The following is a 65423-nucleotide window of genomic DNA, read 5'->3' as shown; positions in this document are numbered from 1 at the left end:
AAAGTTGAAACAGCTTTAAAAATGCCCAAGAATTCGGATGGAGTTGCGTAGGGGCAAGGTTACAAGACCAAAGGACCTCGGACTCCAAGTCGGTAAAAGGAAGTCGTACGCCCAGCTTAGAGAAAAAACAATCGTAAGCATAGAAGAAGAGCTTCTCAGAACTTTCTAAAGGCGGGAAGCACACTCTCTCCTCGGACTCCGGGGCTACTAACTCATAATCCCGCTCAGACTCCCTGTTCTCACATATGCTACACTCCCTACGGAACCTAACTAGATACTCAGAATCTACAACAGAAGGGACCCTTAGAGGAACAGGATCTACCCAACCAAGACCACTCGGAATCTTGGTCGACATTGCTTGAAACACCTTTCGAGACATAAAAATCTTGCCTACAAAGAAAGAATACAACAGCAAGGCAAAAATCACACAAAGGCAGAAAAAACCCATTCAGCAAAAGCAAAAGAAAGCAAAGTTCTTTTAGAAAGAAAATGCGGCAACCCAAAAACAAAATAACAGGAGAAAAGAGCCCCCCCACACACATACAAACAAAGCAATGGCGGCGCCTCTTTTCGGGGCAACCCAGGCAACAGAAGAAAAAGAAGCAGAAGCACATGTGCACAAAGAAAATGAAGACAAGAGCAAACCTGGAAGAGAGGAAGAAGACGACGAGCTCCGATGCGGGGAGAACGAAAACAGCGGCGCTCGAAGGTGGCGAAAACTCAGGAAGCGGAAAAGGAACAGAACAAACGAAGAAAATGAGAAAAAAGGGCAAATATATAATGCCTTCACAGAGTCCAAACAGAAATCGAGGAGAAACGGTAAAAAGCAATAAATGCTGAAACGACCGTTTTTCAAATTTTGAAAAAACAACTATGCCCGAGCTCGCCCTACCAAAAAAGACGAACTCGGGCAGGGGCACTGTTCATACCCTGACCGAGCTCCCCAAAACTCGACAAGTTCCCAAAAGGTCCGACCTCGTCCCAAGGCCCACGCCTGAGGTCGGACCTCGGACAAATATGCTAAGAAGGCCCATCAAAAGGAACGTAGCCCAAAACCTAAAGGCCGAAAAGGCCTGGGAAAGGCGGTTCCGCAAAGATAGAAGATAAAACTCCCAGAAGATAAGATAAGATAAGAATATCTTATCCAGGGAAGATCACGACCAACTACTATAAATACACTGGAGCACCCAGGTATAACTCATACTCTAATTCTACTCAATATCTGCTTGGACCCATGCTAACTTAAGCATCGGAGTGTCATTGCAGGTACAACCCCCAGCCGCTCAGCACACCAAGCTCGGGTCACGGAGCCCCTACCTCGGGTCTTGCCAGACGACCGAGCTACACGTTTCAGGTAACCCTCGGAACACATATCTTTTTCATTTTTTTATCATTTTCAAAAATTTCAAAACTATTTCTCAAATTATTTTCAAAATCTTTTTCTTATCTTTATATCAAATTTTCGAAAATTAGCTAACAATTAATGTGATTGGTTCAAAAATTTGAAATTTGTTACTTTCTTGTTAAGAAAGGTTCAATCTTTAAGTTCTAGAATCTTATCTTATAGTTTCTTGTTAGTCAAGTCATTTTAAAAATTAGATCTTTTTATCTTTTATCTTATCCTTTTCAAAAATTTTATCTTTTTCAAAATTTGATTTCAAAATATCTTATCTAACTTCTTATCTTCCTATCTTTTTCAAATTTGATTTCAACTCTTTTTCAATCAACTAACTAACTTTTTGTTTATTTCTTATCTTTTTCAAAACCACCTAACTACTTTTCCCTCTTCAATTTTCGAAAATACCTCTCTCTTTTTCAAAAATTATTTTTAATTAATTAATTGTTTTAAATTTTAATTTCAATTATATTTTATCTTTAATTTTCGAAAATTACTAACCCCTTTTTCAAAAATTATTTTCAAAATTTCCCTTCTCTTTTCTTCTTCTATTTAATTATTTAATTACTAACACTTCTCTTCACCTCTCTCCATCTAATTATCCGAATCCCCTCTTCTACATTCTTCTCCCCTTTCTTCTTCTACTAACATAAAGGAATCTCTATACTGTGACATAGAGGATTCCTCTTCTTTTCTTGTTTTCTTCTCTTTCATATGAGCAGGAACAAGGATAAAGGCACTCTTGTTGAAATTGATCCAGAACCTGAAAGGACTCTGAAGAGAAAATTAAGAGAAGCTAAGTTACAACAATCCAGAAACAACCTTTCAGAAATTTTCAAACAAGAGAAGGAGATGGCAGCCGAAAATAATAATAATGCAAGGAGAATGCTTAGTGACTTCACAAAGCCAACATCCAAATTTGATGGAAGAAGCATCTCCATTCCTGCCATTGGAGCCAATAATTTTGAGCTTAAGCCTCAACTAGTTGCTTTAATGCAACAAAACTGCAAGTTTTATGGACTTCCATCTGAAGATCCTTATCAGTTTTTAACTGAGTTCTTGCAAATCTGTGAGACTGTAAAGACGAATGGAGTTGATCCTGAAGTCTACAAACTCATGCTTTTCCCTTTTGCTGTAAGAGACAGAGCTAGAATATGGTTGGATTCACAACCTAAGGATAGCCTGGACTCTTGGGATAAGCTGGTCACAGCCTTCTTGGATAAATTCTTTCCTCCTCAAAAGCTAAGCAAGCTGAGAGTGGATGTTCAAACCTTCAAACAAAAAGATGGTGAATCCCTCTATGAAGCTTGGGAAAGATACGAGAAGCTGACCAAAAGATGTCCATCTGACATGTTTTCAGAATGGACCATATTAGATATATTCTATTATGGTCTCTCTGAATTTTCGAAAATGTCATTGGACCATTCTGCAGGTGGATCTATTCACCTGAAGAAAACGCCTGAAGAGGCTCAAGAACTCATTGACATAGTTGCAAATAACCAGTTCATGTACACTTCTGAGAGGAATTCCGTGAATAATGGGACACCTCAGAGGAAAGGAGTTCTTGAAATTGATACTCTGAATGCTATATTGGCTCAGAACAAAGTGTTGACTTAACAGGTCAACATGATCTCTCAAAATCTGAATGGATGGCAACATGCATCCAACAGTACTAAAGAGGCAGCTTCTGAAGAAGCTTATGATCCTGAGAACCCTGCCATGGCAGAGGTTAATTACATGGGTGAACCTTATGGAAACACCTATAACTCATCATGGAAAAATCATCCAAATTTCTCATGGAAGGATCAACAAAAGCCTCAACAAGGCTTTAACAATGGTGGACGCAATAGGCTGAGTAATAACAAGCCATATCCATCATCTTCTCAGCAACAGTTAGAGAATTCTGAACAAAACACTTCTAATTTAGCCAATATAGTCTCTGATCTGTCAAAGGCCACTTTCAGTTTCATGAGTGAAACAAGATCCTCCATTAGAAATCTGGAGGCACAAGTGGGCCAGCTGAGCAAGAAAGTCATTGAAACTCCTCCCAGTATTCTCCCAAGTAATACAGAAGAGAATCCAAAAGGAGAGTGCAAGGCCATTGATATCATCAATGTGGCCGAATGCATAAGGGAGGAGAAGGACGAAAATCCTAGTGAGGAAGACCTCCTGGGACGTCCCTCAAGCAAGAAGGAGTTTCCTATTAAGGATCCAGAGGAATCTGAGGCTCATATAGAGACCATAGAGATTCCATTAAATCTCCTTCTGTCATTCATGAGCTCTGAAGACTATTCTTCCTCTGAAGAGGATGAAGATGTGACTGGAGAGCAAGTTGCTCAATATTTAGGAGCTATCATGAAGCTGAATGCCAAGTTGTTTGGTAATGAGACTTGGGAAAGTGAACCTCCCTTGCTCATTAGTGAACTAGATTCTTGGATTCAGAAAACTCTACCTCAAAAGAAACAAGATCCTGGCAAGTTCTTAATACCTTGTACCATAGGCACCATGACCTTTGCAAAAGCTCTGTGTGATCTGGGATCAGAGATAAATCTTATGCCACTATCTGTAATGGAGAAGCTGGGGATCATTGAGGTACAACCTGCCTTGTTCTCATTGCAATTGGCAGACAAGTCATTAAGACAAGCTTATGGAATAGTAGAAGACGTGTTAGTAAAGGTTAAAGGCCTTTACATCTCTACTGATTTCATAATCATAGACACTAGGAAGGAAGAGGATGATTGCATCATCCTGGGCAGACCTTTCCTAGCCACAGCAGGAGCTGTGATAGATGTCAACAGAGGAGAATTAGTCCTTCAATTAAATGAGGACTACCTTGTGTTTAAGGCACATGGCCATCCCTCTGTGACAAAAGAGAGTAAGCATGAAGAGCTTCTCTCAGTTCAGAGTCAAGAAGAGCCCCCACAGTCAAACTCTAAGTTTGGTGTTGGGAGGCCACAACCAAACTCTAAGTTTGGTGTTAAGACCCCATATCCAAACTCTAAGTTTGGTGTTGGCACTATACAACATTGACCTGATCACCTTTGTGGCTCCATGAGAGCCACTGTCAAGCTATTGACATTAAAGAAGCGCTTGTTGGGAGGCAACCCAATTTTATTTATCTAATTTTTATTTTATTGTTATTTTGTGTTTTATTAGGTACATGATCATGAGGAGTCACGAAAAAATCATAAAAATTAAAAACAGAATCAAAAACAGCAGAAGAAAAAAATCACACCCTGGAGGAAGCACAGGCTAGCGTTCAACGCCAGTAAGATGCATCTGGCCGGCGTTCAACGCCATAACAGAGCATCATCTGGCGCTGAACGCCAGAAACAAGCAACATTCTGGCGCTGAACGCCAGGAATGTGCCTAGAGAAGAAAAGCTGGCGCTGAACGCCAGTAACAAGCATGAAACTGGCGTCCAACGCCAGAAACATGCTTTACATGGGCGTTGAACGCCCAGAATGTGCACCACACGGCGTTTAAACGCCAGAATGGTGTGCAAAGGCATTTTACATGCCTATTTGGTGCAGGGATGGAATTCCTTGACACCTCAGGATCTGTGAACCTCACAGGATCCCCACCTACCTCGCCCTCTCTCTCTCCATTCATGGTCATCCCTTCTGTTTTTCATTCACCACCTACATCTGTCCACTCTTCCCCATACACCCCACCTACCTTTAAAATTCAAATTCTCTTTCCCACCCAATCCACCCATATAGCCGAATAAACACATCCCTCAATCTCCTCCATATCTTCTTCTTATTCTTCATCTTTTCTTTCTTCTCTTGCTCGAGGGCGAGCAATTTTCTAAGTTTGGTGTGGTAAAAGCATAGCTTTTTGCTTTTTCATAACCATTAATGGCACCTAAGGCCAGAGACATCCAAAAAAAAAAAGAAGAAAAAGAGAAGAAGAGAAAAAAAAAAGGAAAGACAAAAGCTTCCACCTCTGAGTCATGGGAGATGGAAAGACTCATGTAAAAGGTTTATAGCTCAGTGGTAGAACATGTGGCTGCAAATCAATAGATCCCTGAGATACCTCAGGGGATAAATTGTCCTCCACACAAATATTGGAAGCAACTAAGGGTAGGAACACCAAAATTACTAGGAATCATTCAACAGAAGCAAGGAAGAGACATAGAGGAGCTCAAAGAGCACCATTGGACCTTCAAGAAGGTGCCACCCTCACTCAGGTGGATTCATTCCTTGTTCTTATTTCTTTCTGCTTTTCGGTTTTTATGTTGTGTTTATCTATGTTTTGTGTCTCTACTTCATGATTATTAGTATGTAGTAACTATGTCTTAAAGCTATGAATAAATTCCATTAATCCTTCACCTCTCTTAAAAGAAAAATGTTTTAATTCAAAAGAACAAGAAGTACATGAATTTCGAATTTATCCTTGAATTTAGTTTAATTATATTGATGTGGTGACAATACTTTTTGTTTTCTGAATGAATGCTTGAACAATGCATATGTCTTTTGATCTTGTTGTTTATGAATGTTAAAATTGTTGGCTCTTGAAAGAATGATGAACAAAGAAAAATGTTATTGATGATCTGAACAATCATGAAATTGATTCTTGAAGCAAGAAAAAGCAGTGAATAGCAAAAACTTGCGAAAAAAAAAGTGGCGAAAAAAATTAGAAAGAAAAAGAAAAAGCAAGCAGAAAAAGCCATTAGCCCTTAAAACCAAAAGGCAAGGGTAAAAAGGATCCAAGGCTTTGAGCATCAATGGATAGGAGGGCCCAAGGAAATAAAATCCAGGCCTAAGCGGCTAATTCAAGCTGTCCCTAACCATGTGCTTGTGGCATGCAGGTCCAAGTGAAAAGCTTGAGACTGAGTGGTTAAAGTCGTGATCCAAAGCAAAAAGAGTGTGCTTAAGAGCTCTGGACACCTCTAACTGGGGACTTTAGCAAAGCTAAGTCACAATCTGAAAAGGTTCACCCAATTATGTGTCTGTGGCATTTATGTATCTGGTGGTAATACTGAAAAACAAAGTGCTTAGGGCCACGGCCAAGACTCATAAAAGTAGCTGTGTTCAAGAATCAACAAACTTAACTAGGAGAATCAATAACACTATCTGAAATTCTAAGTTCCTAGAGATGCCAATCATTCTAAGCTTCAAGAGAAAAAGTGAGATGCCAAAACTCTTCAGAAGCAAAAAGCTACAAGTCCCGCTCATCTAATTATAATTAATATTCATTGATATTCTGGAATTTATAGTATATTCTCTTCTTTTTATCCTATTTGATTTTCAATTTCTTGGGGACAAGCAACAATTTAAGTTTGGTGTTGTGATGAGCGGATAATTTATACGCTTTTTGGCATTGTTTTTAGGTAGTTTTTAGTAAGTTCAAGCTACTTTTAGGGATGTTTTCATTAGTTTTTATGTTAAATTCATATTTCTGGACTTTACTATGAGTTTGTGTGTTTTTCTGTGATTTCAGGTAATTTCTGGCTGAAATTGAGGGACTTGAGCAAAACTCTGAAAAAGGCTGACAAAAGGACTGCTGATGCTGTTGGAATCTCACCTCCCTGCACTCGAAATGGATTTTCTGGAGCTACAGAACTCCAAATGGCGCGCTCTTAACGGCGTTGGAAAGTAGACATTCAGAGCTTTCCAGAAATATATAATAGTTCATAATTTATTCGGGAATTGACGACGTAACTTGGCATTGAACGCCAAGTACATGCTGCTGTCTGGAGTTAAACGCCAGAAAAACGTCATGATCCGGAGTTGAACGCCCAAAACACGTTATAACTTGGAGTTCAACTCCAAGAGAAGTCTCAACTCGTGGATAGATCAAGCTCAGCCCAAACATACACCAAGTGGGCCCCGGAAGTGGATTTATGCATCAATTACTTACTCATGTAAACCCTAGTAGCTAGTCTAAGTATAAATAGGATAAGTTACTATTGTATTAGACATCTTTGGTCTCAGTTTTGTTTTATTCTTCATCTTAGGAGGCTATAGATCACATTCAAGGGGGCTGGCCATTCGGCCATGCCTGAACCTTTCACTTATGTATTTTCAACAGTGGAGTTTCTGCACACCATAGATTAAGGGTGTGGAGCTCTGCTGTACCTCAAGTTTCAATACAATTACTATTACTTTCTATTCAATTCTCTTTTATTCTTATTCCAAGATATACGTTGCACAACACTTTGATGAATGTGATGATCCGTGACACTCATCATCATTCTCACCTATGAACGCACGTGACTGACAACCACTTCCGTTCTACTCTAGGCCGGGCGCATATCTCTTAGATTCCCCAACAGAATCTTCGTGGTATAAGTTAGATAGATGGCGGCATTCATGAGGATCCGGAAAGTCTAAACCTTGTCTGTGGTATTCCGAGTAGGATTCTGGGATTGAATGACTGTGATGAGCTTCAAACTCCTGAAGGCTGGGCGTGATGACAAGCGCAAAAGAATCAATGGATTCTATTCCAACCTGATTGAGAACCGACAGATGATTAGCCGTGCTGTGACAGAGCATAGGAACGTTTTCACTGAGAGGATGGCATGTAGCCACTGACAACGGTGATGCCCTATATACAGCTTGCCATGGAAAGGAGTAAGAAGGATTGGATGAATGTAATAGGAAAGTAGAGATTCAAGAGGAGCACAGCATCTCCATACACTTATCTGAAATTCCCGCTATTAATTTACATAAGTATTTCTATCCCTTCTATTTTCTTTTTATTATTAATTTTCGAAACCCAAAACCATTTAATCTGCCTAACTGAGATTTACAAGGTAACCATAGCTTGCTTCATACCAACAATCTCTGTGGGATCGACCCTTACTCACGTAAGGTATTACTTGGATGACCCAGTATACTTGTTGGTTAAGTTGAACGGAGTTGTGATCACACGTGCCAATTTCAAATTCCATACAAGTACAAGGAGTACAACTTTAAGGATCACAATTTCGTCCACCACCCCCCAAAGTGCAGACCTATTGGAAAGCCTCCTCTTTCAAACAATTGGGCCAACCAACGCCATCCAATCCATTAATCTCCGGTTACCCATCGTAACATATATATATATATATATATATATATATATATGGATTACCAAAATTCCTGGACACCCCTCTAGATCCATTTATGAGGGGTATTTTACGAAAAATTTATCTGATTCAAATATTAATTTTATTTATGATATAATTTGGATTAAATAATTATTTTTAGATAATTCAATTTAATTTTAAACAGTTTAAATTAGATTAAATTTATAATTTTATAAATTTAAAAAATATATACTAACAATTCAACAAGTATACGGTACTTTTTTTATTATTTTTAAAAAATTAATTTTTATATTTTTTATTTTTAAAATTATAAATTTGATAAAATAATTTAAAAATTAAGAATAAAAAATATTTAAAAATAAATATAAAAATTTTATAAGTTATTTAAATTTGACAACGTATAAAATTTATAAATTTAAAATTATATAAAATATTAAAAAAATTTATTATACTATTATTATATATAATAAAATCAAGATAAATATTTATAAAGTAATTATTTATAATATTATATAAATTTTTTTCATTTATATTATTTTTATCTTCATATATAATTCTAAATTTTATATTAAATTTATTAAATTATCTTTAATTTTATTATCTTTTTAAATTATTAATGTATATTTTTATTATATTTCTTCATTATATCACACATTATTATTTTCTCTTACTATTATTTTTTATGCACAATTACACATATATGTCGTTATCTTACCGCAATTATTATATTGTCTTATTCTCTTTGATTTATAAATTATAACTATTTATTATCTTAACTTTTATGAGTTATTAAAGTATTATTAAAAGAATTTATTTTTGTGTCTTTTAAATATCTAATATATATATATAATAAGTCTTAATATAAAATTTTAAATAACCAATAATAATACAACAAGTCTCAATATTACTTTAAAAAATTAATAATAAATAAAATTATAGATGGATTAAAATAAATAAATAAATCTCATTTTTAAATTTATAAAACATTCACTAAATAATAATAATACATGAATAAAAAAATGTATAACAAGTTGAATATATTATAAGTAAAATTTTTAAAATAATAATAAAATAATAATATTATATTATATTGCACGGCTTGAATTAAATTAGATTAATTTTGAAAAATAAATCCAAAATCCAATTCAATTTATACATTCATCAAAAATAAAATTTGATCAAATCCAAATTAACGTGATTTTAATCGGTTTAAATTAAATTAGATGAACAATTTAATTTAAATTAATTCATATTTAAATTTAAATACCCTACTGAGAGGAAGAGGAGCAAGGACAGTGATTAATCTTCTATCTCACTTCTGAGACAAGCAAAGTGATTGATGATACCGAATAGGCTCATAACTCGTATATATATAGGAGATTATTATCACATCTACATTCAGCGTGACACTTTTTCTCCTTCTGTTTTGTTCTTTCTTTTCAACGTAGAACTTGTGTAATAAATATCATGGAGCATGCGTACTTGCGCAGTGGTTTATTTATAAATTTCTAAAATTTCAATCTCTTCCTACCTACAATTTTTGTTTTCTTCCCAAACAAAGAAAGATGCGTCTCTTTTTCACGTATGTGTAGTCTGTAGTGATGTGAAATGGCTAATATTTATATTCATAACTATTGAATGAGAAAAATGTAATTACCTTTTAAAGTTTATTTTATCATCTAATGTGTTTCTTAATCTTACTTGATTTTGTATTCTCAAGAAAATATTTTAAAAAATATTTAAGGTGCTATTACATATCACTCATCTGTAATTTAATATTTATTCATATCAGGCCTGCTACATATACAAGTCTTTTTGGCTTATAAATTATACAAGTTGGTCCAAGTCTAAGAAAAAAACACGCGCACCACTCCTTTAAAATCGAGCGTGCAACGCACGCGTTCATTATGCCACACTCTTCCTCTTCTTCCTCAATCAAAACGTAAACCGTTAAGATTCAAACTCGAAACAAAAGACACGTTCCAACTCCTCGCGAAGAGTAGAAAAAATCAAGAAGAAAAGATACAAATCTCCATAAAAAATCACTAGAAAAAACGAAAAAACATTATTCAAGGTACTGTTTTACTGTTCTTCTAGATTTTTTTCTAGATTGTCTCTACTACCTTAACCAGCAAAACATTAAAAGATTTCAAGAAGAAATATACTGTCTCCCCCATATTTTTGATGTATTTCTTAAATCCTTTAGGTGTATTTATGTAACCATTTTAGTGTATTTCTGAAGTTTCATTATCTTCAAAACAATTTCAAAGCTGGATTCCAAAAACCATGAAAATCGAAAAAAAAAACGAAATCTTTTAAAAAATGAAAGTTATATATTTGAACGTTAATTGATTTGAATTGATTTAAAAGTCTGCTAAAGAAACACGCAACATAAGCAACACCTTTAGTGGGTTTCATTTTTTTCAAACTTGTAAAGCTTGTAAGCGCAAAACTTGTATATAAAGATTAATCCTATTCATATATATAGGCCACATCTCTGATTACTTTATTGTTAGTGGTTACAAATGACTATTCGCTGACTCTACAATGGCATTATTACATGCAGATTGTGCATTCATAGCATTAAGGTGTGACTAACACATTAAGCGCCGTAAATTATTTTCTGTTTACTGCAGGAGTTGTGTTGGAAATACATGATATGCTAGGGGTATAAATGTCAATTGGTGCAATCAGTTTGGGGGAGATTGGGTGGGTTTCGTGCCGGTCGGCGATGAGCGACGTCCGGACTTAACCTCCATCGATGCAGTAGGTTTAAAGTGGAGAAAGTAGAATATTGATTATTTGATTATGTTTTGGAATGGGATGGATGTGTTCGTTGTAGGCTTTGGTTATTGTGGAATCCTGATGTGATGTTCATCTTTTGAGTATGGAGGAAGAAACTGAGAAAGTCAGATTAATCCGTGTACAACGAGCATTAGGGTAATGTCCTGTGTTCTTGGTCTGCGTCCATAGGGTTTTTGTTGTATGTGTTAATATCCCAAGCTGTAGGAAGTCGCAATTGCAGGTGGCGTTGGTGCGAGGTTTCAGGTTGTGGCAATGGCACGGGATTGGTTGAAAATGAGTATGTGTTGGTGTCACTGGGTTTATTCTTTTGGATTTTTTGTTTTCAAAATGCCTTTGAACTTGTTTTTTATGTTAATTGTTATATTTTTGTGGTTTTTATGTTTGGGCTAAGATTCTTTTATTTTTGCACAAGTTTTATTGAATGTTTAGAGTGAATAAGGTTAAAGGTAGGGGTGGAGCTTCAGTGGAACCGAAAGTGTTAGAATGGAGAGTGAAAAATCATTACTTTTTTCTTTGTTATTTTTGTTAGTAGTAAGCTTAGTTTTTGAAAGTAAGAATTATATATTTAGATCTATGTCTTTGAGTTCGACTTGTTAATAGCTCGATAAGCTAAACTCGTGAGCTAGTGAGCCAAATTTGAGTTTGAAATTGAACTCATAAATTAAATGAGTCGAGCTTGAGTTTGGATAAGCTCAGCTCATTAGCTCGTGAGCTGACTTTATTATATATATATATATATATATATATATATATATATATATATATGATCTTAATTATTTAAAATTTTATATTTAGTTTTTATATATAATTTTGATGTAGGATATAAATAAAAATTTATAATTTATTAATAGATAACAATATATAGAATTGATCTTTTTAAATATTTTTTAAAATATATAAATTATAATTTATTGATATAGAATTATAGATTATATATTTATGTTTCTATTATTTGAGCCAGCTCGTGAGCTCGAGCCAACTCGTGAGCTTTCAGTGAGCCGAACTAGAGCTTAAGAAATAGGCTCAATTGTTAATGAGCCGAATCGTGAGTCAAGCTCAATTTTTGTGAGCCGAACTTGAACTTGGTCTAGATCGACTCAGCTCGACTCACTTCCAGCCCTAAGCATGGTATAGCAGGTTGCGGAAAAGAGTTTGACGAAGGAACTCAATTGAAATCCTTGTGACTTGACTCATCCTTGACCATATTCATTAGGGAAATTTTGCAGTGCTTATATTTAGTACTTCTTAAAAAATAGTTTAGTTGGCTCTAATATTTTATTATGACTTAAAATAGTAAAATTCAATCTTCATCTCTTGTTTTTATTGCACAATAATTTTTAGTTTAAAACATTTAAACCTTGTTGGATTTGGACTGAACTATTCGCATTTCGCAGCTCTCTATTAAATAAGCAACACTCCCTCTATTTTTGAGTTCAAATATAAAAAATTAGGTATTTTTTATTTATGTAATTTAATATTATTTTATATTTTACTGTTTATTTAATTTAATTTTTATATGATAAAAAAATATTAGAATATTCAATAAGTATTGATATTATTGTATTTGTATAAATTGATAAAAAATTTAATAAATATTATAAATTTTAATATTTGTCTTTCTAACTTCTTTTTTACATATTTTACAGGATATATATTCAAATTTTTATATAAAATAATCATGAAAAATCAAGGAATTGATGCATTTTTAAGAGGATGGCTATAATATTCAAGAAGGAAAACATATAATTTTTACAATATCAACACCTGTAGATAGTTCTTCTACTTTAATGAATTATGAAGAAAGTGAGATATAACCTTCAAAAGTTCAAAGTGTTGCATCTGATGAGTTTGACCTTAATTCTTTGGAACGAGTCTCTAAAAAAAAGTTTTAAATTTGGCAATATCACCAAAATCAGAGAGATGACGTTAGACGAGCTTATGTTAAATGGGGTCTATATCAAAAGCATCTTGACAATTATCTTCTATCTGGCCTCCCCAAAAATTTTTTTCAAGCTCCGCCACTGAATATAACAATAATGCATAAAAATTATGTTTGATTTGCTTGTGTTGAGGGGTTGTTTTCATGAAATTATTGTTGAATCGATCTTAAATTTTTTGAAAAATCAGCCGTCAGGAGTATATTTGATGCAAATCGAAAATTTATAGGACAAAATTGATACAAAATAAAACTTATGGATATTTTTAAAATTTTTGTCAAACTTTAGAACAAAAAATATACTTTATCCTAAAGAATTTTATCTACTGTAATGGTTCACTTGCAAACTCTTAAACTGTAATAACTTAAGTACTTAACCAAAAAATGATATAATTATAAGAAGTATGACAATCATTTTAGACTATTATAACATCAGCAGTGGCATATTCTCGTACAATAAACCCACGCATAACTTTTCCTTACTCCATCTCAAATAGAATTTTTTGTTTATGGATAATATTATTCATTTCTTTAGGGCCTCCAAATAAAGTATACAAACACATTCTCAAACAATCATGAGTCCGTCACAAAAAAAAAACAAAAGAAGTCTGAACGGCCCACTAAACCTACCTCTAATGACTTGCTTGTTTAACCAAACCATTATACCATTGTCCCTAATAAAATTCTTAAGCAGAACGATTCTGTTCTTCTTTATATACGGATGTGACTTTACCGTTGACGTGTCTTCTTTGTATACGGATGTGACTTTACTATTACATATCAACATACTACTTATCTTTGATATAAGCACTGCAGAATTTTCTTATTCATTAAAGTAGAAGTGCTCTCGTTGTTCTGAGCCATTGGGGAAATATCACTAACAATTCTCATAAGGTGTGAGCGCAGCGTAGGATCTGGCAGGAATGAATTCGCGGCAGGCAGATCTTAGTAGGTTTTGAGTAGGGCTCAAATGTATAGCTTCCCAAAAAAAAAAAAAAAAAAAAAAACTAAGAAAAGAAAAATTTTTGTCGCACACTCATACCATATCTCTGTCCATATTTAAAATATGGAAAAAAAAAGAAGGCATAAAAGTATGCGTTGAGTAAAGTAAAAATAAGGGTAATCCACTAAAAAATTTTTTGAATTTTATTATTGACAAAAATATTTTTAAATAATTTAAAAATATTATAAAAATATTTAATATTAAATATATATTTTCAAAAAATATTTAAAAATTTAAATTTTAATACAGTTTTTTATAAATATGATTAAAAAATAAAATATTTTTATTCTTAAAATTTGATAATTTTTGTTAAATATATTTTTTTTGTAATTTTTTCGTCGATAATCAATAATATTTTTTAGATATATATTTTTTTTGTCAATAACCAATAAAGTTTGTATATATTTGTTTTTAAATACTTAATAAAACTCTTTGCAGAACCTCTACGTCAATCTAATTTATTTTTATTACATACAAGATACGTACATATAGTTCCTTCTTATTTATTCTATATATATATTTGGTACATAATTAATATAGAATTGATTATTTGTGATGAGTAGGAAGATGTTGGCCTGAAAGGAAAGAATGAATGAGGGAGAGAGCCTCACTTGGTTTGTTTAATGGCACCAAGTGACCTGCCCCTCTCACTGTCACGTATGTTAGCTCTTCATATTCCACTATCCTTCCACCAACCTGTGCATCAACAATTCAACGATTGTATAAAATATTTTATATTAAAATATATCAAGTTTGTTATGTGAATATTTTTATTGTTAATATCATTTTGACACTTTTTAAGAATATTTAAAATTTATTGGAATAATATTCACTGAAAAAATTGTTAGAGGAGTGTTAGAGGACAGTAATTTTTGTGAATTCTAGCCATCAAATAGTCATTAATGACAATTTTAATGGTATGAAATTAGTGTGTGGTTTATTTTTCTTTATTGGTTACATGCTGGTCAGAATTTAATAAAATTGCTGACCCTAGACTTTTCCAAAACAGTTATATTAGAAAAGACTAAGAAATTAAATGGAACCTGATTGTCATGGTACCAATTCTGCCAACTAGACTTTAGAGATAATCCTAGAGCTTCAACCCAATACCGTGTCCCTATCACTGGTATTCTCCCATCTGTGTCTCCACTAAAAAAGAAAATGAAAAAAAAAAGATTTAGATTGATATAGTTTATGATACTCAATTAATCATATATGTTAAAACATAATCATATAATATATCAAATGATAGTTTCATTCCATATGCAATCTGTCATTGTTACCATTACCATTACCTGTAAATCCATACTTTAAGGCCACCCTTGATGAGTTTTGTGTAGATTGGTAGGACCGAAAATACAGAGAAATTGTAACTCCTCAATATGGAATCACTAAAAATGAAATCCAACACACAAAGAAATAATTAGTATTTAATAAAAAAATTAGAAATAATTAGTGTATACAAATTCAAGTAGCTAGTAGTACTTAATTACTTGCAAACTTTCCATGCTGCATTATTAGTATTTCCTCCTCTAATATTTGCATGAAAAGATGATTGAACATCCACCCTATTGAAATATTCCTCTGCATATGTGGAATAGCATGGATCATAGCCTTCAAAATAAATTCTCATCCTCTTTACTTTATAATTATTATTTCCAATTCTCATCATCTGCAAGAAGCAAAGTTTTATTCATTCATTCATTCATTCTTGTTGCATATAATTAGACAATAAAAAAATGCTATATGCACACAAAATCAGCTATTAATTCATCCACAATATATTTGCGTATTTTGTATTTCAACATATAATTTATACGGATGATTATATGATCTACCTTTGTGAGTGGTTCCCGGCCATGATTATTGTTAGATGAGTTATTAAGACGACACGACGGAGCATAAATGTTGTATATGTCAATCTCTGAGTAATCTGTGAAGATTTCATTCATGGCAATGTTACATTCATTAGACCATTCAGATTTCTTAAAATCACAAACTTGTTTTGCTTTGTCATATTCTTGGTCTGATATAACTGCATGGCTCCATGCATATTCCACAAGGCCTTTATTATCATAGTAATCATCAGTTTTTGGATTCCCTACCTGCACATTTAGAAATCATCTTAGGTTCAGAATTTTCCTAATCTTTTTTAAGATATGTTGGAAAGAGATTACTTACAATAAAACCTTTAAGATTAATAAAAGGGTATTTGCTTTTATCTTTGTTTCGATCGAAGACTAGCTCTGCGAGTTGGGGGATATAGTGCCCTGGAAATTATAGATAATAATGTTAATGTTAGTTAGTACTAATTAGTGTTAATCAAATAGATAGAGTTCATCATAGTGAAGTTAATAACGAGTAATTAAAGACTAACCACCATAGCTTTCTCCAGCTATGAAAAAGTCCCTGGATTTGAATTGTGGGAATTGTTGCAGCCAATTCACCAAGAAATTGTAGGAATCCTCAGCTAATAGTTTCAAGTTTATGAGTTTGACTAATCAGATGAACTTTTCAAGTTAAAATTATGGAGAGTGACTTACCCACAAGATTATCCTCTAAAATGGTGAGATAATCAGAAGTTGTATTGCTGTAAGAAAAACCAACTCCAACAGGGGACTCCACAAATAACAAATTTGCTTCTACACAGATTTTCAAAAGAAATACAAATTAAAAAAAAATCCCGAGTTAGCAAAATAGAGTGATATTTAAAACCTGAGCAGCGATATCCAATTGGATATCCGACTCACATTAGATAGGATCGGATTTGAATTAGTATATATATTTTATGTTTACAGAGACATTAACAAAAGATAATTTATTTTTTTTTATATTTTTATCAAATTTTTATAATTATTTTTTTATTATTATATTTTTTTTTTCTAATTTTTTTATAAATTAAATTTTTTTAATTTATTTTAATTTATTACCAAACAAAATATAAGAATATTAATTTTTATATCTCTATTTTTTATTTCTTGTTCTCAATGTTTTTGTCTCATTCTCTTCTCAAAATCAAATGCAATTTTAGTGCACTAAATTGGTAATTCATTTTTCTAATAATACATAAATAATATTTAATATTATGAAATATAGAATAAAATTAAGTATACACTAACCTTGATACCAAGAATATGTGTTGAAATGAAGACCATCACCATTTTGGTTGATGATAAGAGGTCCTACCTCAACAACTGCACCATAACCAATGGAGGAGCATCCAGGTCCTTCAAATCAAATGCAAAAACATTAAACACATAATATATCTATCACAACCACAAGGGTATTATGGTCTTCATGAACTTACCTCCATTGAGCCAAAGAAGGAGGGGCTTATTGGAAGGTTCAGATTGAGCTTCAAAGAACCAGTAGAAGAGGGCCCTTCCATGATCTTCATTGACAGTGATATAACCTGAGAAGTGTGAAACTGATGGGCTTGAAGGCTGGCCAGGAAGATTTATGACTCTATCATCAGATTCATATGATTCTTCTTTTGCATTTACTTTCAATAGAAGTAATAAACATAAGATGTGGAGACACATGATAGTAATAACACTCTTATCTGCACCTAAAATCCACATTGTTCTTTTGGTCCAAAGATTATTGAGTTACTATTCTTATAGTGCCATCAACTACAAGTAGCTTTCACTGTAATGCCAATGCACACTTAAGAGCAACCTTGGCTGAAAACAATAGGCACTAATAAAATTAAAGTACTAAGATTTTTAATTTTTTTATGCACCACATTTTTTTATGGGTTTAGTTTAGAGATGTATGTTAAGGTTATTAAAAGTTTTGTATAAAAATGATATAAAACTTAAATTTTTAATGTATTAATTTTTTTATTTATTAATAAAATTTTAAAAATTTCTATTAATAATAATTTTAAAAGTAAAATATTTTTTATTTTTGAAATCTGTCAAAAATTTTAAAAATACTCATAAGTTTTATTTTGTTTTAATTTTGTTCAAAAAGTTTTTGATTCGTATCAAATATATTCGTGACAGCTAAATTTTTAAAAAATTTAAAATCAATCTATTATCAATAATGTATGACAACTATATTTGGTTAGTTTATGTTAAAAGTTGTTTTTGTGTATCCTCTCTTGGTAGATTAGTCCTAAATTTTGTAAAAAATTAGTTGATAGAAATATATCTGATGCATATTAAAATTTTTGGAATAAAATTCAAATAAAATAAAACTTACGAAAATTTTTAAAATTTTTAATAAATTTTAAAAATAAAAAATATATTTTATCCTAATTTTAAAGTAAATTATTAAAACAGATGTAAGCTACACCTTTTTAAATTTCGTTTATCAAAACGGGTGTGTTGTTTTCAAAATCTTAGTGGTTTTTTGTGTTTAAGACTGTTAGTCATGATGGTGGCCCTAGGCACCTTGATCCTTATCCAGATCTAAAAAGTATGTGAGGCTTGATTCACTTGTTTCTCAATAATTAAGCAAAAAACCCAAGAGATAGTGGTATTTTGTGCTTCATCATGTTTTTAATGGGGTTTGATTAACAGGTGTTTTAAGGATAACTTTAAGAATTCATTTACCATTTTGGTTGGGAGTAAAATAATTAACAAAATTTGTATGGATGAACTCTATTTGACTTTGTATATCATCATGATAAAACTGAAAGTGATTTACACTCACCAAGTATAACTTAATTAAAATTTGAACGTTATTCTAAATAATAAAATTGAAGTTATTCTAAATTATAAAATTAAATCTTTTTTGGTGACTTATTATAAAATTAAATCTAAATCTATTAATAATTTAATATAGTTTAAGAATCTGTTTTAGAAAAATGTAAGATTAAACTCATTTTAATATTTACAAATTTGTTAGTTACTCTTTTATATATTCAATTATGTAATAATTAGTTTAAATAAATAAAATTATGGTTTCAAATGTAAAAAAAAAAACATTATCACTTCCTATTTAATAATGTCACTTTTTTATTATATAATATTTTTAAATTATTCTTATAATAATTTTTTTCTTCACTATAAAAATAAAATAAAAAGAGTAGAGGACAATTTAAACAAATTATAGAAGAAAAAAAAAAAGACATTTTCAACTATGAAAATGAAAATTTCACTATCTTAAAAACAACCTATTATGCTTGGATTAAATGAAAACATTACCTTTGTATAATAACATAGGCAAGAAGGTGTAAAATTATTGTTTACAGAGTAATGCTACAATTTTTTTAATTATTTTATTTATTGTAAATTTTTTATTTTAAATTTTAAATTCTAAATTCTAAAATAAATTTGTCTAATATTAACGAACTAAAAGTTATTTTCTTATTTGTTATTTAAATTATATTATTTAATATTTGTGAATAGTTTGATAAAATTTTTACAAATCTAAAACGGTTACCCATTTTTGCTTTACTATAAACATTTGCTTATAATATGGGGAGTGCGTATTATTATTCCTTTATTTTATATTATTTACAAATTATTTTCAATAAAAATTTCTCTAATCGTCATGGAAAATAAAATAATAAAATTGAAGAATAATTTAAAAAATCACGCAAAAAAAAAATGAATAATAATATATTCTCTTTTTCCAAACATGGTCTTCTCTTTGGTCTTTTCCAACGTTCTTCTTGTAGAAGAATGAACGAGTGATTGATGAAGCAAAACCTCTCGAGTAGAAATTGGAATTGAATCGTTTCATATAAATAAGGGAAATCAAATTCCCTTTTGAACTGTGTATTGTGATAGCGTAACGATGGCGATGGCGCACGGTGGCGGTGCATCGAGCTCAGGATTGAGGTTGGGAACGATGTTCCTCTTCGCGTTCGTCTTCTCAATGGAAATGCCGAGAATTTCGGCACTGAGCTTGCCCCCGAAATTTGGCTCAATTTCCCACCCCGACTCAAATTCGCTGTATTTTCAAATTCATACTCTTCTATTCTTCTATTTTCATCATTGTTATTGTTATTGTTATTGTTAGTGCTCTTACTTGTGTTGCTTTTTCATTTAGGTTTTTACTTGGTATGGTGCTACTATTGAAATGGAAGGTACTACTGAAACTGATTATACTGCTGATGAGGTAAACCCTCTTTTCTGGTATAATCTTTGAGCTGGTTGAATTGTTTAGGGAAAATGTGACTCTTTATGAGTTTGATTGTAGACTCCAATGGTCAGTTATGTTAACGTGCATGCTATATTAGAAGCCAGAAGAACTCGTGCTAAAGCTTCACCCTCTGGAGATTCTGAATCTTCTCAGGTGTGACTTTTTCATCCATTTTCATGATAAAGCTGTTATTTTTGTTTATAAATCATGTTGAATGAATTCTGGAAAATCATGAAAATGCTTTGTTTGTTTGTTAGTGTATGTGAGTTTGAATTTTATTAACAGGCTTGGTTGTTCATGGGCCTAGGGTGATTGTTGTAGGACCTATTGATTCTGGAAAGAGTACCTTGTCGTGGATGCTTCTTAGCTGGGCGGCTAAGCAGGGTTTGAACCCTACCTTCATTGACTTGGATATTGGACAGGGATCTATAACTATTCCTGGATGCATTGCTGCCACTCCAATTGAAATGCCCATCGACCCTGTTGAAGGAATCACTCTTGATATGCCTCTTGTTTACTTTTTTGGCCATACAACTCCAAGGTAATTTCTGCTGTGCTTTTATATTCTCGCTTTAATTGGACTTTTTAAGAGAATGAAAGTTGTTGATACACATGAAGGAAATGAAAATCAAATTGCTATTCACATTATTTTGTTTTACAGTAACAATGTATAAAGTGCTAGTCAAGAAACTTGGGGGGGGGGGGGGGGGGGGGGGGATGCTAGAGAGACGATTTGCTGGAAATGCCGAATTTCGTGCTTCCGGCATGGTGATAAATACCATGGGGTGGATAGAGGGAGTAGGCTATGTTGTAATTAACTTTCGAACTTGATGTTATGGTTAAATTGGATGGCTTTCAAATATAGAATACACTTCTAGTTCTGATTAAAAAGATCTAGATTGTAATTGTCTCTTTCTCGTCTGTTTTTGGATTTTTCTTGCAGTTGCTATCGCATGCATTTCGTACACTTAAGGCCAATGTTGTCTTAGTCTTGGGTCAGGTAGAAACCTGCCTTATCTTTATCCAATAGGCATCCTAGCACCTTCTGTGTAAGTTGTGCAGTGATAGCCAGTTCTTTTGATGATTGTACCCAAAATAATAATTGGTTCTGAAATACTGTACCTGCTTATACACAGGAGATGGGCGTGAATTCACACATTTACATTTCTTTTGATAAAAGATTTCTTCTGGGATGGATTGGTGTCTCATTCAGGCTTTTCATTTGATTTCATATAGGAAAAACTGTACAGCTGCTCAGAGATGTCCTGAAGGGAGAGCCCAAAGTTGGTTAAACTTCAAAGGTCTGGTGGAATTGTATCCAGGAATGTGAAAGTCCAGAAGTTTTAGGATAAGAGTATGATATATATTGATCTTTTTCTTTTATAATTTTTTATGTTTGAGAGCATTTCAGTTCAAACTATTTGAATATTGTCTATTCTTTGTTGGCACCTATTATTCTGAACTAGTTAATATTTAGTTGTTAGTGTAAGGGATACTCTTATTCTTGTAGCCCAAATCCATCCTTTACTGTAAACATAGCCAAACATCATCGAGTGGGTCGAATTTATTGGCTATTTTTGTGATGAGAATAAATTGGACAAAGGATGTTCAACATTGAGTAACAAAAACTGGTTTCATAGTGCCGAAGAGCCTTAGCTCAGGTGGCATTTCACCCCCTCCCCACCACTAAAGTGTAGAGTTCAAACTCAAGAAGATGCATTTGAGAGAAAAAATGTGATAAATGTATGAGGAGTGTATGGGTGTGTTGTGTACTTAGGATTGGGGGTTGTCCAATCTATTAGGGTACTTAGGATTGGGGGTTGTCCAATTCACTGACAAAAAAAAAACTGGTTTCATAGTGATACTAAGTAATGGCTTGTGTATTTTTGTATAACTTGTGCAAGTTGAGTAATTAGGAAACTAGGGACTGCATGCTCTCAAAACTGCTGAATTAGGGATTTGGGGTAATTAGTGAATCATCCTAGAACTTCATCTTGTCTACATTATTGAATCATCCTACAACTTCAACTTTCTTGGGAATTCTAATGTATACCGCTGCTTATCTAATTTTGATGCAGGAGTACTTCTATGGCCTTCTTAATTATCTCTCTCCATATTCTAATATTACTAATTTTTGTCTCGAGTTACAGATTATTGAGTTATTAAAGCGATGGTAGATTGAAGTAGTTAAGAAAATTATTCTGTTAATGGTGATAAAAAAAAACATGCAAATTAAACACATTTCAAAAGGATTTCACTTCTTACATTAAATTTATCATCCTTTTTTTTTTGGGGTTTACCATTAAATTTATCTATGTTAGAAAGAATGAAGAGATAAGCTCTTACGGTAGAGAACCAAAATAACTTGTTAGTTATTACTAAAGGTGTAAAACCAACTCATAAATCGGCCCACTTCTTCCATGCAACTGCACTAATATGGCGGCGTTTGTGACCATTGTGCTCCCAACTGGTGGAGATTTGTCTTGTCAACGTGTATAATTCAACCAAAAAATAAAAAAACACTAATTTCAGATTTTTTTATTTCTTTTTTACTATAAAAAAATATTTTTTCCGAGACTATATAGAGAATTAGGTTAGTGCTAAACTGTACCCAAAAGAGCCTATTGCTGCACTTGCCGAAACGGGTAATTCTTTCAGAGCATGGACTCCAGTTATGTCATATTATATACATTGTACTATTAGAAGCAACTAGGAATTCACTATACTGTTTCCTTTCCATATTAATACGGAGTTAATGTGCAAAATCAACGTGCCATTTTCTTACAAATATAAGTTCAGAAGTTAACATAAATTATAAATTATTATTATAAATTTTACAAATCGAATTAATTTAATTATAATTTTAAGTTCATTTTGAGTTTGGTCTTAAATTTCAAAGATTAAGTTGAATATTAATAATTATATAAAAATATTTTTTAATATTAAAAAATCAATATATTTTATAATTTATATCTATTCATCATCATTAATATTTTTAGTGATGTGTAATTATATTTAATAATATAAAATTACACAATTTTTTTAATAATTAAATGCTGACTTATATTTGAAGGAATGCGTGACTTCTCTTCTTAAAAAAAAAAAAAACTAAATTGGTCTATCCACTTGAATCTGAGAATCGAGTTCCTTTTCCTTTCCCATTCCGTTCGTTGTTTCCAATGGAGATGGATTCCCTTTCCAACGGCAACAACACCACCGCCACGGCCTCAACCCCCGCAACCGTCAGCCCCGACTCCTCCGCCGCCACCGCCAGAGCCACCCCTACTCCCCCTCCCTCCTCCACCGGTCCCCAACTGACGGAGGCCCTGAAGCTAGAGCACCAGTTCCTGAGGGTCCCTTTTGAGCACTACAAGAAGACCATCCGCGCCAACCACCGCGCCGTCGAGAAGGAGGTGTCCGCCGTCATATCCGGCGTCACGGACGCTGCCTCCGCTGACTTCTCCCCCGATGACGCCGTCAACCACCTCAACTCCCTCGTCTCCCGCCTCCAAGGGCTCAAGAGGAAGGTATAACTCCTAGCCTAATTTTCCAATTCCAATTCTGAATTCGCGTGATTTGAGCAATTTTCTCCGTTTACTCGCTTCTTACGGTTGCGATGTTGGAAATGATTTGAGCTTTGGGTTCGTTCTGTTCTTGATTGCATTGTCAAATGGTATTCAGAATGGAAAAATTAATGCCCAATCCACGTATCTTGAACTGAAGTTCAGTAAATAATTTGATTTGATACATTATGGAACTCACTGACTTTTATTTTATGGGATTACTGTGAGTAGTTATGATTCTTAGATTGCCTTCTGTTCGATTCGTTTCCTTTCCCAGATTTTTCTCTCAAATGGTTTATATTGCATCCAATGTTCAGTGTTGCATAATTGGAAAGTTTTCATAGCCGTTTGTTAAGTTTCTAAAGACAGTCATTTATGGAATATGTTAAGCTGGAGGAAGGAAGTCGAGCTGAGAATTTGCAAGCACAGAAGTGTCGCGCACGTCTCGATCACTTAGAATCTGCTGATGGGGAAAATCTTTCAGAATGGAACAACACTCGCTTGAAGCGGATTCTCGTTGATTACATGTTGAGGATGTCATATTATGACACTGCGGTGAAACTTGCTGAATGCAGCAACATACAGGTAATCTTGCCATTTTTCAGTTGCAAAGAATATGGTGTGAGCCTGTGAGGAAATAATAATAAGTAACCTGGAAAGAGGAGTTTAATTTTCGCAGAAGTTTAGGCAACTATCCTGTAAGACAGCCAGGTTATCATTTTTGGTTGCTGAATGCTGATGCAGTTCATTTGTAACGAATATGTGGTCATCTGTGAATGCTAGGAACATGCTGTTCCTTCAGGGTCTTCTGCATGTAGAGTGCATAATTCAGTTCTAAGTTCTAACGGTAATCTTATTTTGTCTTTGTGCTTCAGGATCTTGTTGATATTGATGTATTCCAAGAAGCAAAAAAGGTTATTGAGGCATTGCAAAATAAAGATGTTGCACCTGCCCTAGCATGGTGTGCCGATAATAAATCAAGGCTGAAGAAATCAAAGGTTTATACTTATGTTTGAGCTTAATGTTTGCCACAACATACATACAGCTTCAACCTTTAGATTTTTTTATTTTTTTGGTTTCTAGGTCTAGGATATATGCTTTTCTTTTTATGACATTGAGAATAGACAATCGTCTAAGCCATACTCTTAGCGTACTAGGTATTCATCAAAATAGAAAATTCTTGTGTGCAGCTGTGGATGTGTATAAACTTGGTTTAAGCTGGTTGAGAATTGGAATGTAAAAGAAAAACCCAAACTCATATTAGGGAAGTTAGGCCCATTATCCTAATGCTACTAGGGTTGGTTTCTCATCTGGTGGAAGTTGTCAGTAACAAATGCATAATTAGGTTACTGCAGCATACTTAGTATTGCTAATTTAGTGTGTTTCAATTACAACAGAGCAAATTAGAGTTCCAGTTGAGACTTCAAGAGTTCATAGAATTGGTGAGAGCTGAGAACAATATGCGAGCCATCACATATGCCAGGAAATATCTTGCGCCATGGGGTGCCACCCACATGAAAGAATTGCAGCGAGTCCTTGCAACACTGGCTTTTAAAAGAGATACTGAATGTGCCACATATAAGGTGAGGCTGCTTCGTGATTGAGTCTTTTGAGCATTATTGGTATGGAACATATCTAACTAGTGGGGTTTACAGGAGCAAGTTCAACAAAATTTAGTTTACACATGCATTTGCATTTTTTATTTTTCTAAATCGTATGAACCATATCTATATCGATAGTTGTTAGAATCACATGATTCACAATCCAAATTGTGCAATTTAATAAAAACCACCAATCCAGAGCTATTTGTATCAGGTACATTTTTTATTTCATTCATTCTGATTTGTTCTTCAGTGTTTGGGAATTTAAGAAGTCAATCTGAAATGGTTTATCTATATTAGGATTATGAGTTATGACCTATGACTTATGGTCTTACTTATTACATGACTTATATTGGTAGTGTGGTACTTAATAGGGTTCACTATTTCGCATAATATTTTACAGGTCTTATTTGAAGCTAAGCAATGGGATTTTCTAGTGGACCAATTCAAGCAGGAGTTCTGCAAGTTATACGGCATGACAATGGAGCCTCTGCTCAATATCTATCTGCAAGCTGGCCTTTCTGCTCTTAAGACTCCGTATCCATTAACAACTCGTAAAATCAATTTAGTTGATTGCCTGATTCTTTAACTACTTTATCTTAGTTAGCTTAACTATGCATTTATTCTGTTAAAAATAAAAAATAGAAGATCGAAGTATTTATGCATTGTCACGGACTCACAACTAACTCTATTGAGACATGTCCCTTGACTTTATAAAGATATTGTTACAAGGATGATTGCACGAAAGAGGACCCTCTGTCACAGGAAGCTTTTCGAACAATTGCCATGCCGTTACCATATTCGAAGCAGCATCATTCAAAGCTTGTTTGCTATATAACTAAGGAGCTAATGGACACTGAGAATCCTCCTCAAGTGTTGCCCAATGGATATGTTTATAGCACTAAGGTCCCTGATATCCTAGATTTTCGGTATAAAAGCTAGCATGTTTGCCTGCTATATTTTTATTTATTGATTTTTTGTTATTTGTTTGCTGTTTTTTCAGGCTCTTGAAGAGATGGCTAAGAAGAATGATGGTAGAATCACTTGCCCAAGGACAGGATCAGAATACAACTATACGGAACTCGTCAAGGCATACATTTCATAATTCTCTCTTATTAAAAATAAACCTTGTCAATGATTGCAAATGTCAATGCTGCCATTGCCTTCAAGCCACTGTGGCTGTGTAATTGGAAATCTTTCGGAAATTCATCTCATGGGATTTATTAGTCCATATGTTGCGTTGTGTTCCATTCTTAATCATGTACATATGTAAGTAACATGTTTTTTTACTTTTTTCAAGTGTCACTGAGATTTGACCTTGGACTGTTGCATAGGGGTTTTTTCACTCAACTGCCAACTTTTTAAAACTATTTATTAAATGGTGAATGCTATAGTGTCTAAAATGTGGTGCCTTATTACTAAAAGCGGTTAAAAGTTATTATTTAATTTAAAAGATATAAGAATAAATAATTTTAAAAAAATTAAAATTTACTACAAGAAGTAAGTTAGACAAAATTTAAACAAAAACTTATAGGCACCATAGAATTAGCCTTATTAAATAGCTAACCTTTTTAAACATATTATTCAATTGTCACGGTAGCAAACTGGTTTCCAAATGTTACGGTAGCTAACCATTAGATCAGATTATTTCTTGTTAGCTAACCATTAGATCAGATTATTTCTTGTTATATATTATGTTTTTTTTTAATATATTACATAACTATATATATTTTTTAATTAATATATACAGAAATTATTTTTAATATGAAAATTAAGATGGTGTTTTGGTTGAAAATGAATATTTGAAGTGTATTGCAGTATTGTATATATATAAAAAAAGTGTTCAACATGCATCGTGCGTGTTGCTAGGATAATGACACGTGTCTAACACGCATCTTGCATGTTGTCAGGATGTTGCCATGTGTCCAACACGCATCTTGCGTGTTGACTTTTTATATGTAAAATTCACTCATCTGTAATTATACCAAATAATCTCATTTTTAACAAAAATAACAATATTTTTTATATAAAAAAAATTAGCATAATATATAACCTAAAACATTTAATTAAATATGATTTTTATATTTATTTAATTTTTTTATTTTATATTTATTTGTTTTTACTTAATTATTATTGAATTATATAAAATTATTAAAATAAATATTAAGTTTTATTAAACATCGATAAATATTTATAATATGAAATAGGCTCGTAAAGCTAAAATTCGACTCTGACTCGATCCATTTCAACTCCTAATTGCACTGTACTCAATTTTTGTTCAATTATGCATGTATAAGGAAACTATCCCTTTTTTTTTTCCTTTTCATCTCTAGTTCACTTCGCTTGCTGCTGCGTATATATTTTTCTTTTGATGTTTTAGTTTTTATTCTTCTTTTATAATTTTTCAACTCGTATAATTTTCAATTTTTTTAAATAAATGATATTTTTCGAAAACATTTTTGTATTTTTTATTATTAAAAGAACAAACTTTCTTCTTTATTTTCGCTAGCGTGTAATATGGAATGAGTAAAAATTGTCTTGTTTTTAGAGACACCTAATGTAGAAATTCACTCTTTTATTTTTACTTTTTCTATTACAAAAATACAACTAAATGCATAAAATAATATATTTCTATATCCGAATATATTTTGGTACGTAATTTTTTATATAATTTAATATTTATAATTTCATGTATATATTAAACATAGTTGAAAAAAAAAAGAAAAAAGAAGCAAAAAAATTCCTTTGCCTTCCTCCGTTTCTCGCAATTAAAAATAATATCAATCATCATAAATAGAATATGATAACAAAAAATAATTAAATTTAAGATGCTAGCATATAATTGTAAGATAGCTCACACTTTATATTTTGATTTTGAATTTATAGAAGATTTGACAATAATTTATTTTTATTGTCTAAAAAAACCTTATTTCACTAGTGGAAAATTACATGCCCCCTAACAAAAATTGATAATTAAAAATTGTTAAATAATAATTTAATAAAAAATATTAAATTATCTAAAAAGTTTTATCTATATATATTTCTGGATTATTCTACTTCATCCACAGTTATCATTTCGCCACGTCTTGGTGAGCACCCATTTTTCCTTGTCATAACTTTTGTATAAACCATCTTCTCTGACGGACCAATGAACGGCGTCATGGCCTCCGTCAACGGCAGGATCATACTGATAAAATATGACACACAAAACATCAAAATATATCAAACCAGTTTGCCTTTGACGGTCGCTATATCGTTGGACAAGTACGCCGGATACCAACAGAGTCCTCTTATCTTCGAGATTGAAGAACATAAACACTGCTATATTTTTATCGTATACCTCGTTGATAAACGTCAGAAGAACATCGTTATCCGATGCTTTTATTGCAGTTGAGTTTGATTCAATAAGGTTTTTTCTAGAATTTGCATATAGTGATGATGCTGATGAAGTTGTAGTGAGACACCCCACAACAAGAACAAGAGAAAGTAGTAAGAGGGATGCATGAAATGGCATAGACATGGCTCTTCACTAAAATGTGATGTGTCATATTAACTTGAAGTGATTATATATAGAGAAATTTTACAGACTATCAAACTAAACGTATCTTTATGCCGTAAATCTCTCATATATAACATAAATCAATATCAATCAATATATTCTTTGAATTTAATGTGGTTTAGTGTTCATTATTTAAAAGTACAGCTGTATAGTCTTTCAAAGAATTCAAAGTAGAGATTGGTTGAATTAATTAGTAATTGTTGATTTTGTTTGGTTTCGTTATATTATGCAGTAAATTTTTGCGAGATTTGAATTGAATTCATAAATTCATTCAGAAAAAAAAAAATCATTTACTCTATATCTCTAGTCAACGTTAGCATTTAATTTACTTTCTATATTTGGTTACTAAATTAGGTAGATGAAAATTTTCTATTTTGGCCAAATTTAATAAAATTATAAGGATTCACATAATAATTAAACTAAATTTTTATTATTCAATTCATATTTTTATAAAAAATAATTTAATTTATTTTTTTTTTTAAAAAATTCAAAATACAGATCGGTTGAATTAATTAGTAATTGTTAATTTTGTTTAGTTTCATTTATATTATGCAGTAAACTTTTAAGGGATTTAAATTTAAAAAATTAACACGGTGGCAAACACCATGACAAAGATAACGATGATTTTATAACTTCATCATGTGGAGCTTTCTTTTCTTTGGGAAGAGTTCAAGAGTAGTCTTAAACAAGACTGTCCTTCTATTTAATAAGCAATTCCTTTGTTTTTCATCCTTTTTTTTTTAAATTAATTCATTCAAAAAATAGCATTTCCTCCATTTGTGTAGTTAATGTTAGCATTTAATTTACTTTATAGATGTTTTTAACCAAATTAGGCATTCATACCCTAACCCAAAGTATAAGCCAGGCCCAACCAAGTTCAAACGCCCAATCTAGTAGATTGGCCTCCACCACTTGTCCGACCTCTTCAGAGAGGTCGGGATCGATAAAGTCAGGCAGCTCACTCTTATCCAAGTAAGTAACTACCTCCCTAAATCTTTTGCCCACTTCTAGAAGAGATATCTCAACAACTCTAAAATAAAGAAACGGTTATCCACCATTAAAAGTGGAACTATTTCAACGGTGGTTATTGGTTTATCCCCTATAAATACACTGACACACTCAGGTAAACCTAAGTTCTAATATATTAAACCTGCTTAACTTCTTGCTGACTTAGGCATCGAAGTGTCTTACAGGTACCACCCCCACCTATTCAAATACACAAACAACTCAAACGGCGGCTCATAGACGTAAACAAGTCGGAAGCCACCTCCTCTCGACATTTGGGCCTTATATTCAAGTCTAGTCAGTCTAATTTCAGGTAACCCTCAAAACATTGGCGCCGTTGCCAGGGACCTATAGATCAACGATCAATGGCAGACGACCAATACAAAGACGGACACACTGCGTCTGAGTTAGATCAAGAATATCAAGACATGGTCAATAACGACCAAGCATTAGTAATACCTCAGCCAAGAATGGGGGAGCCACTTGGAGAAGGCCCCTCCAGCAACCAAAGGAAAGTCCAATCTGAAGTTCACCTCCCTAAAGAGGAAGGACAACCTCAGGATGCCGACCTCTTGGGATGGCTATAGGGACATTAAGGCCGACTTGAGCAACTAGAGCAGGAATTAAAGCTGAAGGCCGACTTTCATCTAATTTATATTATACCAAGATTAGTGCAATTGAATTACATACCATTGTAACCCAGAACTTTACTAGTCCAAATGAATTCATAACTTGGCACGACCGATTAGGTCATCCGGGAACAACCATGATGTGAAGAATTATTGAAAACTCCCATGGACATTCACTAAAAGAACCAGAAGATTCTTAAATCTAGTGAATTTTGTTGTGCTGCATGTTCTCAAGAGAAGTTAATTTTAAGGTGATCACCAGTAAAGATTGGATTTGAGTCGCCTGAATTCCTAGAAAGGATTCATGGCAATATATATGGACCTATTCATCCACCATGTTGATCTTTTAGATATTTTATAGTCCTAATAGACGCATCTTCGAGATGGTCACATGTGTGCTTATTGTCTTCTCGCAATTTAGCGTTTGCGAGATTATTGGCTCAAATTATTCGATTAAAAACACAATTTCCAGAAAATTCAATCAAAGCAATTCGTCTTGATAATGCTGGTGAATTTACTTCCCAAGCTTTTGATGCTTATTGTATGGCTAATGAAATAAGTATTGAACATCCAATAGCTCACGTTCACACACAAAATGGGCTAGTAAAATCACTTATTAAATGCCACCAAATAATTGCTAAACCCTTACTTATGAGAACAAATCTCCCAACCTCGGTTTGGGGCATGCTATTTTATATGCCGCAGCACTTATTCGTTTAAGGCCAACAAGTTACCATAAGTTCTCTCCTATGCAATTAGCTTTTGGCCAGTAGCCAAATAGTTTTTATTTAAGAATATTCGGATGTGTAATATATGTTCCCATTGCACCACTTTCTTGCACCAAAATAGAATTCCAAAGAAAATTAGGGATATATGTTGGATATGATTCTCCTTATATAGTAAGGTATTTTGAGATACAAACTAGGGATGTATTTAAATCCCGATTTGTGGATTGTCATTTTGATGAATCAAAATTTTTGACATTAGGGGGAGAGAATAAGATTCCTAAAAAGGAACTTAATTGGAATGCATCATCCTTGATGCATTTAAATCCTCGATTCGGACAATATGAACTAGAAGTTCAAAAGATTATACATTTGCAAAGAATAGCAAATGAATTGCCTGATGCATTTTCTGATACAAAGAGGATAACCAAATATTATATACCAGCGAAAAATACCCCAATTCGAATTGATGTCCTAGTCGGACAAATAGCCACTGAAACAAATTCACGCTAGAAGCGTGGCAGACTTGTCAGTTTCAAAGACAAAAATCCTTGAAAAAGAAAAGAGGTAAATACTATTCATGTTGAAAAAGACATAGTAAAGACACCTGTAGTTGTGAAAATGACGAGATCTCAATAAATTATGTCTTTACAAGAGAAAAATGGAACCGAAATAACACAATTGTCAATAAAATATTTGCATATAATGTGGCATTGAATATCATGCATGAAATTAAGAATCTTGAGCCAAGATCAATCCAAGAATGTCGACAAAAGAATGGTTGGTCAAAATGAAAAGAAGCCATGAAGGCTGAATTAGACTCACTTGCAAAACGTGAAGTCTTTGGACTTGTAGTCCGTACACCAGAAGATGTAAAACCTGTTAGATACCGATGGGTATTTGGGAGAAAACGAAATGAGAAAAATGAAGTTGTACGCTACAAAGTTCGACTTGTAGCACAAGGTTTTTCATAAAGGCTCAGTATAGATTATGAAAAAACATATTCCCTTGTAGTGGATGCAATAACATTGCGTTATTTGGTTAGTTTATCCGCTTATCATAAACTACATATGCATTTAATAGATATGGTAACAACCTATTTACACAGATCATTAGATCGTGATATCTATATAAAAGTCCCTGAAGGACTAAAGATATCTAAATCATCCAATGAATATTCACATGGATTATACTCGGTTAAATTGTAAATATCTTTATATGGTCTAAAATAATCTGTACGAATGTGGTATAATTGTCTTACTGAGTATCTGGCAAAAAACGGATTCAAGAATGATGATATTTGTCCGTGTGTTTTCATAAAGAAATCTGCATCTGGATTCATTATAATTACTATGTACGTTGATGATTTAAATATCATTGGAACTCCTGAAGAGATTCCAACAACTATAAAAGCTCTAAAAGAAGAGTTTGAGATGAAATATTTTGGAAAAACTAAATTTTGTCTCGGCCTACAGATCGAGCATACAAAAAATGGGATCTTCATTCATCAAACAACATACACAGAAAGATCTTGAAGAGATTTTATATGGATAAGTCACATCCATTAAATACCCCAATGATCATAAGTTCTTTGGATGTGAAAAATGATCAATTTTGTCCTAAAGAAGAAAATAAAGATATCCTTAGTCCTGAAGTACCATATCTTAGTGCCATTGGAGCACTAATGTATCTTGCTAATAATACACGACCTGATATATCATTAGCTGTGAATTTACTAGCAATGTATAGTTCCTCTCCAACCAGAAGACATTAGAATGGAATCAAACAAATCTTTCGATATCTTCTTGGAATGGTTGAAATGGGATTGTTTTAACCTTATAGATCTAAGTCACAATTAGTTGGCTATGCAAATTCTGGATACTTGTCTAATCCACATAAAGGGAGATCTCGGATATGATACCTATTCACATATGGTGGTACAACTATATCATGGAGGTTCACAAAACAGATGATTGCGATAACATCCTCTAATCATGCTGAAATACTAGCGATACATGAAGCTAGTCGCGAGTGTTTTTGACTTAGAAGTTTCATCCAATATATTCTATCATCATGTGGACTGATTGATCATAAGATAACTCTAACTGTCCTATTTGAAGATAATATAGCATGTATTACTCAACTTAAAGGCGAATATATCAAAAGTGATAGAACAAAGCATATTTCTCCCAAATTCTTCTTCACTCATGATCTTCAAAATCAAGAGACAATTGATATCCAACAGGCCCGCTCAAGTGACAATTTGGCAGATTTATTTACAAAATCACTTCCAAAATCTTCCTTTGAAAGATTGGTACATGAGATTGGAATGCATCGATTTTGAGACATTAAATGATGTTGATAAAAGGAGAGATTATACTCTTTTTCCTTTGGTCAGGTTTTTTTCATTGGGTTTTTCTTAACAAGGTTTTTAATGAGATAGTCCCATCACAAAGGATATTGTACTCTTTTTCCTTTAATAAAATTTTTTTCTATTGGGTTTTTCTTTAGTAAAATTTTAATGAAGCATAATCATAAATAGACATCCAAAAGAGAATGTTGTGATAAAAATGAGATGTGGATACCCATTTCCTATGAGCACTCATACTCTCAAAGGAGAAGTACATTAAAAAAACATTAAAGAAAGTTGAAAATGTAAAGATGTTATACGTATATAAATAGGAAGCTAAAAGCTCAAATAATGCACATAGCAATAACAAACATTTTTACCTTTCTCTTCTTTCATACACTAATATTATAAATTCTATTTTTTTCTCTCTCTTAGTGGATGCTAGTATATAAGTATTAATATATATAATATGAATACATTTCTATTAGTGTGAGATATTGACGTGCTGAATATTAATCCTAATATAAAATTTTTTATTTACACTTTTTTATTTTATATATCTAGTTATTTATTTCACAACAGGAATGATAGTAATTGCTTTTTCCTTTGTTTTCAATGTCACTTCTATTTTTTATGATAAAGTACTATGTTAGTCCATAATATTTATGTTTAATTTTAATTTTATTTTTAATATTTAAAATATTTTATTTTATCATATTTTAGTCAATTAGTCAAAATTAATTTTCTTTTTAAAAATATTTTTTTTTGTTTTTTATTGTGACACATTTATTCTTAAATTATTAGAACCACCAATCATGATTATTACAATTCTCACTTTTTTTTCATTACCTAAAAGAAAATCATAATGACAAAAAGGATATTTTTAAAATAAAAAATTTTAATTTTGACTAAAAGATTAAAATAGAATGAAATAAAATGTTAAAAAATAATATTTTAAATATTAAAGATGAAATAAAAAATTAATCTAAATATTAAAATAGGACTGCACATAGATCAGATCAGATCTGTAGATTTGCGGTGTTTTATCCGGATCCGATCCAAAATTTACGAATAACATCCGATCCGCAAAGTCATCGGATCGGAGCTTATCCACAAAATTATCGGATCAGATTCGATCCCATCCGCATACTAAAAAGATCGGATCGTGGATTTGAGATGGATACCCACGAACCTGATCTGAAAATTCGCATATCCGTAATAAATAAATAAATATAATATATACTTAAAATATAGGTGCAAACTCAGGTGCAGTCGACTTCTCGTGAAGTTGATAATTGAGAGTCATTAGATAATTTAACTGACTGCTCTCAATTATCAACTTCACGTGAAATTGACTGCACTTGAGTTTTCACATAAAATATAACATAGCTAAGAATTAAGAAACTCTAACTCCCTTTGTATTTCGACGCTACTATCACAACCCAATCTCATTTCACTCCCTCTCCAAGTCACTGTCTCTCAATCATCGAACACCGCCATCATCCTCGTTCATGCTATTCGCCGCCACGCTGGAGGTTACTTGCCGTTGATGTTCCTCAGTCACGCTTTTCCCTTCCTCGTCCCTCTCATCTCTTCCTCGCATTACAAGAAAAACGGTGAGTACCGTCGGATTTACTGGCGGAAACCACATTGAATTCGTAAAAAAATTTTAATTATCGGCGAATTCTATTTTTCGATGGTAAATCTGTCAGTAATTTTTGGAGGAAAAATAAATTAAATTGGCGTGTCCTTTACCATCGGTAATCTGACTATAAATTCAACGGTAAAGGTGGCGTAAATTCAAATCATGAACCCTTTCCCTTCATTTGAACCCTCACCACCATCCTTCTCTCTCGTTTCCGCCGCCGCCAAGACTCCCGTCGTCGCTACCCCCTCTCTGTTGCTTTTAACTCCCACTGCCGACGCCTCTTTTTTCTCCTTCTTCCCCTCTCTCTCAACGCTGTCGCGGTCCTTTCTTCCTTCTCCTTTCGCCCTTCTCAGTAATAGCCTGTAGCTCCCTGCTCCGGCGGCTCACAATTGCCACCTTCTTGTATGTTTTGTCTCACACTATACTCCTCCTATTTATACACGTATAAAGTTTAAATTTTTAATAAACTTCGTTAATATTCAATTCAACTTTAAAAATTTTATACTGTGCACCATTAAAAATTTGAATCTCTCAAATAATTTTAATTAGAGGAATAAGTTATAAATGTTTAATTGATGGACATCCATATTACAACGGAATAAATTTTCTTTATTTTTGCTTGCATATAGGACGAAAATGAGTAAATATTTTGTCTTGTTTATATAGATACTTAGTACAAAAATGCACTTTTTCATTTTTATTTTTTATTATAAAAACACAACTAAATACATAAAATGATATATTTTTATATTCGTATTTATTTTGGTAAATAAATTTGTTTATTTAATTTAGTCTTCATAATTTCATGTATATATTAAACACAATTGAAAAGAATAAAAATAAATGAAGAAAAAAAGCAAACAAAAACAAAAGAAAGAAATTTTGCCACATCCTTTTCTAGCAATTAAAATAATATCAATCATCTCATAAATAAAATATAATAACAAAAAATAATTAAATTTAAGATCTAGCATATAAGATAGCTCATACTTTATATTTTGATTTTGAAATTATAGAAAATTTGATAATAACCTATTTTTATTGTGACAGGAGATGACAATTGATGCAAATTATTTTTTATATTGGGATAAAAATGGTATTTTTTAGAATTATAGATGATAAAGGTGTTATTCTTAAATGTGGAATTTTTTTATTTAAAATGTGGAAATCGGACTCTCTGATTTTTTTGGGAATAAAAATCGGACTATCCGATTTATTAAAAACAAAAATCGAACTTTCCAATTTATGAAGTTTTTATAAAAAAATTACAATAAACAAATCGGACCTCCAATTTGATATTAAAAAATAAAAAAAATCAACTTATAAAGTAATCGAACACCGATTACTGATTCCCATATCAAAATAAAAACACATATACCACCAACAAAATTAAATTGCACACATCCATCCTTCATAATAAAAATTTTTAGCCGACGATTAACCTGTTTTCTAAAGAAACCTTATTTTATTGATGGAAAATGAAAATCACATGCACCTTAACAAGAAGTTGATACTCTATTTTTACATTATTCTATTTCATCCACAGTTATCGTTTCGCCACGTCTTGGTAAGCACCCATTTTTGGTTGTCATAACTTTTGAACAAACCATCTACTCTAACGGACCAATGAACGGCATCATGACCTCCGTCAACGGCAGGATCATACTGATAAAATATGACACACAAAACATCAAAATATATCAAACCCGTTTGCCTTTGACGGTCAGTATATCGTTGGATAAGTACAGTGGGTTGTAACCAAGTCTTCTGATCTTCGAGGTTGAAGAACATAAACACTGGTACTTTGTCGAATATTTCGCTTTTAAACGTCAGAAGAACTTGGCCATTCGATGATTTTGTCACAGTTGCATTTGGTGATGATGCTGATGACGTTGTAGTGAGACACCCCACAACAAGAACAAAGGAAAGTAGTAAGAGGAGGGATGCATGAAATGACAGAGACATGGTTGTTCACTAAAATGTGTGGTGTCACATTAACTTGAAGTGATGAATATATATATAGAGAGAATTTTTTTAGACTTTTAAAACTAAACATATCTTTATGCTATAATACAAATATCTCTCATATCATCAATCAATATTAATAAATTTTTTCAAGAGTATATATTCAAATAAATTCTTTAAAAAAAAATACATAAGACATTTTTGTTCTCAAAAAAGTTTTAATTACATTAAAATTTTTAAATTAAAAAAAATAATATATATATATATATAAATCATTTAATCATATTTTTAAAGACATATTTATCTAAATAAAAATAAAGAATTTGTCTAAGAATAAAACTTATATATCTTACTTTAATTAAATTAAAAAAATTTAATATAATAAAAAAATTTTAGTGACACAAATATCCCACACAAAATTTTTTTAAAATCTATTTAAATTATACTCTTCTTCAATTTAGCATGTGGTTTAGACGTTTAGTCATCATTTAAAAGTACAGCTGTATTATTGTCTTTGAAAGAATTCAAAATAAAGATTGGTTGAAATTAATTAGTAATTATTGATTCGTTTGATTTCATTTATACTATGCTGTCAACATTTACGGAATTTAAATTGAATTCGTAAATTCTTTTAAAAAATAACATTTATTCTATTTCTCTAGTCAATGTTAGCATTTATATCTATATTTTTTTAATCAAATTATGTCGACAAAAATTTTTTAGGTTTAATTATTTTGTGGTTCCCTATAATTTTATTGAATTTTCAATTAGAATTCTATACATTTTTTTTTTTCAATTAGGTCCCTGTATCATATCAGATTTTATAACTAAACTCCTATCGCGACAAAAATATTGAAATTAACGGAATATTTTATTAAATTATACAGAATATTCAAACAATTATTAAGCATATTCGTTTTATTTAACAGAATATTCCGTTAATTCCAGTATTTTTATTAATGTAAGAACTTAATTATAAAATCTGATATAATACAGAAAGTTAGAAACTCAATCGAAAAGAAAAAATATATAGAGATTTAATTAAAAATTTTGATAAAATTACAGAGATTGACAGAGTAATTAAACCAAATTTCTATTATTCAATTCATATTTTTGTAAAAAATTTTAAATCTATTCTTTATTATTTTATTTTTTGAAAAAATTCAAAATAGAGATTGGTTGAATTAATTAGTAATTGTTAATTTTGTTTGGTTTCATTTATATATATTAATTATTATGCGGTAAACTTTTAGGGGATTTAAATTTAAAAAATTATTTCATTCAAAAAATAACATTTCCTCTATTTGTGTAGTTAATGTTAGCATTTAATTTACTTTCTATATATTTTCAACTAAACTAGGTAAATAAAAATTTTCTATTCAATTTATATTTTTGTAAAAAATTTTAAGTTTATTATTTACTAATTTTGAAAGAATTCAAAATAGAGATTGGTTGAATTAATTAGTAATTGTTGATTTTGTTTGGTTTTACTTATAGTATGCAGTAAACTTTTACGGAATTTGAATTGAATACATAAATTCATTCAAAAAATTAACATTTACTCTATCTCTCTAGTCCATGTTAGCATTTAATTTAGTTTCTATATTTTTTTTAACCAAACTAGGTAGATGAAAATTTTCTATTATTCAATTTATATTTTTGAAACAAAACTTAAATGTATTCTTTACTAATTTATTTTTTGAAAGAATTCAAAATAGATATTGGTTGAATTAATCAGTAATTGTTGATTTTGTTTGGTTTCATTTATATACATTATTATGCGGTAAACTTTTACAGAATTTGAATTGAATACATAAATTCATTCAGAAAATAGCATTTCCTCTATTTCTCTAGTCAATGTTAGCATTTAATTTACTTTCTATATGTTTTTAACCAAATTAGGTAGACAAAAAATTTCCATTCAACTGTTATTTTTGTAAAAAAATTTAAGTATATTCTTTACTATTTTTTTTTTTGAAAGAATTCAAAATAGGGATTGATTGAATTAATTAGTAATTGTTGATTTTGTTTCGTTTCATTTATATTATGCAGTAAACTTTTACGGAATTTAAATTGAATCCATAAATTCATTTAAAAAATATCATTTATTCTATTTCTCTAGTAAATGTTACGATTTAATTTATTTTTTATATTTTTTGTTAACCAAATTAGGTAGATGAAAAATTTCTATTATTCATTTTATATTTTTGTAAAAAATTTTAAGTTTATTCTTACTAATTTATGTTTTTAAAGAATTCAAAATAGAGATTGGTTGAATAGTTAATCAATAATTGTTGATTTTGTTTGGTCTTATTTATATTAGTTGGTAAACTTTTACGAGATTTGGACGATTGAATAAAAAATAACATTTATATATTGTATAAGAAAAATTTTTTACAACTAAATAAAATACTTAACAAAATCCAACCAAGATATTATCAAGCATTTTAAATTTACATATATCTTTTTTTTTTATCTATATTGTGGCCACATCTTCTTTTTAATTTTTATGTTATTGCTACATTTTTTTCTTCTTCTTTTATTATTATTGTCGCCATCACATCACCACCACCACCACTTCTTCCTCATCCTATCCTATTCTCTCATTTAAATTTCTTCGTCTTCTTTCTTTTTCTCCTCCTTCTCCTCCATCTTCATCATCATTGTCATTATCATCGTCGTTATCATTATTGTCGTCTTTTTTTTTTCTTCATTTTTTTCCATCTTTCTCTTTTATTATCGTTGTCATCACCACCTCCATCTCCTACCCCTCTTTATTCTTTTCTTATTTGAATTTTTTTTATCTCCTCCTTAGCTTCCTTTTCCTCTTTCACCTCCTACTATATCATCATTATTATCATTAGCGTCGTCTTCTTCTTATATGTATAATAGTTCAAATTCTGAATATATCAAAATACACTGAAATTTGTTAATAATTGAGACACATAAACAAACTTAATTCAAAACAAGTTCAGACTAAAATTGTACTTTATTTAAATTTAGAATGCACCAAAATTAATGACGATATACAAACAAACTCTATTTAAAACAAGCACAGACCAAGTGTATTTTATTTAAATCCCGCCAAAATTATTTAATGATGATGTCACACAAGTGGACTCAATTCAAAATAAGCACAGACCAAAAATGTATCTTATTTAAATATAGAATGCTCCACAATTATTTAATAATAACTCATAACTCCTCCTTTTTCTTTTTTGTTATTATCATCTTCTTCCTTTTTTATTAATTTTTTCTTTCTTGTTTTATCTTCTTATAATTTTTCTTGTTTTACTCTTTTAATAAGAATAAAAACATGAAAAAAAAGAGAAATATATAATGCTACAAAATCACTAAGAAGATGAGAAACCTACATACCTTAATTCAACTAAATAAGATTACAATACATTACAAAATACAAACATGTTCATTCAAGTCCAATATAAAAAGTAATGCTCCTAAAAGAAGAAATAAGAGCAATAAGAAAAGAAAGAAAGAAGAATAAAAAGAAGAAAAAAATACAACATTAAAAAAGATATTTTTGTGCTTTTATAACAAAAATTTCGGTGTAAAAATTAAAAAAATGTATATGTTATTGTTAGAAATTTTCGATGTTATTTGTTATGATAGATTTTGCATAATCAAAATTCTTCCTCTTCCTCGTTCTTGCTTCTTCTCCTTCTTTTTTATCCTTTTTTTCTTCAACTTTTTCTTCTTATTTTATTTTCTCATAATTATTCTTATTCATTCTCTTAAGAGAAATAAAACAAAAAAAAAGAAAAATCAATGCTGTAAAATTACTAGAAAGAAAAGGAGAAAAAGAAAAAACGCAACAAAAAGCAGTAAATATAAATGAACGACAATGGAAAGAAAACACGCGAAGAAGAAGAAAGAATGCAAAGAAGAAGAAGGAATGCGAAGAAAAAGAAGGATATGAACATGCACACTCACGTTAGTAGCTAGGAGTTGGAGCATGTATTCACACTCTTACTAATGAAACTGATTTTTATTAGATTTGAACCAACTTTATTAGACTTAGTTATAAAATAGATTTGGAAGTGTAACAAGCTTGATTGTATAATTCTTATGCCACTTTGAAGGACTAACTTTTTTAACATAAAAAATTCTGATAATAATTCTTTATAAGTTAAAGAAAAAAAATGATGATAATAAATCGAATCAAGTTGATTTGTTTTACATATATATGTTGTATTAATAATAAATCGAATCAATTTAATTCAATTTATTATTAATATAACATATATATACATGTAAACGAGACATGTATGTAATCCAATCCAATATTTAAAATATTGGTATAGTAATTTTGAATTAGATTTATTTTACATGTGTGAATTACCAATAATAAATGTTGTCTAATAGTTTTAAATAGTTGTTTATTGTATAATTAAAATTTTAAAAATAAAATTTTTATTTAAGACAAATTCTTAAAAAAACGAAACAAATTAATTAGAATAGAATTATAAACAGACAAATTATTTTTGTCTAACTACTTTGCATTCCCCATAACTCTCCCTTAAAAATATATAGAAAAGGGAAGAATTACAAGCTAATGATAAAACTAAAAAGAGAAATACTAAATAATTAATATTTTTTCTTACATCTTAGCTAACACTAGTTTTTCACTAAAATACTGATCTCTAGTATTTTCCAAACTAAAAATAAAAATGGAATTTCGAATTGTCTTTCTACGTTTTTTCACTTTTTAATTCTTATTATTTTAATAAAAAATATAAAAGAATTACGGGTTAATACTCAAAATAGTCCCTGAAAGATTACCCGTTCTTCTTTTTCGTCCCCGAATTTTTTTTTTAATCAAATTAGTCCCCGAAAGAATTTATTTAAACGACGTTCGTCCCTCCGTTAGTTCAGTAATGTTGCCGTTAGAAATCTGCTGACGTGGAGTGTGACTTGGCTGCCCACCCTAACACCTGGCATGGTGTGTGTATTGGTGACTAGATATGTTTAGTGTGTTGCATCAAATTGGTCCCCAATTGTGAGATTAAAAAACCCTAATTCCCAACCTTCGAAGAACACGGTTCCCTTGGTTGATCGTTGTCACAGACCCAGGTGTTGTGCTTGCAGGAGGCAGTTGGTCTCGGCGCCATGATGGGAAGCGGAAGTGGAGGGGCCGGTCGTGGGTTTCCATCGCCGTCACAGAGTAGTCATACATCAAGCTCATCCATGCGAAGAAGAAGACAAAACCATGAGGAAACCTGTTTCTGCGGTTTAAAAACCTTGATTAAGAAATCAGGGACATCAAAGAACCCAGATCGGTTGTTCCATACCTGTGCAAGATTTCGGGTGAGTTTAATTTTGTATGAATCATAGCATGATGTTGGCTTTTACTCTTGTTCTGGGTTTTACACTGTTGTTCAATTTTTCCAGAAAGGGAACCATTGCAATTTTTTTAAATGGGTGGAAGAAATTGAAGATGTAGCTGTTGCAGAGGGTTCCAGGGGTGTCCAAGAAATGGAAGGGGAACTGGACAATGACTATGAAGATTGGAAGGTTAAGTTAGCATGGAGAATAGGTAGTTTAGAAGCAGAAGTTAGAGCACACAGAATGTTATTGTGCTTCATGTTCACTATTGTGATGCTAGTCATGTTAGTAGGAGTGTTATTTTCCATGTCATATATGTACAAGTAGGGCTGATTTTGTTGTTTTCAGTACCCTAGGTAAGGTATTGTAATATGATACTAGAGTTTATGAATGGCAATTTGATTTTTGGATAACCTGTGGTGAAAAGATAAAATGTAAACAAGCAAATGGCAAAACCAGAAACATAACAAGATAATAAAGTTCCTTAAATTTCTTAATATTAAGTGTCATAACAAAAGGTAGTAGAATTCGTAAAAGTGATTCAACAGAAACACTTCATACCAAGGCATAAGATGCACCCAAAATACAGTCATTACAAAACATTGATTCTAGATATTGTTTAACAGAAACATAAAGATGTCTTTTTTAGTCTAGAGCCTAGAAAAAAAAAGGTTGCATATGTATAGATGGATGTGCTTCAGATGGCGTCGTCTTTCTTCCTAGGCCGCTTGAACCCTGGAGTCGGGACAAAGGTCATAAAACTTGCAAACTTCTTGGTTGTCACAGCACTCGATCCTCTTATTGTTCCAGCAGAAATTGGAGCTGTTGCTGTTGGTGGAGCAGGTTGGGGAGAGGCAGCTCTTTTCCCTTTTCCCTTAGAAACTTGAAGCTTCGGTGGTTTTCCTCTCATTTCAGCCTGCATGACATCCTAAACACCAAACTGAGAAACTAAACAGCTGTGGTGAAATGAAATTGAAGACAAAGCAATAAAGCATACCGGTGTTGTTTCAGTGGCTGCATTTGACCGCTTTGGTGGTGGGGAAACAGACAAAGGGAGAGGATTATGTAGGCTTGCACTATCAGCATCAGTTGGGAGCTCGTTTGGTACATCAGAAGGGAGCTCGTTTGGTACATCTGTATTAGTCTTAGCTAAAGCCAGTTGCAGCTGCATTAAACGTGCTTCTTCTTCAGCATCAGCCTGTTTCTTCTTCTGGCATGTTCTCTTGTTGTGTCCAACCTCACTACAGAACATGCATCGGATGGGGTTATATTTTCTCTTCATTCTTGTCTTGGACCCAGATCCTCTCTCATCTTTGTCTTTTCTTCTGTTCTTTGTCGATCTACCTGGCTTGGGCTTAATTGGAGGGGGAACTGGGGCAGGACGACCTGTTTTTTCCCATAACTCTTGGCCCTTGACTGGATTAACATGGAAAGCGTATGTTTTTCGGTATGATTCCATGGTTAACCACTCATGGCAGTAATCCTCAGCCCTCTTATCATTCCTATCTTGTATACAGGATATGGCATGCATACAAGGCATACCTGTGGCAGCAGTTAATATCTCAGACATAGTTTTGCAGTGTAAGAAAAGTACACTTCAGAAGCTTACAATAGGGTGAGATCATATACCTGTCAATTGCCAGAATCTGCATGTGCAAGTTCGATTTCCTAGGTCAACTACCATTGTCGCTGGCCAGCCGTGAACCTCGTATAACGCCTCATTCTGATCGCCACTCCACTGTGGGCTCCAATGCTGAGAAAGTTTTGTCATTGCCTCAAGCCTGCTCTGTTGCACTGGAGGCAGAAGACCTTGGTAGTTGGCTAGTTCCTCCCTATTGTCAATCATGGACTTCATTATGATCCTCCTAACCTCCTCTGCCAGTGTAAGGATAGGCTTACCCCTATCATGTTTGGTCCTTGCATTAAATGATTCACAGGCGTTGTTACATATAGTGTCCATTTTTGGCCCTTCACGAAAATGGGATTTCGTCCATGCTTCTTTCGGCCATTTATCCAGATAAGCCCACGCTCGTTCATTCAACACCTTCACCCTCTTCATGTTTCTTTCAAACTCACTAACAGTTCTAGACCTAGCACATTCCCACACCAACTCCTTCAATTGTATACTGCCCCACTGTTTGGAAAAATTCCTCCACAGGTGCCAGACGCAAAATCTATGGTGAACTCTTGGCATCACATCCTGCATGGCTGGAATTAATCCCTGCAAAAATAGTTTGCAGTGAATCAGAAATGAATTTGCTTCTTCATTAAATCAAACAAGTCCTTATAATAAATTAAATAACTCAAACAAGTCCTTAAAAATCATTTCGTGAGTCAAAAAGGTCCTTACCTTCTGCATATCCGAAATGAAGGCCCAACCATTTTCCCTGTAGTCACCGATATCATTCTGCAACATCTCCAGAAACCAGTGTCAGTTATCTCTGTTCTCAACATCCACAAAGGCATAAGCTATAACGAAAACGTGATTGTTAGCGTCCTGGCCACAAGCAGTCAGCAGCTGCCCTCCATGCAAGCTCTTCAAAAAGGCTCCATCCAGGCCAATTAACGGTCTACACCCGGCCTTGAATCCTTTCTTACATGCCTCCAAACATACATAGAACCTTTGAAATTGTGGAGGACTCTCAGGCATGGGAATGACTCCAACTTGAACTGTTGAACCTGGGTTGGTGGTCCAGAGTTGGTGAGCATAATCCCAGATGAGTCCGTATTGTTCAACTTCATCGCCTTCAACTACTTTCCTTGCTGCCTTTAAGGCCCTAGTTATGCAGGTCCTATTAAGCTTAACGTTACACTTCCTGACAAACCAATCGTATACCTCTCTATGCTTCATACTTGGGTGCTTTCTAAGCTTAGGAACCAGCTTACCCAATGTCCACTCTTGTGTTGCAGCCCTGTTCTTTCTCTTTCTAGGACAGCTATGTTCATCTACTAGTGTCTTAATCTGCCATACCCCATTCTGTTTATTACATGCACAATACACAACCCATGGACATCCCTCTGTTTTACATACAGCCCTCACTCTCACATTATCATTTTTAATGAAATTGATATTCCTACCCCATTGTATGGTATAATCTCTAGTGGCATTCATGAAGTGTTGTTTGGACTTAAAGATCATGCTAACCTCAAGCTTCAGATTTCCAAATTTTGCCTTTTCATTGTATGGTGGATAAACAGCAGTCTCCTCCTCATCAGAGTCCAGGACCTTATCCATATCTTCCGAGTGCCACGAGTCACAGTCGGATGCAGTCTCAATTCCAGAATCCCCTGCAGAATCTGTCAATCCAATCACAACACACATGCCAGTTATCAAATTAATATGTCTTATAAAAAATTCATGATTAATATAAGTCAAATTAGAAACCATCTGTTACCTGATTCTGATGAGTCATCCTCTTCGATGTCTTCATAGCTAGAGTCATCTGTGTCAATAAGCTTCTCCTCCCTTCTAGAAGAAGCCGGTCTGTGCTTCTCTCTAAAATCATTCTTTCGTGTACCTCTACTGTCCTTACCTTCAGCACTCTCATATGACTCATGTGAGTCACTATCATCCTGAATAGGGGGTGGCTTAACAGCTCTCCCAGATCTAGTACAATGCTGAGTTGGGTTGTTCTTGTTTTTAGAATTTGACTTTCTTGGAGGTTGGTGCCTACTTCTTGGCTTAACATCAGTGCTAGGATTTGCAGGTTGGGAGAAGCTTCTTGGTTGGAACTTGGGCTGGGATTTGGGCTTTGGAGTGGGCTGAGAACTACATTTTCTAGTGGGGGCCGAATTGGGCTTCTTAATGGGCTTTTCAATGGGCTCAGAATTGGGCTTTTCCTTGGCCTTCTCTGCTTGCTGGGACCTTGTCTTGGGCTTTGCATAGTCCACATTCTTGTGGTGAGGATTGGGTCCAGCAGAGTTGGGAGTGGCTTTGGCTTTCTTTTTGGGAGTGGGATGCAGAGGCTTTGTTGACTCCCTCTGTGAGTGGCTCATTGTGGGCTGGGATGCAATTTTCATTGCTTGCATTGCAGGTTGTGTGCTGGGCAGCTTCAACAAGTGTGCATTGGTTGGCAGAATGACATCATCTTCCTCACTCATGCATTCCACCACGTGTGGCTCTGAAACTCCATGTTCAAAGTATATGTTCATCACATTGTGATTCCTCCTACAGGTCTTACACAGTTTCAACAAGTCCTTATCAGTCTCCAACTTCCTCAATCCTTTCTCAAGCGACAACCAAGGAACCTTCCACCAACATAAAGCCTCCTCTGCATATCCCAGTTCCTTATTGTATCCTTTAACAAAAAACACATCCAACGTATCCCCATCCACCCCCACCAACACTTCTGTATTATCTGGATCATAGATTCTACTTCCTTTCTCATCATTTTTAAAGCTTCCACCATGATGAAAAATGAACGTCATCGGAGGACCCTCCATCTTAGAAGTGCAAGGCCTCCAAACCCTATACAAAAATTAAAAAGGAACATGAAAAACACTAAATCATCACCAACACAGACCCTAAACCACTAACCATTACTCCATTAACACAAGCCATAGTTAACACTTTTCCTAAGCCAAAAATACAGAGTCTTTCCTAATATACGCATTCACCCGTTCATAAACCCAACCCTGGAATGAAACCCTAGACCCTATTCACTAACAGATTGTTAACGATCAGTCAATCAAATAATGCGAAAACTACGGTTTTACACAGTTTTACCAGAGGGTTTTGGCAACATACAAAAAGGTTTACCTCTTACTTCGAACGCAGAAACAACGCTCTGTTCTTGCCTTCAGGTTTCCCACCAGGCTCCAGAGCAAACACACCAACAATGCTCCACGCCTACTCCAACGGTTGCGTTCAATGGGGCAGTCTTCTTCGTCTTCTTGTTGCTTGCTTAGGGGGCAGAGTAACAGAGACTCAACCTTAGTATGAAGAAGAACAACTGAGGTTAGAGACCAAACACGCAGTGAAAAACGTCTCACTATCACCTCAAAACGCAAGCGTTTCATTGCGACACGCTGGAGTGACCAAACGGCGTCGTTTGGTTGGGGTGGGCAGCCAAGTCACACGCCACGTCAGCAGTTTCTAACGGCGACGTCACGGAACTAACGGAGGGACGAACGTGGTTTAAATAAATTCTTTCGAGGACTAATTTGATTAAAAAAAATTCGGGAACGAAAAAGAAGAACGGGTAATCTTTCAGGGACTATTTTAAGTATTAACCCTTTTTTTTTCTACAAAGTTTCATTCAAGTTATTTTTTTTTTGGGGCCTATGGGTATTATTGAAATAGACATATATCATTATACATAATGTGTGAAACCATAACACATATCTCCAATTTTGCTTGAGCACATTGACACAGATAGATAGGTTACTCAATTACACAAAGAAACTTTAATTTATTGAATAAACACAACTTATTAAGTATATAACTATATATAATAATGCTTCATCCCCAGGTTGCGACTTGGTCCCAATTGGTATTATCCTTACTTTTGAAGAGACCATCCAATCTACCCGAATAATGTAAATTTAAAAGGTCAACGTCAACATAAGGATCATAGTGATTAAAGTTGACACACCTTGTGGTCCAACATATATTACTGCTTTGTATAAATATCTCATTGGCAAGTCGTAACACTGGAACTAATGGTTCCAACCTTGTCTTTGATTGTTGCATGTTGTAGAGCAGGAACAACTCTGTTCTATTGTTGCCTACATCGGATGGCAATTCGTTAATAAATGTAATATTAACGTCATCAAAATCGAAAACAGGAGTTCGAGATGGAGATGGTAATAAACTTGTAGCTGTTGTGACGACGGAATACGCCACAACAGCTACAAGAAAAAGCAACAGCGTTGCATGAATTGATGGCATGGAGGACATTTTTTTTTCCTCGTTGATGATCAATGTCATCATCAATGTGATGAATATATAGTGGTATATATACAGTTTTTTTATATTAATATTAATATAATAGTATGATTAGATAAAATGGTATTTAATGATCCAAAATACATAATTTGATTTAAATTATAGATAGTCTGAATTAAATTAATTTGATTTTTGCATTGGTTTGATTAATGTTAGAAAATTTGTGGAGATTCGAATTGCCTTAGCTTGGAAAAATTATAATTTGATATGATTCTGTAGTCATCAATAATGTTAATATAAGGTGATAATATCAAGGATAAGGTTTTTTTTTTTTGTATCATATCAAGGATAAGATCACACTACTATTCAAATTTTAGATGCTTTGCATTAATTAAAATTGATTTCGGATAAATGTCTAGAGAACTATCTTCGTGAATGTTATTCATGGAAGATTATTAAATATTAACATCAAATTCTGCTAAAGATGTGGTTACTCTTGCAATTTTACAAGGAATGTGCTCAAACGGAAAAATCATTTTTTGGATAATATTGCAAGTGGTTATTTAGGAACTAATTTGGTGTGATTTTATTGGGTTTAGAGTCGGGTAAGAGTCTCAAAAATAGATCCGGTCATTATTTTGGGTCAGGTCCGGACCATAGTTTGGGTCACCCGAACTTGGCCCGGTGGTCCAGTCATCATACACAATTAATATTTTGTATTGTTAGTGATGAATGATGGCTATTTTTACGTGGAATTTAAGTATCGTAAACCTTAATAGTTTGTGTTATTAGTCATTATAAGATTATAAGTTAATGGTTTATGTTTAAAATGCATAAGACTTTAGACTAATGCATAATATTGTGTTATTTGTATTGATTTAAATATTTGGTATTATTAGACAATATTAGTATTGATTGTGGTTATGCTTTAATTTTAGAGAAGGGTTGGTTTTTGTTGTATTTTTTTAAGTGAATTTCACCATGTCAAATAATGGTTGGAGTCTTGAAAATTTGGATATTTTCACATGCTAACTCACAAGAAGGTATCAAGGTAATATAATGTTAACGATACGATTTTTACCCAGTTTTTACTCGGTATAATCGTGACCCAAAAGTGTGTAAGTTTCATCGAGTTTAGGGCTGAGTTCGAGTCTAACAAACAGGCTCAGTATATATTTCGGATCGGGTCTAGCAATCTAGATCACATTAAATCCGATTTCACCCGACCCATGAACACTCCTAATTTAGCCATTCAAAGAGCGGCAATCGGCAAAATTTCAAATTAATTTAATCTTGTAAGAAATTTTTATTTAAAATATTGTCAAATGATTTTGATATATCTAAAACTCAATGTATTTGAATGTAAATTATATGATTGAACTTGCTCGATCTGTTCAATTGCGTCCTTATAATGCAATCGCATTCTCTGGTCCAATTGCTGTTTTTGTTTCCGTATTCCTGATTTATCTTTCCGTATTCCTGATTTATCCACTGGGTCAGTCTAGTTGGTTCTTTGGACTCAGTTTTGGTGTAGCAGCTATATTTCGATTCATCCTATTTTTCCAAGGATTTCATAATTGGACATTAAACCCATTTCATATGATGGGAGTTGCTGGTGTATTGGGTGCTGCACTACTATGCGCTATTCATGTAAGTTAGAATATATAAAAAGATGTTAAAAATAATTAATGCTATAGCATTCTTACTTAAGTCTAGTTTATTAGCTAGGATTTTATTATAATTTGAAGCTTTACCTTTTTGTATTTATACATTTTTTTATTTATATATAAAAGATGATTCTTTTATGAGTTTAATTTTAATGTACTAATACACAACTATTAACTATACAACACATTTATTTTTTGAATAACTATTCATACAATCAATATAAAAAGGTAATTATTTTTGTTAACGTGTCATTACATAATTGGATGTGATATAGATTTATTTTACAGAGACAAACAGTTTTGCCATTACATCACATGCCTCAACCACACAATTGATCATTTTCTGATCCAGAAGGGAGAGAATAAATTAAGGTACAACATGAGAAATATATTTATTTCTACTATTCTACAACAGATGCTGCCCTAACTTGCTCTCTAATATACTCATTCCAAATCCAGTAGGTGATAGAACCAAAACAACTTAGGTTGAATAGTCTAACCAACCAAAAGAAGCAGCTAACCCATAGTCAGCATAATCTTCAGGTTGTGATAATTCCAATATATCTGATGTGGTAGTTTCATTTTCCTGCTATACTGAGGCTGCAGCTACAGACAACCGTTAAGTCGACGACAAACAGTAGTTCTCCAGCCATGTAAAAGCAGAATTCAGAATGCGAAGTTCGCCGCATAGGAGATCCCGGGCCATGAATCTTCTAACAGGAACTCTTACACAAAATGATGAAGAATTGGAAGACTCCTCCAATGACTACAAATAATTGAAATAACACATGAACATACAATTAATACACCTTTACAAAAAAAAATGCTCCAATTGTTTTAACTTGCTACCAATCATACACCTATAAGATAAAGTCATTACCATAATGGCTGCACTGCGCTCCTCAATTAATTGGCCGATTAATGACGATAACATCAGGTGGGCTTGAATCTCTTTGTTGACATCCGGTAACGGCCGCCTACCTAGCCTACCATCAGTTTGTGCAGCTTCCACAACCAGATCATCAAGTTCTGATAATTGATCAATGTGAATTACAAAAGTGGATACTGTTAGGTAGAGTTTATTCAACAAGTGTAAACTACTTTTTGGGTGGGAAAAATTAGCAACTAGATGCTATGCGCACCTTGACGATTAGTACAAGAAAGAACACGAGCAAAAGCACGAAGCGATTGTGGAAGACCTTTCCCTTTTCCTTTAGGCCACTTGACCTCCCTAAGTGATGATCATAGCTCCATCAGATATCCAAATACTGGCAAGTTTATCAGCAATATTTTAGGGTAAAATCATATAGAGATTTCTGCATTATTAACATGCACATTTCATGCAACCAGACATGTATAAAGGCCGATGCAAAATAGTCAGCAAAAGATATCTCATGCCCAATATACATAAAATTGACTAATCAAGTGCTGTGTGGGTCATCTTTTTTATCCGATATCAAATGAAAAGGAAAGAGAGAAGCAAATGATAACGATCAGTTTGCTGAAGTAAGCACTGGTTCATGAGCATTAACAAAAGTTTGGACTGATAAAGTAGAATCAACATGACGGATGAAAAATTAAGAATCAGCACAAACTTGATTGTGAAGATGTTCCAAGAATGTTTCAAGTTTTCCGCGTTTTTCCTTGAAGGCACAAAGTATTGTTGCATGAGTTCCAACTTCATCTTGTGCAGAGGATCATGCTTAGGTATATCTAACTGGATCTGAACCTGAGAATGACCAGCATTATTAATCAATGATTACAGATGCAATCATAGAGTTAATAAAGCAACAAGTTGGCGAGAAAATTCATTATGCTGTGCTAATGATACAAGAAATTTAATTATTACAAGGAAAAGTCCTGCTAGGGAGCCAATGGAATATTTGTGCACAATGTATACAATGAGCTATATGAATTACAAAATGAACATCACCCGGATCGAACTCTTGACCTTTCGGATCTAAAGCTCTGATATCATGTCATGATACCACTTATCCCAAAAGCTTAAGCTGATGGAAAAAGGTAACACTAATGATTATATCTCTAATACTGAATCGGACATCCCTAAACCTCCATTGTACACATTATACGAATATTCCATTGGCTCCCTATACTTCCTCTACAAGGAATACCTGGTCATAAATGTTGTAGGGGACTGTAAAACCGAAGTCTAACATCAATGTAGCATTTGAAAACTTTCCATATCTTATCAGTACCTAAAACAATGAAAGCAGAAAACCCAGTAACCTCTAAGTGACAAATTTTACAAACAGCAAAATTTGGCAACAAATTGAAATACATTGTAGCTATTAAACACAATCAAAATCACATAATTGCATAATAGCCCTATACAGAGAAAAAGAAAATACATGATTGCAAGGATCTCTAAATCTAGGGATCATATAATTAAGGTGAAGCAACAATAATGTTCCTTTCTCTCTTTTTTTTTTACCAATTGTTGATTTCTTGTTTTAAGTCACATTCAGTGCAGAAAACTTGTACTTGTACTTGAGCTATTTTAGTAATTATGGTTCGTGAAAGCATATTCCAAGAGTCTGGCATATTTGCATTCATGGGAATAATGTTGACATTTTAGTTCAGAATATTTCACCATAATGAACAGCATGAAACTCAAGGTAATCCTTGCTGTTTAACCGATAAAGAAACAGCAGGAATCAATGGTCAGCATTTTTGGAATGACATTACTGGTTAATAATGGAAAATACAAAGACAATAAGAGGTAATTTAATCCCTGCAGGTAAAATTTTCATTAAAGAAGACTTTGTTCAAGCTTGCAGAAAATGAAAAATGAGTAAAAGCTTAATTTGGAAGGTGGAAACTCGCATGCAGTTGTCTTCATGTGAAGTTGCTAGTTGAGAATCGTTAGATAACAATTTTATCAAACATGTCAAATCATCTAATGGTTCTTAACTAACAACTTTACATGAAGACAATTGCATGTGAGTCTTCACCTTGGAAACCATTAGCACACATGAGACGGTAAAGTATATAGTCTTCAGTAAGAGATATATGACCTGCTCCCCAGGCGCATAGTCACGATCAGAGATAACCTGCACATATTTGCAAATATTAAATTAAATGGGTGTGAGAATTGTTTAAGAAAATATATACATATATATTAATTTGGGTTAAGAAGTGGAACTGGTGTCCTACACTAGTACTTAACCTAATAATAAGTAAGAAAAAAAATACACCTCAAAATATCAGTCTCATAAAAACATTATTTGAGTATTAATGAGGTAATTTCAAAAGCACATTTTTTTTATAAAATAAGAATTTCATCAAGATATGGAAAACGATAATACAAAATGAGGGATAAGAGTTCCCCAATACAAAAGCAATGTAAAAAAGGATTTATCTATAAAACATTAGATTCCTAATCTCTCAACATGTCTGTGAGGGAAAGTCCCCTATATAAACATCACGAACCTTACTATATGAGACATTGAATATGAAAAGAGTGGAGTATTAATGGCCATCAGAAAGAAATTTGGCTTTCATCTATGAGAAAAATATCTCTTTAAACCATTTTAATAGACTCCAATCACCATGTTAGAATAGATACAAGGGAGAAAGAAGTGTAAGAGTGAGTGTGTGTGTGTGTGTGTGTGTGTGTGTGAGAGAGAGAGAGAGAGAGAGAACTTCTGATAATTGTTTGTCATCATCACTCATCACAATTGCTTCTGAATTCCCATCATGGTTTACAAAATCTGCAAAAGGAATCTAGAACAAAGAAAAAAAGGTCAGAAAACTAACTATGGTTGAAACAAAAATATTAAAATAAGTCTCCTTACAGTAACAATACCAGAGATAAACCATTGGTGCTTCCCCATGCTCGAGAACCAACTGATAATGATATTGAGGTTAACAACGAAACTAAAGATGAAAGTCTATATTTACATAAAATATAATAATGAGGTTTCCTTTCAAAATTTGGTATGAGTAAAGATACACCATCATATAGATATCCTTCATACATAGGTGGAGAAAAGAAGGAAAAGACAACTATTAGGGAGGCTGAGTAGCATGTCGATCTATTAAAGGAATCTGAAAAGCAGAGCTCCAAAGGGAGGCCATATAGACTAAATCAATGTCGTAGAAAGGGAACTTGGTAGGGAACTACAAATTTTGAAGTGGTTGCTTACCTAGTGTGCATGCATACATGAAGTCTTTATAAGTAATATCTCCAAAACTTTGACTGAAACATTCAAAAATCTGAAATAGACGGACAAATTTGGCACAACCAGTCTTTCAGCTTTTAAACAGTATAATATAAATAAAACGGGGAACATACCAAATTAAAATATTAGTGAACACAAGAATGCAATTATCACACTTCCAGTGACAAATTTTAAAAAAATAAAAAATGTCATGCAGGAAAAGATTAGATGCTTGGCCTATATATGATGTAAAGCAAGTCAGATATCTTGAGAGAGAAGAATATTATGCTCCACTGACAGTTATACTTACAATTTTTCTTTTCTTTCTTGTACAAAGTATCTCATATCCTCCCATCTTGTAATTTCAATCTTGTCAATATACTTACAAGTTACAATAAAAAGAAAGGAACATACTGAAACAATATAGGAAGGTGGGGCAAGAGAGAGAGAGAGTGAGAGAGAGAGCATGCTAAAGCAGCCAAGGTCAATCAATAGTATGCTCATGCTTGTTCAATTAAACTCTATGTGGCCAGAGAATCAACCTATATTTTCTGCTGATGCACGGCACTTCAATTAATGTTGCATGAATCCAGATTTAGCAGACTCAATTTAATAAGTTACTTGAGAAGACATGGTGTCCTGATACACTCGGTACTCTGATCCAGTTACTTACCTATTGCAGTTTGAACAGCAATACATTTCTTTAATTTTGATTGAAAGAACTCTTGATGATTCTAAATGTCAATATATAGAAGTAATCAATTCATCATGACCTCTTATACTTCATACTCCAAGACTACCTATTCTAGTATAAAGTTTCTATATTCTGATTAGTTTTGTCTTAAGATGTTTCATCATATCATATATGTGTATTCCTCCCCTGGCAGAAAATGACTTGCATTTCATAAGTTAGAATATATATATAGCCAACACAAAGCACTTACAGGTCTGATTGCCAAGAAGTCCCTTTCAATTTGAGACTTTTGGTTAATTGTTTCCCAATAAACCGAGCTTCGATGAATCATCTCCAGCTCACTTTCATTCCAAAAAATCTAAGATTAAAAAAAATACCATAGTAAATAATATAGTTTATAATAGCACAAGGTAATGAAATGTGTAAAAGAAAAATAAATCATAGTCATACACCATGTAACAAGAACAATTTTTACCATGTTAAAAAGATAAAAGATCATTACTCAAAAACCAAAATGAAAAGAAAACCTGCCGTGTTATGCAACTCCTCTTGCCATGGTAGACGGCAGATATAAGGATTCCACTGAGAGTCCTACATACAGAGAGAGATATTTCAGACATACAAGCAAGCTTCTAGATTTTACCAAGAGCAAAACTCAAAGTTTGCAAAAGTTCAACAATTCCCAAATTTCAGATTAAACCTTTACAGGAACATGATAACAATGGTACCTGACCCAATTTCCGCTCAATTAGAAGAAGAACAGCAAGTTTTGCAACATTCGCAACTTCCTCACTGATCAGAGATTTGATCTTAGCAGGGAGATTATCTGCTGTTATTTGCTACAAAACCAATTACAAATACTATGTTATCAAGAGTGACTTGTCATTGTGACATATAAAAAGCAAGCCATAACATATAGTTCGAGGAAAGATTAAGAGTGGATGCCTACCACTCTATAAGGAACCTTCAAAATACAATCTCCGGTTTTTATCGCCTTAGAAGCAAACAGAGACCTAGATGCAAGACACAAATTAACAGTTACTAAACCACTATTAATTAATATAATAATATATAATATAAACAGAGAGATGTTCCATCTTCAGTATATCATTCTGTGTTATGACTTATGAAGAATATTAACCCATAAACTACTCCTAAATTCACAATCATTCTTACTATTCGATTTCAAGAATGATGACATAGGAAACAATAAGCATGCAGTTAAGAGCTAGAACCTGGTAGGTTTTCATTAATTACATTACAACATTAATCGAAACAAATTGAGCATTGTTTTCCCTGTTCAATGGAAACAAATTCAATCAACAGAAGAACAAAGAGGGTACCTGCCATATGAAGATTTACCGATTGAAAGCGATGAAGAAATTCTACAACCAGCTTTCCGCTCCAACCATGACAAAAATCCATCATCGTCACTTGTTTCAACAGATTCGCCATAAACCTGGTTCAAAACAGTGTTTGGATGGAAAAGGAAAATAAAAATGTGATAGAAAATAGATAGAAGGGAGAAAAAGGTTGAAAGAATTTCGAACCTGAGTTTGGGCTAAAGAAGTGAACTTGTGGGGAATGGAAGAAGAAGGAGAGTGAAGAGAATGAGGTTGATGGTGATGGATACGGTAAGGAACACTATGCAGAGACCAACGGAAGATTGCAGTGCGAGCTCGAAATGGCATTGCGGCGCCTCCGCCGTTGAAAACGGTGTCGTTTGCAGAGTGGCAATGGCTGCTAGCTTCAGTTGTATCAGCTCTTGTTACAGAGAAGGGCATTATAGGGAAATAGGGAAATACTCTATTCTATTTATTCTTTTAAGAAAAAAAAATCTTCGAATAATTTTTATATGAAATATTATATTATTTTTATTGAAATAACAGTGATATAATTTTAACTCAGAGGTTTAATGTTTTATTGACTATACACTACAGGGACAAACTCAAGAGGTCCATATTCAGACCTTAGTACTATTTATTAGCCTACCAAATTTGTTAGCATTCCATTAATTTAATTTAACCAGTCTTGGCTCTTGATCATACCGAAAAAATGTAACGATTTAAGTCTTTATCTATATTCTATACTATTTAAATATTTATTTGATTATTTGATGTCATGTAGGGTTTATATATAATGTTCTTAAAATTCACCTCTTTATTTTTTTTATTTGTTTAAACTAATTATGGATTTTGCATTTCTTACACTTTTTTTCTTTTGATGCTCTTCAGTAAATGGAAAAAGGAAAGAAAGAAACAAAACACTAGAATGAAGAAACAAGCCAATTAGTCAATTAGTCTTTTAATGATAATTGGGTCAATTAGTTCTTTTTTATCGAATTTGTATCCTCTAAATTTTGAATTTTACTTTAGAGAATAAAATGTGATTTTTCACCATTTATTTTATAAGTGAAAATAAAAAAATATAAGAAAAAAACTATTTAAGAATGAGAGATCATACTTTACTCTCTAAAATTAAAATTCAAAATTTAGAGTATCCAAATCTTTTTTATTATTAGTCTCTCTTAAAATAACTATTTGCGTAACAATTCAAGTAGATAATTGCCTCAACTTCATAATCCTTTAATGACATAAATTTTTGCATGGTCCAAGAAGGGCGCCGATATCGTACTAAACAGAATGCATCAACTGAATCTATCTCACATTCAAGTTATTGAAAAGAGAAAGTATAAAAAATTAATGTTCTAAGTGTACAATGTGAATAATGAAGGTTTAGAAAGTATTAGAGATATAATTATTAATATTATATTATTTTATCAAGTTATGCTTTTGGGATGAGTGGTTTCATTTCAATCCTTGGTAAACTCCAAAATTAGCTTAAGATTTTGGGATGAGGTGGATAGTATAAGTGATGTTCATTTTATTCATAAACCAAAGATTTAGCCCACTGTACACATTGTACGATTAGGTCATTGACTTCCTAACAGTACCCGAATAAAAATTAGATTTCCAATTAGAATTAGTCACACCAAATTGTCAAAAGCTTCATTTTTAAATGCTTATACCTAGAACCTTTTTGGAGCCGTCTCGGAGCCAACTTTCAAAGCTATCTCTAATATTAAATTTAAATTTAATTTTTTTTTTACGTTTAGACTGTATTTAAAAAAGAGATTAAAATTAAAAGATTGAGTGTTATTTTAATGATTAATATTATATTTAATTTAAGATAAATATAAAAATTAAATGAGTATTTAAAAAAATAGTAATATAATATTAAAGTTTTATTCTTCGTCTCTATACTTTTTTATTTTTTGTATTTTATTTTTTAAAGATATTAAAATTACTAAAATTTTATATCTAAAGATTAAAATTTTAATTTTAATCTCTAATCACTAAATATAATACTCGGTTTCACTTTCAGTTACATTTCCAATTATGAAAAACAAACACAATCTTAAAGACATTTTTATGACCGTTTATTTTTAACAAAAATTATCTTGAGGCACTTCTAAATCTCATTAAAATCAAGTAATATAGCTTATTCGAACTCTATAAGCCGCTAAATACTAGTTAGGAAAAAAGTCTGGCCACAGTCATAGACCTCGTCCTTAAACTAAGTTACAATCGAACAAACAAATACTTCATAAAAAAGCAAACTATGATATAATGGGAGAAGTGATTGAGTGAAAGAAACTTATCATTTCAAGTATCGAAATTTTGAATCTATAAATTTTAGAATTTTTAATAAGTTATTTCATCTGTTAAAGTATTTTTTATGAAAGATTAATCACCCAATGATAAATAGTTTGAGAAAAAGTATAGATAAATAATATATATAGTGAACAATGTGAATAACAATTTAAAAAAAAGTAAAATTAAAATTAAAATTCAAATCTCTAATTAATTAAATAATTATTAACAGATTTTAAAAGTTGAAAATTTAGGATTAGCCGATTAACACTTAAATACATTCACACTATGCACGGTTATTTTTAATTACACCATAATCATGTTTCCAACGTCCGCGCCAGTTCCTCTCACGTCTACCACCATTACTTACGGTCGTCGCCAAAGACAGCTGGTGAGACATAGAATAACACCGCCGTTTTCCCTCCCTGTCGCACCTGCTTCTCCCCAAACCCCTTTCAATGCCGTCGTTGTTCATCCCACCAACCCTCTTATCGGTGTCGAATTCTCTCTCCTCGGACACCATCTTTGTCTCCGAATTCTTGTCGTTGTTGCTTCACCAAATACTTTTATTAACATGTTTGGGGTTGTATACGTGGCGCCGCTACTACTGCGTCATGATCCTTGGGCGGTGCTGCTGTTGTCTCGTCGCCGTCCTCGCTCCACCGCCATGATTTTTCTCCTCCTCCTCCTCCTCTTCTTTTTCCTCATATTTTCCTATTATGTATACTGATGGTTATTTTCATTTTAAAATAGATGTTCATTTAATTTAGATTAGATTTATGTAAATACAGTGAATTTTGCTAGATGTTCATTTTACTAAATATGTGGATAAATAGTTATTTTCATTTTAAACCGACGACTTAAAGAAAAAGAAGCTCGAAAACAGTGAGACTGACTAGTAAGAAAATGATGGACAGCACAATTAAAATTTAGATTTTTAATTAATTAAATAATTATTAACAGATTTTAAAATTAAAAAATCGGCAATTTAAAATTTCAAATTTTAATCATCCGTTGCTGATTTCAAAATTTTATAAATAAATTAAAAGGGTTTGTTTGCTACTTGATTTGGGTATTTTTTTATTTTTAGTGGGATAAAAAATTAGACTATTGTTTATATTATTTAGATTTACCGTTGTCTATCTGTTTTAACTTAATGGAAAAAAAAATATAAGTATCCAATAAAAATAAAAAAAGAACAATGTTTATAGAATAATAATTAATTTATATTATAATGACAGTAGAGCAAAATTACTTATATATTTTCTTATTTTATGATGCAATTAAAATAAGCAGATTGGGAGACAAAATTTTAATTGCTATATTAATTATAGTTATTATTAGTGTATAATTTGTTGTGCCAAAACTAATATTATTGAGGGATCATTTATTTTGGCAGCAATTTTTTATACATTTATTGCCAATTTTTATTTGACATTCATATATGGTCCAGCTGGAAGCATCTCTTGCATTGATTGCCTCAAGTGGAAGCTTGATTATGTTCTTAATTCTTAACGTGGCGTTATTGCAATCAAGCGATGTTTTGATTGTGATTATTTTACTTTAAGAGTTTGTGCTTGTCATTTCTTTTTAAGTTGTAAGCAAAGCACCAAAGAACTATAGTTATTGTCTTGAACACACTAATTAGAGTACGAACCACATATTATTTATTCCTTAGTTTTTTTTTATTGAAGATAGAGAGTTTTAAATTCATAATTTTTTAGGTAAATATAAAAAAATTATATCATTTAAACTATAATTCGTTGACTTATTTATTTCTTAGCTTGTCCATAGAAAGAATATAAATTTTAATAAGAGCAATTTTATATAATTAATAAAATTTATTATTATTTTAATATTTGATCAATATTTTATATACTAAATACTAAATATTAAAATATAAATACTAAGTAAATCTTAATTTTTTGATATTCTAATTTTTAATATATAATAGCTAGTTTAGTTGGTCAAACTCTTGATGCCATTCAACATAAAAGATGGAAAAAGTAATATAGATTTTTTTTTTAAATTAGAAATAAGATTCGAACCTATGATTTTTAGGTGAATATAAAAAAATTATATCATTTAAACTATAATTTATTTGTAATTAGTAAATTGATTCAATTATATATAGTTTAATAATAATATAATTGTTCATACCCTATTCCAACCAGATCCAAATAAACATAAAAAGCCCAATTCAAATATTGGCCTTCGCTACCAATCGACTTCCACAGAAGAGGTCGGATTCAATACAGACTACACCTCAAAGAAGTCGGGTTCGAAGGATAGTTGATAGATAACACTTATTTAAATAAGTAACCGTCCTTAAAATCTCTCATCTCAGGAACCATATATCAACTTCCCTAAAATAAAAGAACGGTTATCCCCCTTAAAAGGTAGAACTACTCCAATAGTAGTTATTGGTTCACCATTATAAATATACTGACACCCTTCAGGTATCTCTAAATTCCAATACTCTCAGTTTTTTTTTTATATGACCGTTAGCTTTCTCTCCGTACAATTTCTGCTCGTTCATCTTTCTACCTAGTCTCATGAGTGATTTAGGGAGGCCGGAACATACTCCGGTCGACCACCAACCAACGGAACAAGAACAAGACCTCCTCCAACGCAGTGTAAAAAAGGTCAGACAAGGTAACGAAGGTTTCACTGGAACTACTGCGCTCATCCCTCGGGTAGAAGACTGGATGCAGGAGGAGCCAGAACAAGCAAGGAAAACATATGCAAGCATGGTCAGGGGCTCATCCAGAGTAGGCGAAGCTGACCCCCTAGAAGAAGATCTTTTGGAAGATGAAGACAATAGAATGGACAGCGAGGAGAAAGAAGCCCCAACACCGGCAAAAGACAAGGCAAATGAGAACCAGAGCAACATAGAGAAGTCAGATATCACAGTGCAAGATATGGGGGAGGGACTATTTAACATCGTCATAAGTGAAAAGGTTGAAAGAGAATTATGGAAGCCATGGTGGAGATCACTGATTGTTAAACTGCTAGGAAGAAAGATAAGCTATGCTGTCATGAAAAGAAGGCTTGAGATCATGTGGGGCAGATTTGGAGGTATTGATGTTATCGACTTGGGAAACGATTTCTACCTCGTCAAGTTTTATGCTCAAGAAGACCTAGACCACGCTCTTCTTGACGGACCATGGAAAATATATGATCACTACCTAGCAGTCAGGCTCTGGGAACCAAACTTCAACACACTCTTAACTTTTATAGACAAGATAACAGCATGGATCAGACTTCCTGGCTTGCCCATAGAACTGTACAATGATAAAATTTTGAAAAAAAATAGGGGATCTGATTGGCAAGACATGCAAAGTTGACTATAACACTTCCAATCTATGCAGGGGTAAGTTTGCTAGATTATGTGTGGAAGTTGATCTAACCAAACCACTCTTGGGAGTATACATGATCAATGGTAAACTTTATCAGATTGAATACGAAGGAATACATCAGTTATGCTTCCTGTGTGGGAGAATAGACCATGAGCAAAAACAATGCACCCTAGGAAAAGATATAGACTCAGAGAGAGGACAGCACATACAGGTGAGAGACGAGAACCATAAAGAAACAAGCCGGCAGCAAGCTAAAGGACAAAACACTCGTGGAATGGATGCAAAGGAAGAGGAAGCAAGAAGAAAAGAGAAGGGCAAAGAAACACTACAACACACCAGCAACAACTTTGGTCCATGGATGATTGTCCAAAAACAAAGAAGATCTAGGAGAGAGCCAACAGAAGAAGGGAACAAAAACGGAGAAGGCACAAGCAAAGCAGCAGAAAAGGAGAAGAAAAATGAAAATTCATCCAGATTCAAGGTGCTAGAAGTAGAGGAGACCCAGCAAGAAGAGGAAGAACTACAACAAAGGGAGGAAGAAAGAGACACTAACAAGCAAACTACACACAAAGCAACCCCACAGAAAAACAAAGGAAAAAACCAAATGCAACAGAACCAGAAAAAACTAAAGGAAAACAACAACAACGGGACCCTCACTCAGAACTTACCGAAACAAACAGCACAGAGCAAAGGGAAAACAATAGGATCATATAAAGCAATTAAAATTACACAAGGAAAGACCTCCAGCCACAACCAAGAAGGACCAGTAAAGGAAACACACAGAGAAAACTGGAATGAGACAAATGATGACACACAAAGCACTGAACTAGAGGAGATACAATGCACAGAATTAAATTAGAATTTTATGGAAGAAGGGAGACCTCCTGATCCAGAAAAAGCAGATCGAAACCAGGAGGATAGCATGGAGACAGAGATGCAAAGAGAGATTGAAAACCTAATAGAAGGTGTGGACTTCGAAACACCATCTATTAGTGAGCCCAAAGACAATGAAGCTGTAGACATGCAACTACAATAAAAACCCCGTGAATATGTTTATCCTATCCTGGAATGTTAGAGGGGCGGCTAGTAGCGCTTTTAGACGCACTCTCAAAGAGTTACTTAAACAATACAAGGCTGAAATAGTGGTACTTATGGAAACCAGAATAAGTGGAGATAACGCTAGAAATGCTATTAGAAACTTGGGATTCAATCACTTCATTATAGAAGAAGCACAGGGTTTCGCTGGGGGTATATGGATTTGTTGGAACAATGACAACTTGAAGATAACCAAGTTGGAATCTCACTCTCAATACATTCACACCAAAATTGAGGCTCCGTACAAGGAGGAGTGTTATCTTACTGCTGTTTATGCGAGCCCTCAAGCTCAGAATCGCAGATCCCTTTGGCCCCTCCTCCAAAATATTGCAAATAGATTAGATAAGGCGTGGTTGCTCATTGGGGACTTTAATGAGATAAAGGATCCAACCGAAAAGAAAGGAGGGGGTGATACAAATAACACAGCTTGTAGAAAATTTAAGGAATGGATTAATCACTGTGGTCTTATTGACCTCGGTTTTATTGGGACACGATTCACATGGAGAGGACCAAAGCGTGAAGGACAAGACAGGGTGCTAAAAAGACTTGATAGAGCGCTGGCCAATTCAAAATGGAACTTAACCTATCAGAATGCTACGGTCCAGGTCCTTCCTAGGATTAATTCGGACCACCACCCCTTGCTCATATCAGACGGAGGAGAAAGCAGTAGAAGAGGAGATAGACCGTTCAGATTCGAACTTATGTGGTCCACCCACCCAGATTATGAGAACATCCTGCAACAACACTGGGACGAGGAAATGTCACTCCCGAGTAGCCTGAACAATATTCGGGAGGGGCTAATAAAATGGAATAAAGAAGTCTTTGGTAATATATTTAGAAAGAAAAGAAGAATTTTGAATAGACTGGCAGGAATTCAGAGGCACCATTCCTACGGAAACAACCCCTTCTTGGAACAACTTGAATCCTCCCTTCAAATGGAGCTGAATAAGATACTCGATAAAAAGGAAATATTTTGGCTTCAAAAATCCAGAGAACAGTGGATCACAGAAGGAGATAGAAATACAAAATTTTATCACAACAAGACTATTATCAGAAGAAGAAAAAACAAAATCCTGAAACTAAGAGACCAACAGGGACATTGGATTGAGGAGGAAACACAATTGAAAGAGCACATTGAAGAATACTTCATAAAGCTCTACAAAGAAGAGGTAAATAGTGTTTCTTTTGATTTAACTAACACATCACTACCTAATTTGGAACCATCTACATGCAGGATCTTGGAAACTACCCCTACAGATCAGGAAATCAAAGATGCACTTCAAAGTATAGGTTCCTTAAAAGCACCAGGAGAAGATGGTTTTCCAGTTGTATTCTATAAAAACAATTGGAGCCTACTACGAAAGAAGACGTGTGAACACATCAGAAGCTGCTGGAACAACCCGGACCTAATCAAAGAATCCAATTCTACTTTGTTGGCCCTCATTCCAAAAAATCAGCATCCGGAATTCATATCTCAATTTAGACCGATAGCTCTCTGCAACGTTCAGTACAAGATCCTCACCAAGATCATAGTTCAAAGATTAAAACCAATACTAAATGATAGGATCTCCCCCCACCAATCCAGCTTCATTCCGGGAAGAAACATACAAGACAACATAATGATAGCTAAAGAGATTATGCACTCGATGAGAAAGATGAGAGGAAAAAAAGGCTATATGGCAATTAAAATTGATTTTGAAAAGGCTTATGATAGAATCAGCTGGAACTTCATCAACCGAAGACTACTAGAATTTAATCTGCCAACAAAATTGATAAACATCATCATGAATGGAGTAAGATCAGTGAGCTACAAAGTTCTTTGGAATGGAAACAAGCTGCGTAGCTTCTCCCCTACTAGGGGAGTTCGACAAGGAGATCCAATTTCGCCCTATCTTTTTGTGATATGTATGGATAAACTATCCCAATACATAGAACAAGAAGTAGGAAAAGGAAATTGGAATCCCATTAGAGTGGGAAGAGACGGACCGGAAGTTTCACATTTGATGTTTGCAGATGATTTGTTACTTTTTACAGAGGCTTCCCCCGGCAAATCAGTAATATTAAGGAGATTCTAAAACTCTTTCATCAGGCAGCAGGCATAAAGGTCAACCAAGCTAAATCATCTATAGTGTTCTCTAAAAATGTCACAGCCCAAACAAAGAATGAAATTTTGAGAAGATCCGAGTTCAAGGAAAGAAATGCCCTAGGACGTTACCTTGGAGCGCTC

General features: G+C 33.0%; 4 protein-coding genes across 7 annotated transcripts; 2 read left to right on the top strand and 2 right to left on the bottom strand.

Moving 5' to 3' along the window:
• Positions 1-14625: 14625 nt before the first annotated feature.
• LOC130950739 (serine carboxypeptidase-like 33) lies at positions 14626-17789 on the bottom strand. Its single transcript, XM_057879308.1, has 10 exons — positions 17484-17789; positions 17296-17403; positions 16720-16818; positions 16554-16646; positions 16358-16446; positions 16015-16281; positions 15670-15848; positions 15472-15567; positions 15220-15325; positions 14626-14872 (listed from the first exon to the last, which is right to left on the bottom strand). The coding sequence occupies exons 1-10, from the start codon at positions 17755-17757 to the stop codon at positions 14723-14725; spliced, it is 1461 nt and encodes a 486-aa protein (XP_057735291.1). The 5' UTR covers positions 17758-17789; the 3' UTR covers positions 14626-14722.
• A 1976-nt stretch (positions 17790-19765) lies between these two features.
• LOC130950324 (protein MAEA homolog) lies at positions 19766-26725 on the top strand. Its single transcript, XM_057878832.1, has 15 exons — positions 19766-19780; positions 19918-20082; positions 20180-20248; positions 20330-20425; positions 20594-20656; positions 20695-20813; positions 20934-20940; positions 21216-21272; positions 23383-23799; positions 24226-24420; positions 24711-24833; positions 25233-25418; positions 25840-25973; positions 26156-26342; positions 26440-26725. Exons 1-15 carry the CDS (start codon positions 19766-19768, stop codon positions 26539-26541), a joined length of 1935 nt encoding a protein of 644 aa, XP_057734815.1. The 3' UTR covers positions 26542-26725.
• Positions 26726-50466: 23741 nt separating this feature from the next.
• Positions 50467-56931, bottom strand: LOC130951529 (uncharacterized). 4 transcript variants are annotated; one of them, XM_057880202.1, is made up of 15 exons: positions 56640-56922; positions 56433-56548; positions 56039-56102; positions 55818-55928; positions 55621-55680; positions 55340-55447; positions 54381-54450; positions 54041-54282; positions 53878-53958; positions 53250-53285; positions 52347-52430; positions 51810-51943; positions 51357-51445; positions 51095-51243; positions 50467-50980 (listed from the first exon to the last, which is right to left on the bottom strand). In XM_057880202.1, exons 1-15 carry the CDS (start codon positions 56871-56873, stop codon positions 50834-50836), a joined length of 1725 nt encoding a protein of 574 aa, XP_057736185.1. In that variant the 5' UTR covers positions 56874-56922; the 3' UTR covers positions 50467-50833. The 4 variants fall into 4 exon arrangements, 3 of the variants coding, with proteins under 3 accessions (XP_057736185.1, XP_057736186.1, XP_057736187.1); XM_057880203.1 differs by having other exon boundaries at positions 54041-54081; positions 56640-56916; XR_009074004.1 differs by lacking the exon at positions 50467-50980 and having other exon boundaries at positions 51357-51482; positions 56640-56931.
• Positions 56932-61297: 4366 nt separating this feature from the next.
• Positions 61298-62960, top strand: LOC130950323 (uncharacterized). Its single transcript, XM_057878831.1, has 2 exons — positions 61298-62028; positions 62114-62960. Exons 1-2 carry the CDS (start codon positions 61298-61300, stop codon positions 62958-62960), a joined length of 1578 nt encoding a protein of 525 aa, XP_057734814.1.
• The last annotated feature ends 2463 nt before the right edge of the window (positions 62961-65423 follow it).

This window comes from Arachis stenosperma, chromosome 9 (assembly GCF_014773155.1).
Source record: "Arachis stenosperma cultivar V10309 chromosome 9, arast.V10309.gnm1.PFL2, whole genome shotgun sequence".
In the NCBI taxonomy this organism is placed as follows: domain Eukaryota; kingdom Viridiplantae; phylum Streptophyta; class Magnoliopsida; order Fabales; family Fabaceae; genus Arachis; species Arachis stenosperma.
Note: the sequence above shows the minus strand (reverse complement) of the source record. Positions and strands in the feature narration are given on the sequence as shown.

Excerpts from the sequence above, each read along its gene's own strand:
- LOC130950739 (XM_057879308.1), bottom strand. The coding sequence starts at position 17,757 with ATGTGGATTTTAGGTGCAGATAAGAGTGTTATTACTATCATGTGTCTC. Across the intron at positions 17,404-17,483 it reads CCTTCTTTGGCTCAATGGAG|GACCTGGATGCTCCTCCATT; the intron begins GTAAGTTCATGA and ends TTTGATTTGAAG. Across the intron at positions 16,647-16,719 it reads TTTAGAGGATAATCTTGTGG|CTGAGGATTCCTACAATTTC; the intron begins GTAAGTCACTCT and ends TGAAACTATTAG.
- LOC130950324 (XM_057878832.1), top strand. Across the intron at positions 20,657-20,694 it reads TAGCTGGGCGGCTAAGCAGG|GGATCTATAACTATTCCTGG; the intron begins GTTTGAACCCTA and ends GATATTGGACAG. Across the intron at positions 21,273-23,382 it reads TTGTCTTAGTCTTGGGTCAG|AAATTGGTCTATCCACTTGA; the intron begins GTAGAAACCTGC and ends AAAAAAAAAACT.
- LOC130951529 (XM_057880202.1), bottom strand. The coding sequence starts at position 56,873 with ATGCCCTTCTCTGTAACAAGAGCTGATACAACTGAAGCTAGCAGCCAT. Across the intron at positions 53,286-53,877 it reads ATGACAAACAATTATCAGAA|GTTATCTCTGATCGTGACTA; the intron begins GTTCTCTCTCTC and ends AAATATGTGCAG. Across the intron at positions 52,431-53,249 it reads ACTATGCGCCTGGGGAGCAG|GTACTGATAAGATATGGAAA; the intron begins GTCATATATCTC and ends TCATTGTTTTAG.
- LOC130950323 (XM_057878831.1), top strand. The coding sequence starts at position 61,298 with ATGAGTGATTTAGGGAGGCCGGAACATACTCCGGTCGACCACCAACCA. Across the intron at positions 62,029-62,113 it reads CCTGGCTTGCCCATAGAACT|GGGTAAGTTTGCTAGATTAT; the intron begins GTACAATGATAA and ends CAATCTATGCAG.